This window comes from Triticum urartu, chromosome 3A (genome assembly GCF_056163025.1).
Source record: "Triticum urartu cultivar PI428250 chromosome 3A, HENAU_Tu73, whole genome shotgun sequence".
In the NCBI taxonomy this organism is placed as follows: domain Eukaryota; kingdom Viridiplantae; phylum Streptophyta; class Magnoliopsida; order Poales; family Poaceae; genus Triticum; species Triticum urartu.
This window is the reverse complement of record NC_141875.1, coordinates 712500088-712571667: the sequence shown is the minus strand read 5'-3', so window position 1 is coordinate 712571667 and position 71580 is coordinate 712500088. Positions and strand designations below refer to the sequence as shown.

At 46.6% G+C, this 71580-nt stretch overlaps 4 protein-coding genes and 2 pseudogenes across 6 annotated transcripts; 3 read left to right on the top strand and 3 right to left on the bottom strand.

The window, feature by feature from the left end:
• Positions 1-517: 517 nt before the first annotated feature.
• LOC125546163 (protein DETOXIFICATION 40) lies at positions 518-8143 on the bottom strand. Its single transcript, XM_048710330.2, has 7 exons — positions 7764-8143; positions 3730-4361; positions 3575-3631; positions 3236-3474; positions 1448-1566; positions 1258-1344; positions 518-950 (listed from the first exon to the last, which is right to left on the bottom strand). Exons 1-7 carry the CDS (start codon positions 8037-8039, stop codon positions 870-872), a joined length of 1491 nt encoding a protein of 496 aa, XP_048566287.2. The 5' UTR covers positions 8040-8143; the 3' UTR covers positions 518-869.
• Positions 8144-12282: 4139 nt separating this feature from the next.
• Positions 12283-12645, top strand: LOC147982034 (ethylene-responsive transcription factor 5-like). The gene has a single exon (XM_087516180.1). It carries the CDS (start codon positions 12283-12285, stop codon positions 12643-12645), a length of 363 nt encoding a protein of 120 aa, XP_087372306.1.
• Positions 12646-20670: 8025 nt separating this feature from the next.
• Positions 20671-22313, top strand: LOC147982033 (uncharacterized). Its single transcript, XM_087517267.1, has 2 exons — positions 20671-22039; positions 22276-22313. Exons 1-2 carry the CDS (start codon positions 20671-20673, stop codon positions 22311-22313), a joined length of 1407 nt encoding a protein of 468 aa, XP_087373393.1.
• Positions 22314-52703: 30390 nt separating this feature from the next.
• On the bottom strand, positions 52704-55460 carry LOC125547274 (uncharacterized). 3 transcript variants are annotated; one of them, XM_048711216.2, is made up of 2 exons: positions 53991-55454; positions 52704-53933 (listed from the first exon to the last, which is right to left on the bottom strand). In XM_048711216.2, the coding sequence occupies exons 1-2, from the start codon at positions 55452-55454 to the stop codon at positions 52704-52706; spliced, it is 2694 nt and encodes an 897-aa protein (XP_048567173.2). The 3 variants fall into 3 exon arrangements, with proteins under 3 accessions (XP_048567173.2, XP_087373391.1, XP_087373392.1); XM_087517265.1 differs by having other exon boundaries at positions 52704-53953; positions 54002-55454; XM_087517266.1 differs by having other exon boundaries at positions 52704-55460.
• Positions 55461-55696: 236 nt separating this feature from the next.
• LOC125549729 (small nucleolar RNA Z101) lies at positions 55697-55799 on the top strand (annotated as a pseudogene).
• A 2994-nt stretch (positions 55800-58793) lies between these two features.
• On the bottom strand, positions 58794-61531 carry LOC147982032 (protein FAR1-RELATED SEQUENCE 5-like; annotated as a pseudogene).
• Positions 61532-71580: the final 10049 nt, after the last annotated feature.

The following is a 71580-nucleotide window of genomic DNA, read 5'->3' as shown; positions in this document are numbered from 1 at the left end:
AATATTTTAGTCATGTCAGTTCTTTGGTGATATGAATATTAAATAAATGTGACCCTATTTTACATGCCCTTGCCCTAAATTCATAGCTACGACCATGTAACACTATAGAAGGCACTAGAAAAACAATTTGTATCGAAGCAAATGCAATAAAGAGCTGCCACTTAGTATAGCCTAATGAAACTGACCATAGACCTTTGCGGCATGAGAGATTATTTTTTTTGCCAGTGCGAGAATGTGACTTGCAAATCCCCCCCCCCCCCCCCCCCCCCCCCTGTGTGCTATTGGATTTGGGAAGTGAAACTGCTGGATTAGCAAGTTGCAATCGTGGGAGGTAGCTAGCCGGTTAATCACACTGTCTGCAGCCTGGCTGGTAGTGCACGTACATATGTGTGATGAAGGGTTACGCACGCAATGTCAAGTAAGGCGTCTCCCAACATGTGTGCATAGGAAGAAGAAAATAATATAATGTAGTCTTTTTTTCAAGATATCCAAATTCCAGGCTCATCGGAGCCCAGTCTTCAAAACTTCACTCTTTTCATTACCCGCTTGTCCAATGTCATGTATGCATATAGTCCAGCTAATTACAAAATGTATTACAAAGTCACGAAATAATGGCCTTACAAGAAAGAGGGAAAGACCAAGAACATAGATACAATCGAAGTAAAGAAAGCTGTAACATGCCAACCAAGACTACAATATATACTGAAAAGCCTATAATTGGCATGTCATCCAAATCAGGACATAAATTTATGTGAGATTTAAAACACCTGAAATCAGTCCCTCCCACCCCACACCGACAACGAGCCTCGAAACCAGCATGCTTATGTGTTGTTGAGATGGAAACACACATCTCTAGACTGACCCACTTATTAGTTATTGTCCTTGAAGCCTGTAAGGAGGGGCTCTTTCTTCTCATCCCACTTGTTCAACCTTTTCTGTGCCTCCTCTACCTGGAGAATGTAGAAAAATTAACCTATACAGTAATGTAGTGTATTTTTTTTCAACACATATCTTTGATCAGTTTGCATCAAGCACATACTCTCAAGAAGGTTCTTAATCATGTGATGGAGGAATGGTGATGAACAAGCAACATGTGTGCATGTTACATTAATGACAACATATATGGGGACAATGAAAGCTAGATTGTATCCATGGTCATCAAGGAGTTAATTTAGGATTCATCATTTACACTTTTGTACAAAATAATGGAAATGTAAATTCAACTTTCTGCACAAAAGGTTTAATAACAAGGAATACCTCTTCCGTCCAGTTAGTTCTTATGGTGACCCACAACAGAATGGTTGTCTGCAAGGCCGTTCCCCCAATCAAACCACCCCAAATACCCTGCAAGTAGGCATACAATTCCACCAACATACGTTAGAACACATAACTGAATATATTGCCATCACGGAACATATATGAAAAATTTCGTAGATAGATCAATCACCTTTGCGCCGAGATTGAAGAAAAAACCAAGAACAACACCAAGTGGGACACCTACTATGTAGTAAGAGCCGACGTTCACGTAAGCAACAAATTTCTGCCATCCACATCCAACAGCAACACCTGATGTTTCCATACATGTTAGTAAATCCTAATCATTCTGAATATGTGGTATCTCAAGAGAGAAAATATGCATCACAAAACATAGTAGAATTGTTTCCCTCATTTGTACCTTCACCTTTTTGCACCAATGGCCTACACCATGTAATACCCTATTCTTTTCTTGTATTTTGGTAATACAAAAACTAATCAAATCACGGTATGAAAACCTACTATATCCCTAAAATATGTGTTATCTTAGTATGGAAAAATTTGCACCTCAAAACATGATAGACACGTTTCCCTCATTTGTACCTTCATTCTCTTTTTCCTAAGGGCCTACATCTTGTAGTATCAATTCTTTCTATTTCCCTTTCCTATGCGAAAAGATAGTATCACATTCTTTTCTTGTACATAATACTACAAAAACTAGTAAAACCACGGGAGGGAAACCTACTATAGTCCTAAAAAACATGATAGAACTATAAAGGACTAGCCTGGACTTGGGAGAGAATTTTGCACTATAAGTGAATTGGAGCTATGTTTAACACATATGACGTAGTTGCCCCACAAATATGAAAGAGTCTACAGTCATTTCAAATATAGGTGTAGGTCATCTCGCAATACTCTTGTACGTTCTAATTTAGTAACTACTAGAAGGGTTGGGTGCGCTTTGCCGCGCCGTTGAATTTGTTGGGATTCTTAAATTTCTTTACTCGCTATATTTCAAAATATATGGTGTATTTTTTTTTGAAAAGTCTAACCTCTTTAAGTTTGATCAAATTTATAGAGAAATATATCAAAATTCATAATATCAAATGGGTGTTATTAGCTTCATCATGAAATGAATTTACATTTTTTTGTTTAATATTGTGGATGTTGATATTTTTGGCTCTGAACTTGGTCAAAGTTAAAAGAAATTGACTTTCCAAAAACGTAATAACCCTTATATTTTGAAACTGGTGGAATGCGGTTATTTGGTGGGCCTTTCGCGGTGTAATTCTGTGCTATCCGCTAATCAACCCATATTTATGTGGGGATATTTTTTCATCAGTGGTTGCATGTATTGCATTGGCGCTATAGTATCACATGGTGGTGCTTTTTCTAAGGAATGGGAGTTTGCGAGGGGTTGATATGTTTTTATAGGCCGGTTGTTGCTGATTGATTTGGAAAAATTATTGGCTCGATCAAAATTGTGAATCAAATCCAAAATTGAATACCTCAATTGAATGAAAGAGCTTTAAAATTAGGAAATATAGAGAATTAAAATAATTAAATGGGAGAGCCCCATTGTTGACCCAGTCAAAATCGGGTGACCCAATTTCAAATTATAGCCTCAATTAATTGTGAAGATTTAAAAACCAGAAAACATAGCGTATTGTATAAAAAAATGATTGAGTTTTGAGAAATTGTTGACCCGGTCAAAATTGGGTGACCAAATCCCAATTGGAGACCTCAATTGATTGTGAGGCCTCCAATCCTAGGGAGCTTAGTGATATAGTATATGAAAGAAATATAGATTGAATTAAAAAAGTGAAAGTGCACATGAATTGTAACGTTAAACAAAACAGAAATGGGCTCCTATTTTTCTAATAATGCACCTGCCATCTACTCTTTCCATAATTTTGTACTAACAGACTAGTCGAGAATCAAGAAATCACTTGTTCTTCATGTAGAAAGTGTCTAAAATTACCTGTCAGTACAGGTTGGATGCCACCGAGAACCAGCGTGACGGCGAGAAATGGGCAGAGATCCGCCACCGCATCTGAAACTGCTTCACCATCTGTGAACAAGTAGCTGATGTGGTTGCGAAGGCAGAGAATCACGACAGCAAGGATGGTAGAGATTGTTGCAGAGAGCCCGGTGACGACCCACACAGAGAAAAATGCAGACTTGGGGTTGCCAGCGCCAAGCTCATTGCTCACTCTTACACTGAAGTGAAAACGTATCAATTCGTTAGTTAGAGTACTTACCTAGTTGTAAGTAAGTAATGCTAATGTTTATCAAGGCCTTTGAGTATAGACTTGCGAACCTTGCAGCGGCATTGAACCCAACGGAGATCATGAACACCCAACCATAAATCGTCATACTGTACCGGCCAAACGCACACATGAAATTTAATCAGCGCCAACTCTGAAGATTGATTACTGGGAACAATAGTAAAACTTAATGTCCAATGATACTCACCATATAGAGAGGGAATCCAGGGCAATCTCAGGGTTGGGGAGCAATCCAGCAATGATCACCAGCACCTGAAAGTACCATGTCTCAAGGCACAGCATCACGGCAGACGCAGCGGAGAGCTTGAAGAAACTCGGCAAACCGGAGAAGGCCTGCCAACTGAACCCCGTCCACGTGTGCCGGCATGTCGGGCTGACGACGATGTACACAAATTGTGCGGCAACCATGATCCACCAGCTCACGCTCAGCACCAAAGAGGCACCGAGCAGCCCAAGGCCAACCTTGTACATGAGCACCCAACTCATCAGCACATGTAGAACGAGCGTTGCCGTGGAGATGTAAGCACTTGGCAGGACGATGCTCTGTGCCTGTAGGAACTTCTGAATGGGGAAGTTGACGGCGTACGCGAAGATCTGAGGAATCAAGCCGTACACAAAGATCGACGCGGCACGAGCTATATCCGGTGACTGTCCCATCAACAAGAGGAGTGGCTCCGAGAAGGCATACATCACAGCAAGTGGTATGCCGGTTAAGCCCAACAGAATGATGGAGCGCTGTAGGTAGATTCCGAGCATGTCGTATTTGTGTGCACCGTAGGCCTGACCGCAGAGGGTCTCCACTGCACTGCCCATGCCCAGCTGCAAACACGTAATGTCATAATTATTAGGATTGTCACAAACTGCGTCCTAGCTAACTTGTACCTTAGATTTAGGATAAATTAGGACTACATGCAAAAAAAAAGGAAGGGGACAACTGAAATGAGCTTATTATTTTTCAGAATATGGAATGTGATTATGGTTCACAATGATCTACCCACGTCCAATGTGTTGTGGCACTACCAAAGTTTTAAATAGCGCGCTAAGCCTCTTAGCGGCGGACCTCTTCTAAATGCTATAGCGGAGCTATAGCGAGCTATTTAAAATGTTTGCTCAAGTGTTTGAACAAAAGACTCTTAGCGCGAGACCTTTTCTAAACGCTATAGCGTGCTATAGCGGAGCTTTAGCGGGCTATTTAAAACCATGGGCACTACACCCTTAATTCCGTTCCTCTTTTGTCTTCATTTGAAGTTTCATTGAGCTTCATCCCTCTTGATCAGATTCATCATTATGAGTTTCATATTGCTCCCTCCATGTCCTCTAATTTTTTATCTTAGATAATTTGCAAAACAATTTAGTATGTTCATAGAAAAGAGCATGTAAACATGTTTGATTTTCTAGGTTTCCAGGTAGACTTCTTATACTAGCAGTGTAACACTAAGTAAAATGTACAAAAACATGTGAAACGAACAAAATAGCTGACAAAATTAATTAATGAACAAATATGGGAAAATGTACTGAATAACACAAATATGGACATTAAACAGTGAAGAAACACTGTTGAGCAACAAGCATGGAAACTTATGAATCTCAAGAAGCTCACTGAAATTCAAAGCGACTTATTATATTGTGTGCCTCATGACAAACTTTTTTTTAGATACAGCCTCATGACAAACTTAATAGAGTTTCATGGAGCTTCACCGCTCTTAATCAAATTCATCATTATGAGTTTCATATTGCTCCCTCCATGTCCTCTAATTATTCTTCTTACATAACTTGCAGAACGATTTTGTATGTTTCTTAGGAAAACAGCATGTGCAAGTGCTTTCAAGAAAACAAGGAAAGATTTTCAACTGGTTCACCGTTATGATTGATTTGCTCGGTTTCCAGGCAGACTTCTTATATATAGCAGTAGTATTACACTAAGTAAACTGTACAATAATATGTGAAACAAACAAAATAGCTTTTAAGACTAATGAATTAACAAATAAGGAATAAGATAAATAACACCAAAACATTCAAGGAAAAAAATGGGAATTAAACAGTGAAACTGTTGATCAACAACCAAGGTGACTTATCAATCTCAAGAGAGTAAGCACATTGAAAATTCAAAGCCACATATAATCTGTGTCTCGCATGATTGCAGAGTAAGTGCATCCGGTCCCTGAGTCCAGATTCCCTTTTATGTGCAGCGTGCTCGGAAAATTAATGAGCTGACAGCTACAGCATCATGGTTCGTACTACAACTAAGTGGGGTCGAAATATTACTTTAGAGTTCAGATTAGAGGACAAACATTCCAAATGACATGGGATATGAATCCGTCCAATGCTAAATTTTAAGTTATAATAAAAATGCCTTTATCGAAAATGACATGAGACCTTTTTTAAGTAGGGCGACGTATAGGTGCCGACGAGGCATATCGATCCATCAACCTCTCACCCATAATCAAATGAGATTGGTTCTTGTCCTACATACGCTATCAATTGATTGGTTGATTGATCGAGAAAGAGGAGAATATATAAACAGGACGACAAGAGTCAAAGATTGATGGGACAGGTCACGTCATTAGACAAGCATATGTATGCTCTGCTTAGAAATAAGAAATAGACCATCATGAAAAACCATATATATTCACCTCGCGTACGGCGTGCTCAGCTTAGGATTTGGGAAAAATGAAGGGGCTGATATGGCAGGTTTCACTTCACCCGCAAAAAAAAAGTCATGCCTTCACTTAACTGAACACACTACACTAGTACTCCCTCCGTCCCAAAATTCTTGTCGTAGATTTCTCTACATACGGATGTATCTAACACTAAAACTTAACTAGATACATCCGTATTTAGACAAATGTAAGACAAGAATTTTGGGACGAAGGAAGTACTTATCTGGAAATTAATAAAATCTGCACAGCAGATTCCTACAGTTTTTCTAAAGAAAACTATTCCTCCCAAACTTAATATAAGACGTTTTTTGACACTGTCATGCACTCTTAAAACGTCTTACAAAAAATTACAGAGCGGTACAATTATCATAGACGGAACTAGTATGGGAGGTGGCAAGTCGATTTTGGTCATTTCACACCTGCCACACATCACACATACAAGACGGGCCACGGGGTACCTTCAAATCCGTAATACTCCCTCTGTAAACTAATATAAAAACATTTAGATCATTAAAGTAGTGATCTAAATACTCTTATATTAGTTTACGGAGGGAGTACAAGCCACGAGTCAGTGGCTTGTGCCCAATAGGCCTGCCAACCATGGAGACCCTACTCTATCCATAACCCCACTAATAACCATGCAATATATTGTAGTACGTAGGAAACATCTATGTCACGCTCCGTCGATCTAAGCAGTGGGTGGGCTGTGGCCATCACCTAGCCATTAATTAAGAGAGGAGAATATCCTCCCTAAGTTATAATTGGTGCGGCTGCTAGCGAGCGACCGCTAGAAACCAAACCATCCATATCTAACCCTCATATCGACCGGCGATTCATGCATTTATTTAGCGTGGTCACACTCGTCAGTGTACATCCCGAATTCCCGATCGACATTATCTCTCCCATGCCCACGCCGAAGCTAGACCAGGCTGCCCTGTGACCAACGAGATGGATGGATGGATGGAGAGGCACACACGTCGCATTCGACCAGGTTCAGTCCCCGCCATGTGCACGGCAAGGAGACGGCCCAGCTAGAAAGTGAGTAGGTAGGACGGGGCCAAGGGGGCACTGCCAAGTCGCCATGAATGAATGACTGGCTTGTGCCAAGTAGGCCTGCCATGTGCCATAGATCTCTCGCGAAAGACACTAGTGTACTCCCACTGATCCAGCCCTACTAATAACGATCGACAAGAATCTACTCCCACCAATCTAATCTGCGGCTTACCAGAATCTAATCCACTACTTACTGTAACAGGAAACAATAATAGTAGTACTTGGTCTAATCTAAGCTGTGGGTTTGATCTGTGGCCACCAGCTTGAGCCGGGGACTACTGCATGCCTGCAAGATCCACGACCGTCGGAGCATGTGCTGTGTCAAGTGTCAACTTTCAAAGACCTACCGAGCATCAACATGTGCTGCTCTCAACTCTCAACGAGCATGGGATCCATGCACGCCGGCGGCCGGCCGGAGAAACCCACCCGAGGTCCTGATCCAAGCATTGCGTGCGTCTATCTCAAACCAACGACGTAGAGATGTGAGCGGAGGAGTGCCAGCGCGTACCATGAGGCCGTAGGCGAAGGTCTGGACGCCGGTGTTACCGAGAGAGGCCGCGGCGAGCTCCAGGTTCCCGAGGTGGCCGGAGAAGATCTGCGTCGACATGGACATGACGTAGTTGATCATGTACACCACCACCGCCGGCGCCGCCAGCCGCGACAGCAGCCGGAGCTCGACCACACCCGCTGCCCACGCGCGCTCCGCCAGCGGCGCCGACGTGTCCGTCAGGATGCTCTCCAGCCGACCCGGCGCGTTATGCTCATGCTCGTCCCCGCCAGCCATGATGCTCGTGAGGTTTGGTAGCTAGGACAGGAGGAGAGACTATGGCCAGTAGCTACTACTAGCTAGCTAGCTAGCTCGTATATATGGTGTATGTGCCAGTGTTCTCTCTCTCTCTCGGCGTTGACGCCCCGGTCGCCAATACCTACTACAAAAATAGTGGAATGCCTGGATTCGCGCTGACAGTGGGACTCCCCACGCTCTGGCTCTGGCGGCCTGCCTGCCTCCCAAGTCGCCGTCCACGCACACCCACGAGGTTCGCGCGGCCACTTGCTGACAATGGTAGCTGGTGGTGATCTGCCTCTGCCACACCGGCGCGAGCCCTTTCAAGGCGATGTGGGATCAGGTCCAGACCTAGCTAGTCCAGTGGCTCTCCTTCATCACCCGATCCGTGTGGGAGTTGGTAGGTTACGTGAGTGTGTATGGACACCATGCATGTGATGGGCGGCGATATGATGCGCGTACACATGGGGTCTTCGTTTTAGCCGACTTGATGTTGCATCCAGAAGCGTAGTTTCCATAGCAATTATGGCTGGGCATACATCCCACTGGAAAAACTGATTAAGTGATAGGATGGATCTTATGTTAACTACGTAGTGGTATATCACTAGAATCTTTCTTTGGTTAGGACATAAGTACTATTGGAGAAATGTAGTTTCGGTAGCAATGATGATTGGACATACACCGATCGCACTAGAAACACTGATTAAGTGGTAGGATGGATCTTATGTTAACATTCTATTTCAGTAGAATCTGCTCATCATGCTATTAGCTGACCTTGTAAATTTCCATGATATTATTTGTACATTGCATCTCAGTAAATATATTATTCTCTTTCCTCTATCTATCTCATCTTATCCGGAGTATTTTCTTAATCTCTTCTCCTAAAATGTTAAACTGATAAGAAATAAGTCTACATTGACTTAAGTGAGCACCCAACATCGGGCGTGGCTAGATATCAGTCAGCTCGAAAAAAATTGGGGTCAATCGATTCCGTGAATCGTTGGATGCAAAATCAACGGCTCACGGTTTTTCTTCAACCTCACAGCTGATCTTCTTCCTTGAGCCGCCAACCACCACCAGCCCGCGCCACCTCGCCGCCCCGCCCTTCCCGAAACCAACCCCCACCGCCGGTCCTGCGCCGCCGCCGGCCGTCCCTCTAGCCTACTCCTTCTTTCATTAAAAAATCGACTAACCTCGAATTTAAAAATCAGCTGACTGATGTGTTGCTAAATTGTTTTATTTATTGGAATGGATGCAATAATTAGTGGTTTCAAGGCTCGATGACTATATTTCCCCTCGTCCCACCGATGGCATGCATGGTGGTGCTCAATCTAACTCGAATAATCTGCGCATGGCATCCTGATCCACCAGTGGTGGGCGAGGAGATCATGGTGTGGCGTTGGAGTCAGCGTGTTTGTTGCTAGTTTGCAGCAGCGAGGGCCACAATAGCAGTTTGGGGATCTGCGCAGCTTGATCTGGTGTAGGGGCAGCGACGCTAGATTGAGATTTAAGTCACGGGTCATCGACCAATAGTAACACGTCATGGTGGCGATCATCAGTGGTTTGAGCCTTGAGGTGGTGAGATTTGCACAACGAGTGCAGGGTAGCACCCAAAAGTGACTCGGCAGTGTTTGCTCTTTGGGTGGCTAGACAGACTGAGAGGGAGGTGGATGGTTGCAACAACAGCCGGATGTCCCAAACCGGTCTCAAACGTCCTGACGGCCTGCTCGATCACTGAGCGGTCACGAAAATATGACCCAGCCTAGCGTCTCAAATGGGCCTCAGACACCCGAGCTGAACGGCACCTCTCATATCCAGGCTAAATATGGGGCGGATTTGGGGGCGCCTGGGCCTGGGCACGTCCGCCACGTAGACCAATGATGGGGTCCCATGCGGAATCGCTCGGAAACCCAGCGGTCTGACAGACGTCTTGTCTGTCGCCGCGGTGTGAACACCGCGTGGTGCCGTCCTCGCTCGCCGCTCGAGGCCAAATCCGGCTATGTAAGCGGGCAGACGTCCCCCAAACCTAGCCCATCCAGCTCCCTCTCTATGCCGCAACCCCCATCCGCCTCCTCTCCCCCGCTCTCCCCACGCTTTCGGACATCGCCATGGTCCGACAGAAGATCACCACCTATATAAGGGGGTGTTTGTTTGCAGGGACTTTTTTGTGTAGGGACTAGAAAAAGTTCCTTTTAGAGACTTTTTTACCAAACGGGAGGGACTTTTTAGGGACTAAACTAGGCATTTGGGACTAAATGAAGGAACTTTTTGAGACTTTTCCAACAATGACCCTCCATGCACCCATTGGCCCGCCACCCCATGGTGTTGTTTGATTGTTATTTTTCTATATACTAAGAACAACATGGTCATTTAATAATCTCTAGAAAGGGACTAGGGACTTTTTAGTCTCTAGAAACAAACAGGTAGGGACTTTTTAGAGGCTAAGCTAAAAAATCCTAGGACTAGAGAACCAAACATCACCTAAGCATTAATGTTGATCACGGCCGGTTAGTCTTGGCCTAGCCGTCCGCGGGAGCGGGCAACAAATAGCTGCACGCGCGTAGGGGTCGTCTGGCCGTTCAGTCAATGCATGCTGTGCGTGGGCGTGCATGTAGTTAGTTGGTTAGTGGCCGGTGTGTTTACAGAGTGTGTTAAATTTACAATCATGAAGTTGCGCTGAATTTTTGCATGGCTATTTACAACTTGATCTGCCTGTAGCCATTTCTCCGTTTCACTGATATTTTTTCAATGATATTGTAGTGATGATGCACTTGTTATAAGCTACTTGTATTTGGATACTGTGAAAACGAGCTACCTTGCCCGCAGCACAACCAAACGACTAGCTGATGGCTGTTGCTAGCAAGGGCATTGAACCAAACGTGCTGCTAAGGCAAAGGTAGCCCAGCCGAGCTAACCTAGCTAGGCTAGCTCAGCTATGGGCAAGCTGGGCAATACAACCAAACGCTCCCTAGTGGTGTGTGTGGCCACTGGCCTGTGTGCGTGGATGTGCTATATAAAGTGTACTCGGTTGTGAGGTCAGGAGAGAGGAGCCTGAGGAGAAATGTAGTTTTCAGGTGTGTGTGTGCGCGCGCTCACCATGAGGAGTAGCAGCCAGAGTTAGCCTCTATGGTGTGTAGTCTCCCATGTATGATCAGTCTGGTATGTGCCACCAACTCGAGTTTGTTCTCGAAAGGAAAAGAAAGCGTCGTTCGTGCGGCGAGGCGTTTGTCATCAGAATAATTTGTTTCCTTCTTCCACCTTCGTCCGAGTGAGTGTGAGAGCAAGGTAGGCTAGGGCTTGTCCCAACAACGTACGCTATACTCACGCCAGAGCGCCGGTGCCAGATCGCGGAGGAGATTCGTGCGAGGAATGCTGCCCGCGCATCGCTCCTGGGCTGCTTCCGGACTCGAGAAAGTGGAGGAGGAGGAGCAGCAGCACCCGAAGAAGGAGAAGGGAGAGAAGCTACCGGAGCCGATGGAGGTGGCAGAATCGGAGGAGGACGAGGTAGTGCAGCCTAGTCCGGGCTTCAACATGGAGGACGCGGAGACGGAGTTCGCCGTCGCCCAGGTCGTGGAGATGGCGAAGCAGCAGACCATCCTGGAGTTCATTTAGGATGAGGCATATGTGGAGGCCAACCGAAAGTTCCTCCAGTAGGAGCGGGCGGTGACCGATGCGCTTTTCGTCGAACTTGATGCGGAGATAGAGGAGGAGACCGAAGTGGAGCAGCCGGAGGAGTCGGAGTTGCTGTTGCCGCCCATGTACCCAGAACGGGGCACGGAGATAGTCGACATCTCCCACAAGAAGTGGAGTGATCTACGTAGTACGTAGGTTTTTATCTTTGCATGCTTTTGTATAGATATAAGAATTCTAGTATGAGGTGTGTGGGTATTGTTGTGTAAGAGCAACTCCAACGGCCGCGCGAAACGACGTGCGCGCGCGGTAAACGCAGCCTTTAGCGCGCGGGGCGTTTTGCCGCGCTCCAGCGGCGGCGGGAAAACCACGCGCGCGGGAACCGCTTGCGCGCACGCGAAAAGGCGCCAGCTCGCGCGCCATTTTTTACGCATTGCTTCCGGCGCGCCTATAAAGTGCGGCGCGCGCCATGCGCCTCTCCACACCTCTTCTCCTCTTCCCCTCTCTCTCTCTCTGCCACGCGCCGCTCCAGCGCCCCGCCACCGACGCGCCTCCGCCGCCCCGCCACCGACGCGCCTCCGCCGCCCCAGCGCCACGCCACCGACGCGCCGCCATGCCGCCGCGCCGCCGAGGAGCGTCCGGCTACCGCGGCGTCCGCCTGCGCCCCAACGGCGGCTATTACGCGGAGATACGCTCCGACGATCTCCGGCTCGGCCTCGGCACGTACGGGACGGCGCGCGAGGCCGGCCGCGCGTACAACGCGGCGGCGTGGTGCCTAGGCCGGCCGCGCGGCCAGATGAACTTCCAGGATGTCTACACGCTCCAGCAAGCGCTCAACCGTGCCCCGCCGCCACGTCTGAACACGGCACAAGACCGTGGGGAGCACGCCGAGCGGCAGCGCCGCCTCCTCGTCGCCCAGGAGGACGAGCGGGTCATGGCGGAGTGGCGCCACCGCCATCCGGAGGACGTCGCCTAAGAGCAGGCCTACTGGGCAATGCGTCGCGAGGAGGACACGCGAAGGCGCCGCGAGGCGCGGTTGGACAGGCGTCAGCGCAAGGCGTTGGTGAACGCGCAGTCCGATCTCGTTGCAGCAGGTGGGCAGTCGTTCTTCACGCCGAACGATGATCGGTGGTTGGACATCTGGCTGGATACCTCGGACGACACCGCCGAGGAGGATAATGGTGATGATAGTGATGATAGCGACTTAGAGTAGTTTTTTTTATGCAATCTATCTTGTTTTTTTATGCGTCGCCGGTTGACAGATGTCCTTGGTTGAGAACTCACTATCTGGCGTTATGACTAGATCAAACAATGTCGACGTCTGTGTGTCGTTTTGTAATCCATCGACCTCTTATTTTCACTAGTAATAATATATGTGCAATGCATGTTTATATTAGGTAGATATTAGTTACACGTTATATTAGGTAAGATATATCTGTTGCACGTTAGTAATATATCAATTATTTTTTTACGAGAATGGTAGAATATTAATTATATGGCAGATTTTATGGGATAGTGTTGAGTCAAAACGTGTTTATAACCAATGGCAGTGATGGGTAATTAAAGCGTTAAACGTGTTTGGTGCTCATCATTGGAGGGATTTGAACTGTTAGATAACATGTTTGACGGTTGAGATGGTTTGAATCTGCCCTTTCGGGTTTTTTATATTGATATAGATATAATAAACAAATCCGACACATGACACACGAGCTTGACGCTTGGCAATAAACAAACGTGAAAGATTACGTAGAGCCGGAGGTCACTAATCCACCCCTGCACACGTCATAATCTACAGTAGATGATTTGTTACGCTTCGTCCAGGCTGTGGGTTATGCCGGCCTGGAACCGAAGTATACCTAGCAGGCGGCGAAACACAAACACTCCAGTGCTTGTCGAGGGTTGATTACACGTTTTGCTCTACTCGATCGATCAAAAGCGGAAGTGGGGCATGTCATCAAGAAAAGGTACACACGCGAATGATTTAGAGATGAGATGCAGGGGAGCGTGCGTAGCGTAGGTACCATGACGCCATAGGCGAAGGTCTTGACGCCGGTGTTGCCGAGCGAGGCGGCGGCGAGCTCCAGGTTTCCCAGGTGGCCGGAGAAGATCTGCGTGGACATGGACATGACGTAGTTGATCATGTACACCGCCACGGCCGGTGCCGCCAGTCGCGACAGCAGCTGCAGCTCGACCGCCCCTGCCGCTCACGCGCGCTCCGCCAACGTAGCCGACGTGTCCGCGAGGATGCTCTTCAGCCGGGGCTAAATTTCATCTTTTGATCCTTTTCTATAAGTTGATCGAGATCTAACCTTATTTTATAAAATTTCGAGATCTGATTCTTTTACTACCGTCAAGGTCCATGGTGGTAGAGCATAACAACCTACTCTCAAGGATCCTGGCGGTAGGGTTGCATGCCCTACCGCAAATTTTTTCTAAGTACGAAAGACAGTGTGTGCTCGCATCTATCGCCGAACATCTTTACGGTAGGGTTGTACACCCTACCACCATGAACCTTGACGGTAGCAAAAGGATCAGATCTCGAAATTTCTACAAACTAGGGCCAAATCTCGATCAAGTTTCAAAAAAGGGTCAAAACATGAAATTTTGCCTCCAGCCGGCCCGGCGTGTCCCCGGCGCCGCCATGCTCGCACTGTAGCTAGCTACCTTGGCAGGAAGGAACTAGGTCAAGAGACGTTGTAGGCTGCTGTTGCGTGTGGACGTGCCTCCGTCCGGGCCGTGGGCGATGCATTTTATAACGGCTTGCTCGTGCATGGCCGTGGTGTGGTGTGGAGTTGGATTGGCTTTTGCTCCTTCAATGCGAGAGCTACCACACGGAGTTGGGAGTTGGGATTGGGTCGTTCGTGGCTCTACAGTAGGCTCTGCTTGCTCCACACGGCTTGGCTGGCTGAAATCTCGATGACCTGACGGTCGTCCGCATCGACGCGATGCAGGCGCGAAGATAGCAGCTGAGGGCATCGCCCTCCAATTTGCCTCCACCAAGGAACGACGGACCTGTCACCTTTCCAACCCGGGTTCAAGCTATCATAATCTCTGGTGGCCGCTATCTGGTACTCCTGCGTGCTTTGTTTACAAGACTAGTATACAGTAGATTACTAGAAACGGGAGCGCCCATCTCTCTCCCCCTCACCTTCTCTCATGCATTAGTGTCCCGGGTGTAGCTTTGGCTACTCGCGCGACCCCTTTCACGGCCATGCATGCATGGTCCCGACGTAGGTCGGCACGTTCACATAGCAGGACATTTAGGCTCCGGCATCCTTCCACGGACAATGATGCCGGACCCTATCTATTATCAATAATCCTACACCTACGTAAACAAGCTACGAAGGGCTACATAAATTTTCAGTCTAAACCTATCGGGGCCCCTGATTTTAACAGGAGTGGGCCTCATGCTCCAGCAACGATCCACTAATATTGTTCCACGTCAGTCATTACGTAAAGCCCATCTATTACCATCTCATTCACCATTTCACCTGCATATGCTTTGTTTACAAGACTACGTAGATTACTGTAAAGGGGAGCACCACATCTCTAGATCTCTGTCTACGGTGGAGCATGGGCCATGCATGCCTTCAGTTGGTGTCGGGGTGCCACTCGCGTGACCCATCTCATGGCAATGCATGCATGGTCCTGACGTAGATAGGCAGGTTCAAATATCCGGACATTTATTTGCCCGATCGTCCCCACGATACATCACAATCACCGTCAATTTCACGGTGATGCTATGGTCCATACCAACTACGCATTGCACTAGAAACACATATTAAGTGCCTAATTTGGCTAGCCTGGCAACATACTAATAAGTGGGACTCCAGCTCAGCTCACACTAGGATCCAACTAGCGCCGGCCATAGGGGGCGGGGCACACAGCTCATAAGGTATCGCGATCACTTACGCCGCATTGGATTTATCGCCCGGTGACGAAATCTTTGCCGTGCTGACACTCTTCAGCACTGGCGGAGCTATGTGCACCCCTGCAGGTGCCGTGGCCCCCCATCCTTTGCAAATTTAGTGAAGAATTTTTGTACAGAGAGATTTAGATTGGAAAAATAGAGATGTTTTCCACTATCTTTTCTCTTTGGCCCCCTCAATCTTTCTGGTCTAGCTCCGCCACTGCTCTTCAGACAATTGTGAGCAGACGATGCACAGGAATTGTAGATGTGCGTGTGCATGTGGGCAGATGAGCTATCATGTGCACCGATTGGCAGAAGTTTGCTTTTCGATCAGTAAGAATAAGCGCATTAGAAGGTTTGTTTGTCATAATTGCAGGATTAAGAGAAGATATCGCTTAGTCAAATTGGGGAGAGTTTGCCGATCCAAGACCAAATGGGCTTCGATGTTAAGGACTTGAGAAAGCAAAATAACGGTTTATGGCAAGATATTATTACTTGTCTCGCTCGTCGCTATAGCTCCGTTATCCTTATCTTCCAGCTCCCGTGTTAGCCATGCTTCCCAGCTTGGTTTGTAGGAGTACTAGCTACTAGCTGGCCATCTCACATAGAGAGACGCATGATGCAAGTACATCTCTCGCGTGGCAGCACAGGAGAAGAATATGAGTGTATGAATGCACTCATCCACACACGCACACGTACTTACAAGTGAAGCAGACGATCATGTATAGTAACTTGAAGCTTGATTGCTTATTTGCTTTAATTGTTGTTTTGTTTGGTTCATACAAGTAGAGCTACTCGCCCTTCTATTATTACGTGTACAACTAGCTCTCTCAGTACCTTCAAAGTCGAAACTGCTACAATGATATCCAAGAATCACTTGAAGCAATTGTGAACACGGCGACGGCATCTGCGAGCGGCCACGGACGCTACTGTGAGTGGTGACGGGCTTTCTTATGAGCCGAGTGACGCTGCTACCAACTGCAATGGGCATTGCCGTGAGCAGACACGAACTATTTTGTCGATGGCAATCATAGGTCACGAAGAGCAACGACGCAGTGCCTTGGTTTTCACTGCTGGTACGCGGGGATGCGCACATGGTGATGGGGAAGGTTGTAGCGTCCCATAATTTTACTATTATTAGTTATCCTCATAATTAGTAACTCATGTAGAAAGCATGTGATTAACTAAAAAGGAAAAATAAAATGAATAATATCACATCTTAAAGTGCAAAACAAATGTATGTGCTCAAGCAAATAGTTTATTTGTGCATCCACAATTGGTATCATAGTACAAGTATAATAAAACTTCAATATTGATACAATAATCAATGTGTCTCTACTCATCCAAAACTAAGCTAGCAACAGAATACAAATGGGTTACACCAGCTACATGGTGCCATCTTTTAGACACACATTTGTCCACCATAGGACGTTGCACACTGATTAGCAGTGAGAGAACAGACAATAGATTAGGTATGGGCTGCAATGTTTGGCCGATTAAGAGTTAGCACATCTAGGCAACTCGCGAGCGAGCCGCAAAACCTAGGGCCACGTTCCTCTGTCCCAACCACCCCTGGCGGCGCGGCCGGGGAACGCCGACAGCCGAGGCGGGGGGGGGGGGGGGGGGGGGGGGGGGGGGGGGGCTCCTCAGCGCAGCGCCTGGTGCTCCTTGGGCGGGGATCTTGTGGCTTGCATCTCTCGTGATGTCCTGCACACCTGCAGTTTTGTTCCACATCGTCACTCTCTCCGGTGATCTTCCCGGCTTCGGCCAAGGTGTCCCTCTGTAGATCTGATAGAAGGTGGCCACATACGGTCCTTCCCATCTCTGATCTTGCTGGGGTATCAGCCGTCCTCAGTGAGGGGCTGGGTGGCCATGTTGTCTCGGCCTTGGACTGGATCTTGATCCAGCCATCCACGCGGACTAGGGTCCGGCTTGGTTTGGCATCTGGTCGGCCTGCGCATGGCTGCCCGCGTTGCTGGTGGCACCTTGAGGCGTGCGAGCGGCTGCCTGGTGAGGGATCAACGTCATTATTGTTAATCCGTATGGTGACGGCTTTGCGGCGGATTTTGGTGGCCATAGAAAGATCTTGTGAGGATTTCTTTCTGCATATCCGGTGGCTGCCTTCAGTGGTGAGATGCAATCTACGAACGACGGCTTGATGCAGAGGATGTGGTGGTGCAGCAGCGGCAACCAAATGCATGTACCTGCTGAGATCATGGAAAAGTGGCGATGACATCACAACATTGACTTTGATGAGCACCGGGGTGAAAACCTAAATCTGACCCGAGTTGGTTAACCTGACAATGGCGATATTTTTTGTGTCGTTACCTTGTTGGAGGCATTGCTCGGATATACTTGGACTGGTTTTTGGGGTGAAAACCTAGAATCTGGCATTTCGTGGTTGGATTCAGTGACGACAACGCTTGAGCGATGCTCCCTTATTGAAGGCGTTGCTGTTGAAGAACCTCATTTTCTATTATCTTTATGTTGTCATGAGATGGTTGGTGCGAATATGGTCATAGTTGTAGTTTGTCAACCGCTGGTTTGATCGCTTCGGGTTTTTTCTTCCTTTCCCCCCTTAGACATAGCTGACTTATATGACTTTGCTATTTGCTGGTGTTTTGTGTGTGTGTGTGTGTGTTCATAGTGGTTTTGTGCATCCTAGCTATGCAGAGGCCGGGTGTGTGCTCATTATGTTTGTATCCACTTGATACTTCATTTTAAGTCAATAAAACCCACCCTTTGTCGAAAAAGAAAGAATAGAGACAAGGAATATGTAGCCATAACCAGTCAAGAGGAATGAGCTAAAAATAGTACCGTAGACGGAGCGAGAGTATAATAAACATTGCCAAAGATTCACTCATATCTACTCTACTCCAAAAATAACCAGACCATGCTTTGTTCCTTCCCCTGTCTTCATATCTCTATCCACAATAGCGGAAGTAAAAAACCAATCAAAAAGTTGGTGATTTGGTCGCAACTAATGTGTTGTCGTGGAGCAGAGCAGGGCCTAGAGGAAGGAGATAGTATACTAGGATTAGAACCAATGAACATGAACGATAAAACAACACCTCCGTCATAGCTTTATTTTAACTTAGATGTTGTAGAAGTGCATGGTCTAGCCAATGCAAACAAAAAACTGATCTGATGGAAGAGACTAGGCAGCACATTATACGTCAACACTCTCCCTCACGTGTGGCTTCCTCAGGCCTAAACATGGACCGAAAGTGGGCTGCAATATAATTGTGCCAGCCGGGTCTTAAACTCAAGACCTCTTGACTCTGATACCATGTAGAAGTGCATGCTCTAGCCAATGCAATCAAAATACCGATCTAATGAAAAAGACTAGGCAGCACATTATACGTCAACGGATGCTATTTCGCTTAAGCATATAGGCTTATGTTATTTGCAAAGAGGATTGGACAGCAAATAAGCAGCCAAGAGGAACGAGTTTTATACCGTGAAATGTGCAACCACTCAGCTGGACCCACAACAAATAACACATGTTATTTTGGTGGTGAATGTGGGGCATCAGCATAGTTCGCAGGCGCTGGCCTGAGATTGATACGGAGAGCATGAATTGGTGGAATGAGAAGACTGCGAGTTGCTGACGTGGATTGGTTATCTTGGCCATGAACACTCTATGTGCATGTGGGACTCGTACATAGCTAGGTTTTCTTGTTATGAGCAACAATTATCTTAGACCTATTGAGGCAAGTTGGCGAAAATGCTAGACTTACGAACAGCTGCTATGTAACCTACGTAAATTGCTGAAGCGCTAATCAACCCCTCCCCCCCCCCCCCCCCCGATCTCTAGGGTGGGCCCGTGCCCTCAACTAGTGTCCAATCAATAACTGCCAAATCAGCAATTACGTAGGATACGTAAGACTCCCTACGTAGGTGTAGCATTGCTCGGCAAGTTGGTTGTGTGAGTTTTCCTCTCGGAAAGAGGGTTAACATCACCCCCATCTCTGCATCGTTCGATTCATGCATACAACCCTTAAGTTGTTTGTGTGAATGGTGACAAATTAGCGGAAAATATTATGGTTTTTTCTGTATGGTCATGACATGAGTCAATACTTAATACGCAATACAGAGGCTCTAGATACTAAACAATCATCGTTATCATTGTTCAACATCATGTTCACTGCATGTTATGCAACACTAATTATTCTGCATGTTCGGTGCCATGTGCACAGATTTCTGTTTCCACCGTTTAGCTACGTACTCCTACCCAATGTAATCAAGAAGACAAGTTCAGAACGGGGTAACGAAACACACAATTCCGACAGGATGATGCCGCAAACTAGCTTCCACCTAAAAACAAGTTCAAATAGCCACCTCACGCTTCCATGCATAGTCCCATTGCATGTTGCCTCCACCATCTGACGTGTTGATCTCATCATCTTACATAGAAGGTAGGCGTTGACGTGTCTACCCACACTTTTTTGAAGCCCTATAATCCTCCTCACACACAAGTAAAGTGGCAAGGACTGCCAAGATCATGATAAGCAGGGTACCCACGATTGGAACTGCAAACGAAAAGCAAGTAAGAAAAAGGGCATATATAACTTCGACTAGTTCGTTCAGGAGCAACAATTAAAATCTCGCCGGCGACTTCTTAATCAATTAAAATCTTTTCATCATTGAAAAAATCAAAGAAGTTGGTGAAACATATGACGACGCATCGTCCTGCTGGTGATTCAGAGGAGCTGCTGAACCAGCGAAGCGAGCTCACCCGGCCATGGAAAAGAATCGTCAAGGGCAGTGTCCGCTGTTGTTCCAGCTCCTTGACGACGGCCAGCGACATGGTCGCAGTGAAGCTGGCCTGCGTTGGTCTCTCAAGGCTGGCGGTGGCGCGACTGCAGACCTTCCTGTTGAGTTGTATGTAACGTGACATATGTACTGGTGTATTTTGTGTATGTACGCATGTGCTGTTGTAACAGTGAGAGCTAGTCTCACGCCATTATCTCGCCCGCATCCTTGCATGTACGGATCGGCTCCTGTACTTGTACCGCCAGTTCACTTGTGGAATAGTTGAGATCTCTTTCCGTCATTTTTCTTGGTATCAGAGCTCCAACGTTCCTTCTCATGTCTATCATCCCCCGTTCTCCGACGCTTGCCGACTCCAGCGAAGAAGGCGACGGCCACATCCCGACGGCCGAAGAGCTCGCCGCTGCCTCTGATGCAACCACCGCATCCGATGAGCGCCCTCGCGCGTCACTTACACCCGATCTGACTAGCCCACCCCCTTCCTCTGGTGCACTCTCTCTTTCTACTGCCCCAGTCAAACCTTCTCCGCCCGAGCCACTCGTCGCTGCACCACCCACCCGCCTCCCTTCAAGCATCTCCGACGTGGTCGACTTCAAGCTCTCGCTCGACGGCTCGAACTTCATCCGATGGAGGAACTACCTCAACCTGATCCTCGCCCGCTACCACGCCGAGAACCATGTCCAGGACGGTGCCACCGAGCGCCTCTCCAACCCGCAGTGGCGTGACGACGACAACACTATTGTGTTGTGGTTTTTCGCCACCGTGGAAGGGGCTCTCCTCGACGTTGTCGCGCCGGCCGGCTCCACCGCCCTCACCATCTGGAAGCGCCTCCACGAATACTTCCTCGCGAACGAGGCCGAGCTCTCTATGCATCTCGGGCAGGAATTCAGGGCGTGCGTTCGCGGCGATCTCTTCGTCAATGAATACTGCAGCCGTCTCCAAGGCCTTGCCGTCGCCCTCGCCGACGTCCGTGAACCGGTAACAGACCGTACTCTGACACTGCAGATGTTGGACGGTCTCGGGAAGAAGTTTGAGCTCCAAGCCGCCATCATCCAATCCACCGTCCCGCTGCCCTCCTTCGCCCAGGCCAGATCCCGCCTCGTGCTTGCGGAGCTAGCACTCGACAAGCGGGCTCGCACTGAGGGCGCGCAGGTGCTTGCTGTCCACGCCGAGCGCGGCGGCGGCCGCGGCGATCAGCCTCCGCAGGCGGGCGGGGGTCGCGGCGGCGGCGGCAACCAGGGCGGCGGCGGCCACCAGGGTGGCGGCGGCGGCAACCACCAGGGTGGCGGTGGTGGTCGCGCTGCTGGTGACGGCAACCGCACTGGCAGTGGACGCGGGCGCGGGCGTGGCCGCGGCGACCGCGGTGATCCTGCTGCTGGTGGTGGCCGTGGCTCGCAACAGCCATGGCTAGGCTACTTCGCGCCCCTCAGGATGCCGTTCCCACCTCCTCGTTCACCCTGGATCGCCCCCAACTCCGCCGGCATCCTCAGGCCCCGTCCCGGCGCACCCCACCATGCTTACCCGATGATGCAGCAGCCCTCTCCACCTACTCCTTATGCTGTGGCGTCGTACTCTTGGGACGCCGCTGAGATGTATCATGCTGCGCCCAGCTATGGCTCTGCCTTACCTCCCCATGTCGACTGGATTATGGACACGGGCGCGTCCTCACACGTCACCGGGGACCCAGGTATACTGATCAAGTCTTCTTCCTTATTAGCGCACAATTCTCGTCATATTGTTGTCGGTAATGGGGCTTGTCTTCCAGTGCTCGCTGTCGGTAAAGCTCGCCTTACTCCTCGCCCATTTTACCTTAATCACATCTTGTTATCCCCCAATATCATGCAAAACCTTATTTCCATGCGTAAATTTACTCGTGATAACTTGTGTTCTGTCGAATTTGACCCTTGTGGCTTTTCCGTGAAGGATCTTCGAACCAAGGTGGTCATTCTGAGGTGCAATAGTTCCGGCGACCTCTACCGCTTCTCCGGTGGTCATGGAGACACTCCTCCGATGGCCTTCACCGTTTCTTCTTCGGATATTTGGCATGAAAGGCTTGGGCATCCCAGTGCCTCCTCCTTATTTTATTTCCCCTTTGATGTTCCCCTCGATTGTAATAAAAGTTCCAAGTCATCACTATGTACCGCTTGCCAATTAGGCAAACACACACTCCTTCCCTTTCCCACATCCACTTCTTATACCACTGCTCCATTCCAACTTTTACATTGCGACTTGTGGACCTCTCCGATCGTTAGTCTCTCGGGCTATAAATATTATCTTATTATTTTGGATGATTACACACACTACACTTGGACATTCCCTCTTCGTGCCAAATCCGACACATGTGTGACCTTGCAACGCTTCTTTTCTTTTATTCTTACCCAATTTCACGCTCTTGTGCAATGCTTGCAGTGCGACAACGGGGGTGAGTTTCTCATGACTACACTTCGTGATTTCTTCTCCTCAAACGGTATCTCATTCCGCCTCACTTGCCCACACACCTCACCGCAGAATGGCAAGGCGGAGCGGCACATTCGCACCACCAACGATGTAGTCCGTACCCTCTTATTCCAAGCTCACCTCCCGCCGCCGTTCTGGGTCGAGGCTCTTCACACCGCCACGAGTCTCCTTAATATTCGCCCGTCGCGTGCAATCCACCATTTTACCCCCTACTTTCTTCTTTACGGTCAAAACCCCACATACGATCATCTCCGGACATTTGGGTGTTTATGTTTTCCCAACCTCTCTGCCACCGCTGCCCACAAGCTCTCCCCTCATTCCTCCCGATGTGTCTTCATCGGCTACCCACGCAAGCAGAAGGGCTACCGCTGCTTCGACCTTTCCTCCCGCAAAGTCATTACATCCCGTCACGTAGTATTTGATGAGAACAGTTTTCCCTACGCAGATGATCCGGTGGTAACAGAAAAACCGCGCCGCCCTACTACCCCTGCCGTACCTGCATCGCTTCCCACCTCGTACACCCAACCTCCCCCACCAACCCTGTAACAGCCCCTCCCCAGCCTCCTTTCCCTGCATGTACCGCGGGGCCCGTCTCCCCTGCATGCACGCTCGCCCACGCACGTACCGCGGGCCCCGTCTCCCATGCATGCACGCCCGTTTCCCCGCCTAACCCCGCACGTCTCGCTCGGACCTCCCCCCCCCCCCCCCGGATCGTCGCCCACCAAGTCCTCCGCTCGGCCCACCTCCTCGGGATCTCCACCAGCGCCTGCTTCGCCACCAACCACCCCGTTACGCCCCGTCCTCCCCTGTCCCCACCTCACCACCCGTTGCCAAAACATGATGTTCCAATTCCCCCTCGCCACAACCCACACCACATGGTTACACGAGGAAAAACAGGTTTTGCCATGCCCAAAAAGGATTTCGATTTATCTATCACCACTACGCCTTCTCCCCTTCCTTCCTCATACCGCTCCGCACTTAAAGACCCCCATTGGCATGACGTGATGCTTGACGAGTTTAATGCGCTAATACGGAATGACACTTGGTCTTTGGTGCCTTGTCCTGCAGGTGTAAACGTGGTGACGGGCAAGTGGATTTTTCGGCACAAGCTTCATCCGGATGGATCCTTGGCTCGTTACAAGGCATGGTGGGTGGTTCGTGGTTTCACACAGCAGGTCAGGGTTGATTATGGGGAGACTTTCAGTCCCGTTATCAAACCCGCCACGATCCGCGTCGTCCTTAGCATTGCCACGACGAACGGGTGGCCCATCCGGCAAATGGACGTCAAGAATGCCTTTCTCCATGGTGATCTTGCGGAGACCGTCTACTGCCAGCAGCCCTCCGGGTTTGTTGATCCCGCTCACCCCACGCATGTCTGCCGTCTCAACAAGTTCTTGTATGGGCTGAAGCAGGCTCCCCGGATTTGGTTCCTCCGCTTCACGGGCTTCCTTCGCACACTTGGGTTTGTCGCCTCCAAGTGTGACACTTCCCTCTTCATCCTTCATAGCGGAGCCTCCATGGCCAATCTCCTATTGTATGTCGACGATATCATCCTAACCGCTAGCGCTGCTACTCTTCTTGACTCGCTTGTCTCATCTCTCACTCGCGAGTTCTCTATGAGTGATCTTGGCGACATTCACCACTTCCTTGGGATCAACGTGCATCGCAATACCGCCGGGCTATTCTTGTCTCAGGAGCAGTACGCATTAGAGATTTTGGATCGTGCCAAAATGCTCAACTGCCATCCCATCATGACACCCATTGATACTCTCTCTAAACTGTCCAGCACCCATGGGAAGCCGTTTTCTGATCCCTCCACATATCGGAGCATTGCCGGAGCCCTCCAGTACCTCACACTCACACGTCCGGATCTCGCCTATGCCGTTCAGCAGATTTGCTTATTCATGCATGCGCCCTTGACTCACACTTCCAGCTGGTCAAGCGGGTCCTGCGATATCTTCGTGGCACCACCCACTATGGCTTGCAGCTCTACCGCTCCTCGCAGCACGATCTCATCTCCTACAGCGATGCCGATTGGGCCGGGTGCCCCGACACTCGCAAATCCACTTCCGGGTTCTGTGTGTTCCTTGGCACCAACCTGGTCTCTTGGTCCTCCAAGCGACAACAGACGGTTTCTCGCTCCAGTGCAGAGGCCGAGTATCGTGCCGTCGCAAACTGCATAGCGGAGTCCTGTTGGCTCCGCCAGTTGCTCACCGAGTTACATCGTCCCCCACGTCGCGCCACTGTTGTGTACTGTGATAACATCAGTGTGATGTACCTCTCGTCGAACCCAGTACAACACCAACGGACAAAGCATGTGGAAATTGATCTTCACTTTGTCCGTGATCGCGTAGCTCTCGGTGAAGCCAAGGTTCTTCATGTTCCTACTACATCACAGCTTGCAGATATCTTCACCAAGGGGCTGCCTTCGTCGGTGTTTTATGATTTTCGAGCCAGTCTGAACGTTCTCCCTAGCGACGTTCGGACTGCGGGGGGGGGGGGGGGGGGGGGGGGGGGGGGGTTGAGTTGTATGTAACGTGACATATGTACTGGTGTATTTTGTGCATGTACGCATGTGCTGTTGTAACAGTGAGAGCTAGTCTCACACCATTATCTCGCCCGCATCCCTGCATGTAGGGATCGGCTCTTGTACTTGTACCGCCAGTTGGCTTGTGGAATAGTTGAGATCTCTTTCCGTCATTCTTCTCTTCCTCGCTGCAAACCGAAGCAAGGCCACCATGGATGGACGGTTGCCTGGTAGCTTCTTCTACCGTTGATCTGCGGTTGGAGTTCGTCAATGCTCTTCTTAGTTACTCTATGTGATGATGTGATCTCCAACTCCGCCAAATACCTTATTAGCTTCCTATATACTCAGCGGCAAAATCACAATGCAGATAGGTTGCATGGCGTACCAGCCTCGTACCAGACCGGCCTCATGGAGGGGTGTGGCTGTTTGACGTGGAACGCGTGCACTTCCACATCATTTTTTCTTTTGGCTTGATTGGTGTTTTCCTTTTTGTACAACTACAAACAGTAATTATGTTTCTCAAAGCAGGCTTTTGCCCCGCTTTATATATAAAGCACAAACTGCCAAACCAATATAATATGATGAGGAAATCCTCATACAAACATGTCAAAGAAAAATAGAATGGCATTTGAGCAAGTGACAATGCAGCAAACCAACACCGACCATGAAAACACGAGACACCACAACTAACAAGAGACACCCAAGACTACTGAAGAGGACTGGAACCGCGCCTCCTTGAGAAACTACCGGACTCCATAGTACCGAACACACAACCGAAAGGGACCGGGGCTCCACAACGACGCCCTGAAGATGGTGATGATGTCAAGCGCCATCGTCGTCGAGCCCGAGAAGACGGACTAGGGTTTTCACCCCGGAGCCCTCGCACTGTGAAGCGACACCCGAATTATAAACATGTGCATATAATTATTCAAATATTTGTGAACTTAAAATAATATGGGATCAATAACTCCTGAACATCAGGGATTTTGGCATTTGAACCCGAACGCCTCGACTGCCATCAGATGATTTGCACAAATCTAAGAGCAGGTGACAGAGAAAATTAGTTCGGGATTTTCCGTCGAATGACCGAACGACCTCGTCGCCTTCGCCCCCACCCCTCCCTCCCAGCCTTATCCTTTTTTTCTCTCACACACTCTTCCTCTCCACAGCTTATCTGTGACTGTGAGCTAGATCGTCACAGTCGCGTGTCGCCAGCTCCTCGCGCCGCCGCGTTGGGCGGTCGAGACCGCATGTCCGCATCCATCCGTGTGATCCTCGCCGGCGTAGAGGCGCGGTCGTGGCGAAGGGCGAGCTCCACCCACTCGTCTACGCTGTCGCGGCAGCCGTCTCCCCTCCACAGGCGATGCTGACTGGAGCGCGACGTGACTGGTCCGCGCCCACCGGCTAGAGGTGCGGCCGTGGCGGAGGCAGAGCGCTGCCTGCTCGCCTGCGGCGCGGCGGCGGGCATCTCGTTCGTCTCCCCTCCTCAAACTCACCGACCGGCTTGAGGTGCGGTCTGAAGGAAATATGCCCTAGAGGCAATAATAAAGTTATTATTTATTTCCTTATATCATGATAAAAGTTTATTATTCATGCTAGAATTGTATTAACCGGAAACATAATACATGTGTGAATATATAGACAAACAGAGTGTCACTAGTATGCCTCTACTAGACTAGCTCGTTAATCAAAGATGGTTATGTTTCCTAACCATGGACAAAGAGTTGTCATTTGATTAACGGGATCACATCATTAGTTGAATGATCTGAATGACATGACCCATTTCATTTATCTTAGCACCCGATCGTTTAGTATGTTGCTATTGCTTTCTTCATGACTTATACATGTTTCTATGACTATGAGATTATGCAACTCCCGTGTGCCGGAGGAACACTCTGTGTGCTACCAAACGTCACAACGTAACTGGGTGATTATAAAGGTGCTCTACAGGTGTCTCCAAAGGTACATGTTGGGTTGGGGTATTTCGAGATTGGGATTTGTCACTCCGATCGTCGGAGAGGTATCTCTGGGCCCTCTCGGTAATGCACATCACTTAAGCCTTGCAAGCATTGCAACTAATGAGTTAGTTGCGGGATGATGTATTACGGAACGAGTAAAGATACTTGCCGGTAACGAGATTGAACTAGGTATTGGATACCGACGATCGAATCTCGGGAAAGTAACATACCGATGACAAAGGGAACAACGTATGTTGTTATGCGGTCTGACCGATAAAAGATCTTCGTAGAATATGTAGGAACCAATATGGGCATCCAGGTCCCGCTATTGGTTATTGACCGGAGACATGTCTCGGTCATGTCTACATTGTTCTCGAACCCGTAGGGTCCGCACGCTTAAGGTTTCGATGACAGTTATATTATGAGTTTATGCGTTTTGATGTACCGAAGGTTGTTCGGAGTCCCGGATGTGATCACGGACATGACGAGGAGTCTCAAAATGGTCGAGACATAAAGATTGATATATTGGAAGCCTATGTTTGGATATCGGAAGTGTTCCGGGTGAAATCGGGATTTTACCGGAGTACCGGGAGGTTACCGGAACCCCCCGGGAGGTATATGGGCCTTAGTGGGTCTTAGTGGAAGAGAGGAGAGGTGGCCAGAGATGGGCCGCGCGCCCCTCCCCCCTTGGTCCGAATAGGACAAGGAGAGGGGGCCGGCCCCCCTTCCTCCTCTTCCCCCCTCCGCGAATCCTATTCCAACTAGGAAAGGGGGGAGTCCTACTCCCGGAGGGAGTAGGACTCCTCCTGGCACACCTCCTCTTGGCCGGCCGCCCCCCCCTTGAGCCTTTATATACGGAGGCAGGTGCACCCCCTAGAGACACAAGTTGATCCACGTGATCATATTCTTAGCCGTGTGCGGTGCCCCCTTCCACCATAATCCACGATAATATTGTAGCGGTGCTTAGGCGAAGCCCTGCGATGGTAGTACATCAAGATCGTCACCACGCCGTCGTGCTGACGGAACTCTTCCCCGACACTTTGCTGGATCGGAGTCCGGGGATCGTCATCGAGCTGAACGTGTGCTAAAACTCGGAGGTGCCGTAGTTTCAGTGCTTGATCGGTCGGGCCGTGAAGACGTACGACTACATCAACCGCGTTGTGCTAATGCTTCCGCTGTCGGTCTACAAGGGTACGTAGATTACACTCTCCCCTCTCGTTGCTATGCATCACCATGATCTTGTGTGTGCGTAGGAATTTTTTTGAAATTACTACGTTCCCCAACAGTGGTATCAGAGCCAAGTTTTATATCTTGATGTTATATGCACGAGTAGAACACAAGTGAGTTGTGGGCGATATAAGTCATACTGCTTACCAGCATGTCATAATTTGGTTCGGCAGTAATGTTGGACAAAGCGGCCCGGACCGACATTACGCGTACGCTTACGCGAGACCGGTTCTCCCGACGTGCTTTGCACATAGGTGGCTTGCGGGTGACAGTTTCTCCAACTTTAGTTGAACTGAGTGTGGCTACGCCCGGTCCTTGCGAAGGTTAAAACAGCACCAACTTGTCAAACTATCGTTGTGGTTTTGATGCGTAGGTAAGATTGGTTCTTTCTTAAGCCCGTAGCAGCCACGTAAAAATTGTAACAACAAAGTAGAGGACGTCTAACTTGTTTTTGCAGGGCATGTTGTGATGTGATATGGTCAAGACATGATGCTAAATTTTAATGTATGAGATGATCATGTTTTGTAACCGAGTTATCGGCAACTGGCAGGAGCCATATGGTTGTCGCTTTATTATATGCAATGCAATCGCGCTGTAATGCTTTACTTTATCACTAAGCGGTAGCGATAGTCGTGGAAGCATAAGATTGGCGAGACGACAATGATGCTACGATGGAGATCAAGGTGTCGCGCCGATGACGATGGTGATCACGATGGTGCTTTGGAGATGGAGATCACAAGCACAAGATGATGATGGCCATATCATATCACTTATATTGATTGCATGTGATGTTTATCTTTTATGCATCTTATCTTGCTTTGATTGACGGTAGCATTACAAGATGATCTCTCACTAAATTATCAAGAAGTGTTCTCCCTGAGTATGCACCGTTGCAAAAGTTCTTCGTGCTGAGACACCACGTGATGATCGGGTGTGATAGCCTCTACGTTCAAATACAACGGGTGCAAAACAGTTGCACACGCGGAATACTCAGGTTATACTTGACGAGCCAAGCATATACAGATATGGCCTCGGAACACGGAGACCGAAAGGTCGAGCGTGAATCATATAGTAGATATGATCAACATAGTGATGTTCACCAATGAAACTACTCCATCTCACGTGATGATCGGACATGGTTTAGTTAATTTGGATCACGTAATCACTTAGAGGATTAGAGGGATATCTATCTAAGTGGGAGTTCTTAAGTAATATGATTAATTGAACCTAAATTTATCATGAACTTAGTACCTGATAGTATCTTGCTTATGTATGTTTGATTGTAGATAGATGGCCCGTGCTGTTGTTCCGTTGAATTTTAATGCGTTCCTTGAGAAAGCAAAGTTGAAAGATGATGGTAGCAATTACACGGACTGGGTCCGTAACTTGAGGATTATCCTCATTGTTGCACAGAAGAATTACGTCCTGGAAGCACCGCTGGGTGCCAGGCCTGCTGCTGGAGCAACACCAGATGTTATGAACGTCTGGCAGAGCAAAGCTGATGACTACTCGATAGTTCAATGTGCCATGCTTTACGGCTTAGAACCGGGACTTCAACGACGTTTTGAACGTCATGGGGCATATGAGATGTTCCAGGAGTTGAAGTTAATATTTCAAGCAAATGCCCGGATTGAGAGATATGAAGTCTCCAATAAGTTCTATAGCTGCAAGATGGAGGAGAACAGTTCTGTCAGTGAGCATATACTCAAGATGTCTGGGTATTGTAATCACTTGATTCAACTGGGAGTTAATCTTCCGGATGATAGCGTCATTGACAGAATTCTCTAATCACTTCCACCAAGCTACAAGAGCTTCGTGATGAACTATAATATGCAAGGGATGGATAAGACTATTCCCGAGCTCTTCGCGATGCTGAAAGCTGCGGAGGTAGAAATCAAGAAGGAGCATCAGGTGTTGATGGTCAACAAGACCACTAGTTTCAAGAAAAAGGGAAAAGGGAAGAAGAAGGGGAACTTCAAGAAGAACAGCAAGCAAGTTGCTGCTCAAGAAGAAACCCAAGTCTGGACCTAAGCCTGAAACTGAGTGCTTCTACTGCAAGCAGACTGGTCACTGGAAGCAGAACTGCCCCAAGTATTTGGCAGATAAGAAGGATGGCAAGGTGAACAAAGGTATATGTGATATACATGTTATTGATGTATACCTTACTAATGCTCGCAGTAGCACCTGGGTATTTGATACTGGTTCTGTTGCTAATATTTGCAACTCGAAACAGGGACTAACGATTAAGCGATGATTGGCTAAGGACGAGGTGACGATGCACGTGGGAAATGCTTCCAAAGTCGATGTGATCGCGGTCGGCACGCTACCTCTACATCTACCTTCGGGATTAATATTAGACCTAAATAATTGTTATTTGGTGCCAGCGTTAAGCATGAACATTATATCTGGATCTTGTTTGATGCGAGACGGTTATTCATTTAAATCAGAGAATAATGGTTGTTCTATTTATATGAGTAATATCTTTTATGGTCATGCACCCTTGAAGAATGGTCTATTCTTATTGAATCTCGATAGTAGTGACACACATATTCATAATGTTGAAGCCAAAAGATACAGAGTTGATAATGATAGTGCAACTTATTTGTGGCACTGCCGTTTAGGTCATATCGGTGTAAAGCGCATGAAGAAACTCCATACTGATGGACTTTTGGAACCACTTGATTATGAATCACTTGGTACTTGCGAACCGTGCCTTATGGGCAAGATGACTAAAACACCGTTCTCCAGTACTATGGAGAGAGCAACAGATTTATTGGAAATCATACATATAGATGTATGTGGTCCAATGAATATTGAGGCTCGTGGCGGATATCGTTATTTTCTCACCTTCACAGATGACTTAAGCAGATATGGGTATATCTACTTAATGAAACATAAGTCTGAAACGTTTGAAAAGTTCAAAGAATTTCAGAGTGAAGTTGAAAATCATCGTAACAAGAAAATAAGATTCCTACGATCTGATCGTGGAGAAGAATATTTGAGTTACGAGTTTGGTGTACATTTGAAACAATGTGGAATAGTTTGGCAAGAAATAGGGCACCATCAAAATCCGTTGAGACGACGCCTTATGAACTATGGTTTGGCAAGAAACCAAAGTTGTCGTTTCTGAAAGTTTGGGGCTGCGATGCTTATGTGAAAAAGCTTCAACCTGATAAGCTCGAACCCAAATCGGAGAAATGTGTCTTCATAGGATATCCAAAGGAGACTATTGGATACACCTTCTATCATAGATCCGAAGGCAAGACTTTTGTTGCTAAGTTCGGAAACTTTCTAGAGAAGGAGTTTCTCTCGAAAGAAGTGAGTGGGAGGAAAGTAGAACTTGACGAGGTAACTGTACCTACTCCCTTGTTGGAGAGTATGTTGGAAATATGCCCTAGAGGCAATAATAAATTGGTTATTATTATATTTCCTTGTTCATGATAATCGTTTATTATCCATGCTATAATTGTATTGATAGGAAACTCAGATACATGTGTGGATACATAGACAACACCATGTCCCTGGTAAGCCTCTAGTTGACTAGCTCGTTGATCAATAGATGGTTACGGTTTCCTGACCATGGACATTGGATGTCGTTGATAACGGGATCACATCATTAGGAGAATGATGTGATGGACAAGACCCAATCCTAAGCATAGCACTAGATCGTGTAGTTCGTATGCTAAAGCTTTTCTAATGTCAAGTATCATTTCCTTAGACCATGAGATTGTGCAACTCCCGGATACCGTAGGAATGCTTTGGGTGTATCAAACGTCACAACGTAACTGGGTGACTATAAAGGTGCATTACAGGTATCTCCGAAAGTGTCTGTTGGGTTGGCACGAATCGAGACTGGGATTTGTCACTCCGTGTAAGCGGAGAGGTATCTCTGGGCCCACTCGGTAGGACATCATCATATGCGCAATGTGACCAAAGAGTTGATCACGGGATGATGTGTTACGGAACGAGTAAAGAGACTTGCCGGTAACGAGATTGAACTAGGTATTGGATACCGACGATCGAATCTCGGGCAAGTAACATACCGCTAGACAAAGGGAATTGTATACGGGATTGATTAAGTCCTTGACATCGTGGTTCATCCGATGAGATCATCGTGGAACATGTGGGAGCCAACATGGGTATCCAGATCCCGCTGTTGGTTATTGACCGGAGAACGTCTCGGTCATGTCTGCATGTCTCCCGAACCCGTAGGGTCTACACACTTAAGGTTCGGTGACGCTAGGGTTGTAGAGATATTAGTATGCGGTAACCCGAATGTTGTTCGGAGTCCCGGATGAGATCCCGGACGTCACGAGGAGTTCCGGAATGGTCCGGAGGTAAAGAATTATATATAGGAAGTCCTGTTTCGGCCATCGGGACAAGTTTCGGGGTCATCGGTATTGTACCGGGACCACCGGAAGGGTCCCGGGGGTCCACCGGGTGGGGCCACCTGCCCCGGGGGGCCACATGGGCTGTAGGGGTTGTGCCTTGGCCTATATGGGCCAAGGGCACCAGCCCCAAGAGGCCCATGCGCCAAGAGATGGGAAAAAAGGGGAGAGTCCTAAAAGGGGAAGGCACCTCCGAGGTGCCTTGGGGAGGATGGACTCCTCCCCACCCTTGGCCGCACCCTTCCTTGGAGGAAGGGGCAAGGGCTGCGCCTCCCCCTCTCCCTTGGCCCTATATATAGTGGGGAAAAAGGAGGAGCAAACTAATCTAAGGCCTGGCGCCTCCCTCTCCCTCCCGTGACACATCTACCTCCTCCCGCAGCGCTTAGCGAAGCCCTATTGGAATCCCGCTACTTCCACCACGCCGTCGTGCTGCTGGATCTCCATCAACCTCTCCCTCCTCCTTGCTGGATCAAGGCATGGGAGACGTCTCCGTTCCGTACGTGTGTTGAACGCGGAGGTGCCGTCCGTTCTGCACTTGATCATCGGTGATTTGAATCACGACGAGTACGACTCCATCAACCCCGTTCTCTTGAACGCTTCCGCTCAGCGATCTACAAGGGTATGTAGATGCACTCTCCCTTCCCTCGTTGCTAGTCTCTCCATAGATAGATCTTGGTGATACGTAAGAAAATTTTGAATTTCTGCTACGTTCCCCAACGGTGGCATCATGAGCTAGGTCTATTGCGTAGATTCTATGCACGAGTAGAACACAAAGTAGTTGTGGGCGTTGATTTTGTTCAATATGCTTGCCGTTACTAGTCGTGGGATGAAGCGGCCTGGACCAACCTTACACGTACTCTTACGTGAGACCGGTTCCACCGACAAACATGCACTAGTTGCATAAGGTGGCTGGCGGGTGTCTGTCTCTCCCACTTTAGTCGGATTGGATTCGATGAACAGGGTCCTTATGAAGGGTAAATAGCAATTGGCATATCACGTTGTGGTCTTTGCGTAGGTAAGAAACGTTCTTGCTAGAAACCCATAGCAGCCACGTAAAACATGCAAAAAAAACAATTAGAGGACGTCTAACTTGTTTTTGCAGGGTAAGCTATGTGATGTGATATGGCCAAAAGGATGTGATGAATGATATATGTGATGTATGAGATTGATCATGTTCTTGTCAAGGGAATCACGACTTGCATGTCGATGACGAGACAACTTCAAGAAGACACAATGATGGAGATCATGATGATGGAGATCATGGTGTCATACCGGTGACAAGATGATCATGGAGCCCCAAGATGGAGATCAAAGGAGCTATATGATATTGGCCATATCATGTCACTATTATTTGATTGCATATGATGTTTATCATGTTTATACATCTTATTTGCTTAGAACGACGGTAGTAAATAAGATGATCCCTCATTAAAATTTCAAGAAGTGTTCTCCCCTAACTGTGCACCGTTGCTACAGTTCGTCGTTTCGAAGCACGCCGTGATGATCGGGTGTGATAGATCCTTACGTTCACATACAACGGGTGTAAGACAGTTTTACACAGCAAAAACACTTAGGGCTAACTTGACGAGCCTAGCATGTTCATAGACATGGCCTCGGAACACAGAAGACCGAAAGGTTGAGCATGAGTCGTATAGAAGATACGATCAACATGAAGATGTTCACCGACGTTGACTAGTCCGTCTCACGTGATGATCGGACACGGCCTAGTTCACTCGGATCATGTAATCACTTAGATGACTAGAGGGGTGTCTATCTAAGTGGGAGTTCATAAGATGAACTTAATTATCCTGAACATAGTCAAAAGGATTTTGCAAATTATGTCGTAGCTCACGCTATAGTTCTACTGTTTAGATATGTTCCTAGAGAAAAAAAATTAGTTGAAAGTTGATAGTAGCAATTATGCGGACTAGGTCCGTAAACTGAGGATTGTCCTCATTGCTTCTTAGAAGGCTTATGTCCTTAATGCACCGCTCAGTGTGCTGAACCTCGAACGTTGTCTGTGGATGTTGCGAACATCTGACATACACATTTTGATAACTACATGATAGTTCAGTTAAACGGTTTAGAGTTGAGGCACCAAAGACGTTTTGAAACGTCACGAAACATATGAGATGTTTTGAGGGCTGAAATTGGAATTTCAGGCTCGTGCCCACGTCAAGAGGTATAAGACCTCCGACGATTTTCTTAACCTGCAAACTAAGGAGAAAAGCTCAATTGTTGAGCTTGTGCTCGGATTGTCTGAGTACAACAATCATTTGAATCAAGTGGGAGTTGATCTTCCAGATGAGATAGTGATGTTTCTCCGAAGTCATTACCACCAAGCTGCTTGAGCTTCGTGATGAACTATGATATATCAGGGACATATATGATGATCCTTGAGATGTTCGTGATGTTTGACACCACAAAAGTAGAAATCAAGAAGGAGCATCAATTGTTGATGGTTGGTGAAACCACTAGTTTCAAGAAGGGCAAGGGCACGAAGGGATAGTTCATAAAACGGCAATTCAGCTGCTGCTCTAGTGAAGAAACCCAAGGTTGAAACCAAACCCGAGACTAAGTGCTTCTGTAATAAGGGGAACAGCCACTGGAGCAGAATTACCCTAGATACTTGGTAGATGAGAAGGCTGGCAAGGTCGATAGAAGTATATTGGATATACATTGTGTTGATGTGTACTTTACTAGTACTCCTAGTAGCACCAGGGTATTAGATACCGGTTCGGTTGCTAAGAGTTAGTAACTCGAAATAAAAGCTACGGAATAAACGGGGACTAGCTAAAGGTGAGCTGACGATATGTGTTGGAAGTGTTTCCAATGTTGATATGATCAAGCATCGCACGCTCCCTCTACCATCGAGATTGGTGTTTGCGTTGAGCATAGACATGATTGGATTATGTCTATCGCAATACGGTTATTCATTTAAGGAGAATAATGGTTACTCTGTTTATTTGAATAATACCTTCAATGGTCTTACACCTAAAATGAATGGTTTATTGAATCTCGATCGTAGTGATACACATGTTCATGCCAAAAGATAGTAATGATAGTACCACCTACTTGTGGCACTGCCACGTAAGTCATATCGGTATAAAACGCATGAAGAAGCTCCATGTTGATGGATCTTTGGACTCACTCATTTTTGAAAGGTTTGAGACATGCGAACCATGTCTGTTGGTGTATATGCATGAAGAAACTCCATGCAAATGGACCGTTTGAACTCACTTGATTTTGAATCACTTGAGACATGCAAATCATACCACATGGGCAAGATGACTGAAAGCCTCGTTTTCAGTAAAATGGAACCAGCAAGCAACTTGTTGGAAGTAATACATTTTTGATGTGTGCAGTCCAATGAGTGCTGAGGCATGTAGTGGATATCATTATGTTCTTACTTCACAGATAATTTGAGTAGATGTTGAGTATATTTACTTGATGAATCACGAGTCTGAATTATTGAAAGGTTCAAGTAATTTCAGTGTGAAGTTGGAAGATCGTCGTGATAAGAGGATAAAAGATCTATGATATGATCATAGAGATGAATATCTGAATTACGAGTTTGGCACAGAATTAAGACATTGTGGAAATTGTTTCACAATTAATACAGCCTAGAACACCATAGTGTGATGGTGTGTCCGAACATCATAACTGCACCCTATTGGATATGATGCATACCATGATGTTTCTTATCTAATTACCACGATAGTTTATGGGTTAGGCATTAGAGACAACCACATTCACGTTAAATAGGGCACCACGTAATTCCGATGATATGACACCGTATGAACTATGGTTTAGAGAAACCTAAGCTGTCATTTCTTAAAAGTTTGGGGCTGCGACGCTTATGTGAAAAAGTTTCAGGCTGATAAGCTCGAACCCAAAGCGGATAAATGCATCTTCATAGGACACCCAAAACAGTTGGGTATACCTCCTGTCTCAGATCCGAAAGCAATAAGAAATTGTTTCTAGAATCGGGTCCTTTCTCGAGGAAAAGTTTCTCTCAAAAGAATTGAGTGGGAGGATGGTGGAGACTTGATGAGGTTATTGAACCGTCACTTCAACTAGTGTATAGCAGGGCACAGGAAGTTGTTCCTGTGGCACCTGCACCAATTGAAGTGGAAGCTTATGATAGTGATCATGAAACTTCAGATCAAGTCACTACCAAACCTCGTGGGAGGACAAGGATGCATACTACTTCAAAGTGGTACGTAATCCTGTCTTGGAAGTCATGTTGCTAGACAACAATGAACCTACGAGCTATGGAGAAGTGATGGTGGGCTCGGATTCCGATAAATGGCTCGAGGCCATATAATCCGAGAGAGGATCCATGTATGAAAACAAAGTGTAGACTTTGGAAGAACTACTTGATGGTCGTAAGGCTGTTGAGTGTAGATGGATTTTAAAAGGAAGACGGACAATGATGGTAAATGTCACCATTAAGAAAGCTCGACTTGTCGTCAAGATGTTTTCTGACAAGGTCAAGGAGTTGACTACAGTGAGATTTTCTCGCTCGTAGCGATGCTAAGAGTCTGTTGGAATTATATTAGCGATTACTGCATTATTTATGAAATCTTGCAGATAGGATGTCAAAACATTGTTTCCTCGACGATTTTCTTGAGGAAAGGTTGTATGTGATACAACCGGAAGGTTTTGTCAATCCTGAAAGATGCTAATAAGTATGCAAAGCTCCAGCAATCCTTCTGAGGACTGGAGTAAGCATCTCGGAATTGGAATGTATGCTTTGATGAGATGATCAAAGATTTTGGGTGTATACAAAGTTTATGAGAAACTGGTATTTCCAAAGAAGTGAGTGGGAGCACTATAGAATTTCTGATGAGTATATGTTGTTGACACATTGTTGATCAGAAATGATGTAGAATTTCTGGAAAGCATATAGGGTTATTGGAAAGTGTTTTTCAATGGAAAGCCTGGATTAAGCTACTTGAACATTGAGCATCAAGATCTATAAGGATAGATCAAAATGCTTAATAGTACTTTCAAATGAGCACATGCCTTGACATGATCTTGAAGGTGTTCAAGATGGATCAGTCAAAGAAGGAGTTCTTACCTGAGTTGTAAGGTATGAAGTTAAGACTTAAAGCTCGACCGTGGCAGAATAGAGAGAAAGGACGAAGGTCGTCCCCTATGCTTAAGACATAGGCTCTACAGTATGCTATGCTGTGTACCGCACCTGAAGTGTGCCTTGCCATGAGTCAGTCAAGGGGTACTAGAGTGATTCAAGAATGGATCACAGGACAGCGGTCAAAGTTATCCTTAGTGACTAGTGGACTAAGGAAGTTTCTCGGTTATGGAGGTGGTAAAAAGAGTTCGTCGTAAAGGGTTACGTCGATGCAAGCTTAACACCTATCCGGATAGCACTGAGTAGAGATACCGGATGCATATAATGGAGCAACAATTTAGAATAGCTCCAAGTAGAACAGTTATTTGGAATAGCTCCAAATAGAGCGTGGAAGCTACATCTAGGAGATGACATAGAGATTTGTAAAGCACACACGGATCTGAAAGGTTCGGACCCGTTGACTAAAACCTCTCTCACAAGCAACATGATCAAACCTAAAACTCATTGAGTGTTAATCACATAGTGATGTGAACTAGACTACTGACTCTAGTAAACTCTTGGGTGTTAGTCACATGGCGATGTGACCTGTGAGTGTTAATCACATGGCGATGTGAACTAGATTATTGACTCTAGTGCAAGTGGGAGACTGTTGGAAATATGCCCTAGAGGCAATAATAAATTGGTTATTATTATATTTCCTTGTTCATGATAATCGTTTATTATCCATGCTATAATTGTATTGATAGGAAACTCAGATACATGTGTGGATACATAGACAACACCATGTCCCTGGTAAGCCTCTAGTTGACTAGCTCGTTGATCAATAGATGGTTACGGTTTCCTGACCATGGACATTGGATGTCGTTGATAACGGGATCACATCATTAGGAGAATGATGTGATGGACAAGACCCAATCCTAAGCATAGCACTAGATCGTGTAGTTCGTATGCTAAAGCTTTTCTAATGTCAAGTATCATTTCCTTAGACCATGAGATTGTGCAACTCCCGGATACCGTAGGAGTGCTTTGGGTGTATCAAACGTCACAACGTAACTGGGTGACTATAAAGGTGCATTACAGGTATCTCCGAAAGTGTCTGTTGGGTTGGCACGAATCGAGACTGGGATTTGTCACTCCGTGTAAGCGGAGAGGTATCTCTGGGCCCACTCGGTAGGACATCATCATATGCGCAATGTGACCAAAGAGTTGATCACGGGATGATGTGTTATGGAACGAGTAAAGAGACTTGCCGGTAACGAGATTGAACTAGGTATTGGATACCGACGATCGAATCTCGGGCAAGTAACATACCGCTAGACAAAGGGAATTGTATACGGGATTGATTAAGTCCTTGACATCGTGGTTCATCCGATGAGATCATCGTGGAACATGTGGGAGCCAACATGGGTATCCAGATCCCGCTGTTGGTTATTGACCGGAGAACGTCTCGGTCATGTCTGCATGTCTCCCGAACCCGTAGGGTCTACACACTTAAGGTTCGGTGACGCTAGGGTTGTAGAGATATTAGTATGCGGTAACCCGAATGTTGTTCGGAGTCCCGGATGAGATCCCGGACGTCACGAGGAGTTCCGGAATGGTCCGGAGGTAAAGAATTATATATAGGAAGTCCTGTTTCGGCCATCGGGACAAGTTTCGGGGTCATCGGTATTGTACCGGGACCACCGGAAGGGTCCCGGGGGTCCACCGGGTGGGGCCACCTGCCCCGGGGGGCCACATGGGCTGTAGGGGTTGTGCCTTGGCCTATATGGGCCAAGGGCACCAGCCCCAAGAGGCCCATGCGCCAAGAGATGGGAAAAAAGGGGAGAGTCCTAAAAGGGGAAGGCACCTCCGAGGTGCCTTGGGGAGGATGGACTCCTCCCCACCCTTGGCCGCACCCTTCCTTGGAGGAAGGGGCAAGGGCTGCGCCTCCCCCTCTCCCTTGGCCCTATATATAGTGGGGAAAAAGGAGGAGCAAACCAATCTAAGGCCTGGCGCCTCCCTCTCCCTCCCGTGACACATCTACCTCCTCCCGCAGCGCTTAGCGAAGCCCTGTTGGAATCCCGCTACTTCCACCACGCAGTCGTGCTGCTGGATCTCCATCAACCTCTCCCTCCTCCTTGCTGGATCAAGGCATGGGAGACGTCTCCGTTCCGTACGTGTGTTGAACGCGGAGGTGCCGTCCGTTCTGCACTTGATCATCGGTGATTTGAATCACGACGAGTACGACTCCATCAACCCCGTTCTCTTGAACGCTTCCGCTCAGCGATCTACAAGGGTATGTAGATGCACTCTCCCTTCCCTCGTTGCTAGTCTCTCCATAGATAGATCTTGGTGATACGTAGGAAAATTTTGAATTTCTGCTACGTTCCCCAACAGAGTAATGCATCACAGAAACCTGTTTCTGTGACACCTACACCAATAAGTGAGGAAGCTAATGATAATGATCATGAAACTTCAGAACAAGATACTACTGAACCTCGTAGATCAACCAGAGTGAGATCCACACCAGAGTGGTACGGTAATCCTGTTCTGGAAGTCATGCTACTAGATCATGATGAACCTACGAACTATGAAGAAGCGATGGTGAGCCCAGATTCCGCAAAATGGCTTGAAGCCATGAAATCTGAGATGGGATCCATGTATGAGAACAAAGTGTGGACTTTGGTTGACTTGCCCGATGATAGGCAAGCAATTGAGAATAAATGGATCTTCAAGAAGAAGACTGACGCTGACGGTAATATCACTGTCTACAAAGCTCGACTTGTCGCAAAAGGGTTTCGGCAAGTTCAAGGGATTGACTACGATGAGACCTTCTCACCCGTAGCGACGCTTAAGTCTGTCCGAATCATGTTAGCAATTGCCGCATTTTATGATTATGAAATTTGGCAGATGGATGTCAAAACTGCATTCCTGAATGGGTTTTTGGAAGAAGAGTTGTATATGATGCAACCAGAAAGTTTTGTCGATCCAAAGGGAGCTAACAAAGTGTGCAAGCTCCAGCAATCCATCTATGGACTGGTGCAAGCCTCTCGGAGTTGGAATAAACGCTTTGATAGTGTGATCAAAGCATTTGGTTTTATACAGACTTTCGGAGAAGCCTGTATTTACAAGAAAGTGAGTGGGAGCTCTATAGCATTTCTGATATTATATGTGGATGACATATTACTGATTGGAAATGATATAGAATTTCTGGATAGCATAAAGGGATACCTGAATAAGAGTTTTTCAATGAAAGACCTCGGTGAAGCTGCTTACATATTAGGCATTAAGATCTATAGAGATAGATCAAGACGCTTAATTGGACTTTCACAAAGCACATACCTTGACAAGATTTTGAAGAAGTTCAAAATGGATCAAGCAAAGAAAGGGTTCTTGCCTGTGTTACAAGGTGTGAAGTTGAGTCAGACTCAATGCCCGACCACTGCAGAAGATAGAGAGAAAATGAAAGATGTTCCCTATGCTTCAGCCATAGGATCTATCATGTATGCAATGCTGTGTACCAGACCTGATGTGTGCCTTGCTATAAGTCTAGCAGGGAGGTACCAAAGTAATCCAGGAGTGGATCACTGGACAGCGGTCAAGAACATCCTGAAGTACCTGAAAAGGACTAAGGATATGTTTCTCGTATATGGAGGTGACAAAGAGCTCATCGTAAACGGTTACGTTGATGCAAGCTTTGACACTGATCCGGACGATTCTAAATCGCAAACCGGATACGTGTTTACATTAAACGGTGGAGCTGTCAGTTGGTGCAGTTCTAAACAAAGCGTCGTGGCGGGATCTACATGTGAAGCGGAGTACATAGCTGCTTCGGAAGCAACAAACGAAGGAGTCTGGATGAAGGAGTTCATATCCGATCTAGGTGTCATACCTAGTGCATCGGGTCCAATGAAAATTTTTTGTGACAATACTGGTGCAATTGCCTTGGCGAAGGAATCCAGATTTCACAAGAGAACCAAGCACATCAAAAGACGCTTCAATTCCATCCGGGATCTAGTCCAGGTGGGAGACATAGAGATTTGCAAGATACATACGGATCTGAATGTAGCAGACCCGTTGACTAAGCCTCTTCCACGAGCAAAACATGATCAGCACCAAGGCTCCATGGGTGTTAGAATCATTACTGTGTAATCTAGATTGTTGACTCTAGTGCAAGTGGGAGACTGAAGGAAATATGCCCTAGAGGCAATAATAAAGTTATTATTTATTTCCTTATATCATGATAAAAGTTTATTATTCATGCTAGAATTGTATTAACCGGAAACATAATACATGTGTGAATATATAGACAAATAGAGTGTCACTAGTATGCCTCTACTAGACTAGCTCGTTAATCAAAGATGGTTATGTTTCCTAACCATGGACAAAGAGTTGTCATTTGATTAACGGGATCACATCATTAGTTGAATGATCTGATTGACATGACCCATTTCATTTAGCTTAGCACCCGATCGTTTAGTATGTTGCTATTGCTTTCTTCATGACTTATACATGTTCCTATGACTATGAGATTATGCAAATCCCGTGTGCCAGAGGAACACTTTGTGTGCTACCAAACGTCACAATGTAACTGGGTGATTATAAAGGTGCTCTACAGGTGTCTCCAAAGGTACATGTTGGGTTGGCGTATTTCGAGATTGGGATTTGTCACTCCGATCGTCGGAGAGGTATCTCTGGGCCCTCTCGGTAATGCACATCACTTAAGCCTTGCAAGCATTGCAACTAATGAGTTAGTTGCGGGATGATGTCTTACGGAACGAGTAATGAGACTTGCCGGTAACGAGATTGAACTAGGTATTGGATACCGACGATCGAATCTCGGGCAAGTAACATACCGATGACAAAGGGAACAACGTATGTTGTTATGCGGTCTGACCGATAAAAGATCTTCATAGAATATGTAGGAACCAATATGGGCATCCAGGTCCCGCTATTGGTTATTGACCGGAGACATGTCTCGGTCATGTCTACATTGTTCTCGAACCCGTAGGGTCCGCACGCTTAAGGTTTCGATGACAGTTATATTATGAGTTTATGCGTTTTGATGTACCGAAGGTTGTTCGGAGTCCCGGATGTGATCACGGACATGACGAGGAGTTTCGAAATGGTCGAGACATAAAGATTGATACATTGGAAGCCTATGTTTGGATATCGGAAGTGTTCCGGGTGAAATCGGGATTTTACCGGAGTACCGGGAGGTTACCGGAACCCCCCCCCCCCCCGGGAGGTATATGGGCCTTAGTGGGCCTTAGTGGAAGAGAGGAGAGGTGGCCAGAGATGGGCCGCGCGCCCCTCCCCCCCTTGGTCCGAATAGGACAAGGAGAGGGGGCTGGCCCGCCTTCCTCCTCTCTCCCCCCTCCGCGAATCCTATTCCAACTAGGAAAGGGGGGAGTCCTACTCCCGGAGGGAGTAGGACTCCTCCTGGCGCGCCTCCTCTTGGCCGGCTGCCCCCCCCTTTGAGCCTTTATATACGGAGGCAGGGGCACCCCCTAGAGACACAAGTTGATCCACGTGATCATATTCTTAGCCGTGTGCGGTGCCCCCTTCCACCATAATCCTCGATAATATTGTAGCGGTGCTTAGGCGAAGCCCTGCGGCGGTAGTACATCAAGATCGTCACCACGCCGTCGTGCTGACGGAACTCTTCCGCGACACTTTGCTGGATCGGAGTCCGGGGATCGTCATCGAGCTGAACGTGTGCTAAAACTCGGAGGTGCCGTAGTTTCGGTGCTTGATCGGTCGGGCCGTGAAGACGTACGACTACATCAACCGCGTTGTGCTAACGCTTCCGCTGTCGGTCTACAAGGGTACGTAGATCACACTCTCCCCTCTCGTTGCTATGCATCACCATGATCTTGCGTGTGCGTAGGAAATTTTTTGAAATTACTACGTTCCCCAACACGGTCACACGGAGAGGGCGGGCGCGGCGGTGGCTGGGCGGTACAGGAGCAGCAACGGCGGCGCAGCAATGAAGCATCGTGCCATCTTCGCTCTTGTCAGGTGACTTGGGGGAGGCAGCGACGGGTTCCCGGCGTGCACCGGGCGGAGAGCGGAGGCGGGTGCCCTGCGACGAGTTCCCTGGGATAGCGCCATGTGTCCGTGGAGGGGGCAATGGGCTCCTCACCGACGGCGTGTCGGCGTCCATTCCAAGAAGGGAGCCCGGCGGGGAGGTGCTCATCGAGCTCAAGCAACACCACGGCCGAAGGGATCCGACATGTCAATGCGCTGCCGCTCCCTTCTGTATTTTTTGTGTGTACACCTGTACTGCCTCCCATTTTTTTACTGATGTCTGATGTTTTTTTGCTAGATGCTACTATGAGCTTTTTTTAACACATTTTAGCCTCGGTTTGTATATGAAATAGTCCCTAAATTTGCCATGCTACGCTTAAATCTGAGTAGAACACAGTTTTCTGCCGTGATTTATTTAGTTACTAACTTTGCCATGTGAGTAGTACACAAATTTAGTTTTTTGGTCCTATAATACATGGCAATTTCTTAGATTATTACAAATTCTCAGACCGTGGCAACTTTATAATTTGTCAGTTCATTCACATGACAATATTTGATTGTTTTTGTCCTAATATCATGGCCTGTCCCAATCATGGAAAACATGACATGGAAAACTTGCCATGGCAAACATGTCAAAATTCTTTATTTTTAAGATGTTAAAAAACATGGCAAACTAAGATGTTCAAAAACATAGCAATCTAAGATGTTCAAAAACATGGCAAACTTGCCATGGCAACTAAAATCAGTTTTTTTATGGATGTGTTTTTTGCCATGGCAACTGTCGGAGTAAATAGCCATGGGTAGCCTAGCCGGCCTCCCCTGGCACTTCTGAAAAATTACGGGCCCGCCTGGCTCTCAAGAATCCAAGACGCGGGGCCGCCTACCCCTAGCTGGCTGCAATCAAGGCCGGTTTTCGGAAGGCGGTCCGGCTCTAGCCCCCATAAGGAGGCCGACTCCAAGAAGCCGGCTATGAGAAGGCCGACTCCTAGAAGCCGGCTCCTCGTAAAGCAGTCAAGACCGTACCCACAAAGTTTGCACCCACCTAATGGCGGTGCGACGGGGCGTGGCTACAGAAGAGCCTGCCACCCTCGAATCCCGGGGCACGCCTGGCACAGTGCGCCGTACGGGGTAGGCATGACCCGTCCGGCGCAGCACTGTTGCCATGTTGACCCTGGCCTCGCCCCCGACGGGCCGCCAGCGCGGCCCACAGGCGGTGGGCCCCTTTTGCACAGAGAGACGGCCGAAGGCGGCCACGCTTCCAACCAGCCGGCCCAAGACAGAGCCGGCTCCCCGCAGCCGGCTTGCCGCCTCCCTCAAAGAAGACGCCCCATTAAGGAGACAAGACGCGGTAAGGCTACAGCGATCGTCCGACAGGCGGCGGTACTGTAGCCGTGCTTACCACGATGAAGCTTACGTCAACAAAGATGAAGCCACAGTGACCAGCCGTCGACCTGGCCCCGGACAGTGGGGCCTGCCTGTCGACCAAGGAGTTGGCAGCCGGCGGGACCCACCAGTCGGCGGGCCCCAGCAGCCGGCGCAGAAGCCGGCGAGCGCAGTCACAGACGGCTGGGCCCCGCGCCCAGCCGGATTACCATTGTACCCCCGGGGGTAGGCCTATATAAACCCCCTGGAGCACCCATGCAAAGGGTTCGACCCCCTGCTAGTTCTAGACTCCACACAAGGAGAAGAAGCAGGCTAGCCGTGCCCTTTCTTCCTCCTCCCCCCAAAAAACAGCTCAAGGAGCGTTGTGTAGCTACTTGATTCATCGAGTGAGCATGCGGAGACCCCGCAGAGCAGCAGTAGGGGTGTTATCTCCTCGGAGAGCCCCGAAGCTGGGTAAGATCCGCCGGCGTGCATGTCTTCGCCTCATCCCGCTTCCAGGCACCGGCGATGTCTTACTGGTTCCCACAAAGATAAGCCACCCGTTGGCATATGTCGCACCCACCACCCGACAGCAACTAAAAGCATTTTTGCCATGGTTCGTTTTTTCTCTTTTCCAAAGTCCATCCAAAGAATGTTTTGCCATGGCAATTACATTTTCATGGGACGATGACAAATAGAGTTCATTGTGATGGCAAATTTAATTTTTATGCATCATGGCATTTCTAGTGCATGGACCATGTCAAATTTTTGGAACAATGGCATGGCGAAATTATTTCTTTTTGCAACATGGCAAATTTAGTTTTATAGCCATGGCAATTTTACCATATTTTTGCCATGGCAATTTTAGCTTTCTTCTTCAATGGCAATTTTTGCCTTTTTTAAAGCGCCATGCCTAATTAAACTTTTTTTGTTTTGCCATGGCAACTGAACCTTTACATACATGGTAATTTACTTTTTTTACATACATGGAAACTTTTTTTACTTTTACTTTTATTCATGGCAAATTTAATTCTTTACTTGCCATGGCAAATTAACTTTTATATCCATGGAAAATTTTACTTTTTTATTTGCCATGGCATTTTTCAATCCACATTTTTTTTGTTTCTTCATGTATATAGTAAAATATTATGGAAATAAAATTAACTATTTATTTTTGCCATGGCAAAATTACCTTAATTGACATGTCAAATTTACCTAAATCGCCATGGCAACTCTTAACTTTTATCGCCATGGCAATTTTTTCTTTTATTTTTCCATGGCAAATTTACCCAAATCGCCATGGCAAATATTTAACTTTTATTTCCATGGCAAAAAAAAAGTCCATTCACTACATAGCATGGCAATTTTTTTGTCGTGTAGGACGGGTTTCCTAGATTATTTTTCATGAGTGTTTTTTTTGCCATCTTTTCCAACAAAAATCCATGTACCTGTTACATTTTCCCAAAAAGTTGCCATGTGGTTTAGTGAAAAGTCTCCTAAATTTGCCATCTTTTTCTGAAGAAAAACTTACTAAATTTTCCATGTGTAAACATTTCACTATAGTTAGCCAATTTTTCAAACAAATGTAAATTTATGTTTTGAGATCATGGAAATTTATGTATGAGATCATGGACCATAACAAATTCCTTTATTTTCTTTAATTTTCATGATGGAAATTTTATTCTTTAGTGCCATGGCAATTGTATTTGTTAAAGATGGCAATTTATACTACCACACCATGGCAAATTCCTCGCACATAGTTTTGTGTTCAAATTGTGCATACAGTATATGAAAATTTAATTAAAATGCCATGACATTTTTTACTATGAATCTTCCATGGCAATGTTTTTTATTTATATGATGGAAATTCCATGACTATTTTTCTTCTGGGTCATTGCAAAGAAAAGCAAATTCTTTTTACCCATGGCATTTTTTTGTGCTTTTAAAGTTGATCACATTTTTGTTTCATAGCACGGGAAAAATATGGGCTTTAATCTGGCACAGCAAAAAAAATATTGGGCTTTTTTTGCTACCGAGCGGTCGGGTCGACGGGGAGGGGCGTTCGTGTTGGGGGGCTCTCCTGCCGAACGGATTCGTTTTTTTTTTCTAAAATAAGACGTCAATACTTTTTAAAAGTACTTGAATATTTTGCTAAATAAGTTATATTCTGAATGTATAATATTTATAACACACGAATATTTGAACCTTATTTTTATTAATATCATTATAATTTACTTACATTTTACAAATACTGAAAAAAATCTAACAAGTGCAACATGGCCGGCACAGACAGCAACCTATTTAAACCACATAAGCGTGTTCGTTTATATTATAAACCGTCATAATCTTTAGATGACAAGAAAGCATGAGTGGTTCATTGGTACGGGTTGGCGTTAGTTAGCTTGACTTTGTAAATTTGATTTCTGGTTGGGACTGTTTTTATCGTTTAATTTCTCTTTATCCTGACATGTAGGGCCCACTGGTCATGGAGACGTACATTAATGCTAATCATAATACTGTGCCACATCAGCGCATTATACGTCTGCCGATTGGATAAGCACCGTAAAATATGGTGCCACGTCAGTGCATTATATGCCTGCGGATTGGATGACCACCGTATTTGCACTCTCATGCCAAGTTCTAGAACCAATTCGGCGTATTTTTCAAGTTTAGACACTAAAATGAACATTGATGATAAGTTTGAGTATCAATAGTGATATTACCTCTAAAGAGAAGCATAAAGGGAAGAGACGTGTTTTTTGCTCATGTTTCCATGGGCGTGTGGAGTATCCGCTGTAGTTGAAGTGTGGGATTGTTGAAGGATTGTCCAGTGCAGCGTGTCATCGTGGGCGAAGACCATGCGTGAAGACAAGATGACAGGTGGCTATTTGCATGCCTCAGCGAGGAGATCGAACCAGTGACCGTAAGTCTTTGGTGAGTCCATATCTAGGACTGAGTCATGTAGCAAACCTGGCTATTATGTATTTTTACACATGCACCCTGTAACCAGATAGTGAGAGTTGTGAAAATATGTAAAATAAAATAGAGGCACGATGTGTGCCTCTTCATAATGTTTTTGTTTTGCAGGGCTTTGGCTAAAATTGTATGCGCATGTATTAGTCTATTGCGATGGAACCGGTCTTTCACATAAACTCAATACCTTGAGAGGCTGGTCAATAACCTACATTAATGGAGAAGGGGGAATGAGGCAGTGGCGCGAGGATAACGGGTGAGTACATAAAAGTTAGGTACTCACTCCGATCCGAATCAGTTGAATTAATAGCTGTCCTACGTCAATCTTTAGAATTGACAAAGCCTATAGACAAAATATGTCAACATGTATAACTTCAAATTAGTGTTTTCAGGTTAATCAAAAAACTATATGTTCGATGATTGTTGATATCAAGATATATTTGTTGAAGGCCTTGATCAAATATTTACAAGTTTGATTTAGAACAGAGCTAGTATTTAATTAATTTGGAACAAAAGATGTAATAATGAAGGGGGAAGCATAACAAATTAAGAATACAACATCACTTGTTTCTCTTGTAATCCATCATCATTTGAGAAGAGAGCATTACAGGTTCCACAAGGAAGGACAGAGATTGGAAGATTTTCAGTTGCAAAACACACAACACGCAGGAACTTGGCAGTAAGGCAAGCTACATCAATATCTTGAGCCTTTGTCTTGTTTTTGTTTCGAAAAAAAAGGTGAAACGTCCTCGGCCTCTGCATCGAGTGATGCACACACACTGCTGTCGGCCTCTGCATCAGTATCTTGAGCCTTCTTTGTCTTGTGAAAGCGATAAGATTTGGTTTCACATGTAGCTGTTCTTCCAACGACGTACAATGGACCAAGGATCATGAACGGAGACCTAGAAAGCTCCCCCTGGGGTGTGGGTGGCGGCAGTGAGGTACCCGGACAGATCGTGGCGACACATTGGGCACGTCGCCGGCTTGTAGAACCACGGTACGAGGCACCGGGCATGGAAGGCATGAGAGCACGACAGGCTCATGGTGTCGGCTGCCGCCACAACCGACGCAAAATCCTCCGTACATATGCAGCAGCAGCAGCACTCGACAGCCTGGGCACACTGAGCCACCGCTGCAGCTTCCTCGTGAAAATGTTTTACGGAACCATGGTTCAGTCGAACCTACGCTCGACACAATTGATTTTTAGACACTATTCATAAGGATTCATGCATGGTTGGTTAAAAAATATAGTTGACATACATGTCTATTGATGAGGATCCATACATGATTGATTAAAAATGCAGTTAGCATGCATGTCACAAATTCACATGTAGTAGGATATTAAATCGTACAGCATAGACCATGGGTTCGACTGAACCATGGTCCTGAATCACGTCTCTCGGCCTCCAACGCCCTCGGCTCGTTGTAGACGGCCATAACTGACACGTCGATGGACATGCCGAGGTCGCAGTGCACCGCCCGGGCGACGCTCCCGTGCTGGTCGATGTCGCGCAGGCACCTACCAACGATGAGCCCGGCCATGACGTGGGGCAGGAACCCGTGCTCCCAGTTGTTGGCGGTCGTCGAACTCGCGGACGACGAGGGTCTGCATGAGCATCCGGTGGAGGGTCTCGTGGCAGGACGAGTAGCTCCGGAAGAAGGCGGCCGGGTCGTGGAGATGGAACGCCTAGTCGAACGCCTGGGCCGGTTCCTCGTGCACGAGCCTGGGCACCTTGAAGCCCCCACCTCGCGCTGCACGTAGCTGACGACAACGTCGCCGTGGATGCAGACGGAGCACGGGCGGCCGACATCTGGGTTGGTCGTTATTTTGGCGGCCCCTTGCCCTCTGGGCGGCCTACAAAGAGAGGAACACAAACCGAATAAGTAAATTTACCGGAACCGGTATGTACCGGTTGGCAATGCACCGTTTGTCGGTTTTCTCAAAATCCGTGCAGTTTGACTTGGTATAAACTTGTAAACCAATTCCCTCTCCTATACCTGAGGAATACATCTGACAAGACTGACAAAACGTACAAATACAGATGTGGACCTCATCAGTGTGCAACTTTTTTACAAGAGAGACCATGGATGTGCAGCGCAACATGCATTCTAAAGTATTCTCTCTCCCCCATGCAAATTACTTCTTTTTAATTTGATAGTAAAAATTTGGACGGAAATCCCTTTTGGAGCTCGGCCTCCGGCGAGGCCTCCAAATTCAAATATGAAATTTGTCTAAATTCAAATTTGTACATTTCAAAAAATTCTGAAAAAAATAAAGATATACATGCAGGCATAACACACATGTGTGTAAATTTTTGGTTCAAAATACATTGAAATGAGGGCTGTGCAAAGAGAAACAAATATATTTAACACATGATACTGTTCATCCTCTCAGGCCATGAATTTGTCTTTTTTGTACATGTCGTAACTCAAGGTATTTCATCATGAATTTTTACACACATGTGGGTTACATCCTTACATACATGCATATTTTTTGTAGAATTTTTTGAAACACAAAAGTTTGAATTTGATTTTTTCAAAAATAAAGGACTCCATGGAGCTCGGCCTCCAAAATGCCTCTCTTAAATTTGGATGACATATATCTTTTGAACCATAACTCTGTTCTTGAAAAAAATTATATATTATAATTTGGTGGGAGAAGATCTTCAGAAAAAGTAATAAATTATACATTTGAACTAGTTTTAGTTTTTAATGTTTCACTCATTTCAATGAATACAATTTCACACGTTCAAAAATCAGTATATTTCAATAATTTAAAAAGCACATTTCACTCACTCGAAAAAACTATTTCACGTATTTCAAGAACACTTTATTAAGTCAATGCAGAAAAACCGATTCCTTTAACTTCAAATTTAAAACATGTTTCATTGATTTCACTTACTTAAAAGCAATGTTGCGGATATCGCTTATCGTTAGCGTTTCGGCCAGCTGGGGATTAGAGATTAATCAGGAATTTGCCGACTAATCATTTTTATCGATCTGCTATTAATCAACTATTTTTTGCAAATCCTAGGTTCCCAACACTAAAATATGCTATATTCAACACAAAAAATATATTAGACTGAAGTGCTACCTTGATCCTTAGCCTTTGAATCCTCGTATAATGACAAACAAAATAGAACAATAGTACATATTGTATAACTAGGTCCACAAAACAGAAATAAACATAGTTTTTGCAAACATAATGCTAGGAATAGGCCCGATTTATAGGTAGATTCCCGATAAATCGCTTGTCAGAACGATAAATCGGCACAAAGGATAAATAGTGAAAATCGGCCGAGTAGCGATAAATCGTTGAATCAGACGGTTTTTTGAACAATGCTTAAAAGCACTAATTTCACTTATTTCAAAGCATCGGTTTCACTAAAAAATGGATATGTTTGAACTACAGTTTATTTAATATATTTCAGTTATCTTTGAAAGCACTTTCATAAAACATAAGATTGTTTTGCTTTGAAAAGTTATGTCATATATTTGAAATGATTAGTTTCACACGTGAAAACAATCCATTTTACATATCCAAGATGTCCGGTTTCACACCAAAGATGACGACGACCACCATAGAACGTGGCTAACTGGCTTCATATTTTTCGTGGTCCATATCATGCAAATTATAGCAGTCCAAGGGAATTTGTTTGGTCTCTCGAAGTTATCATATTCCTACTAATGATTTTGACAACTTTTATAGGATACATACCACCTTGGGGTCAGATGTGCTTTTGGGAACAATAATGCTACACTTACGGGATGTATCCGACGGATTCAGCCTACGGACTGATGTGGTATGCAGCCATGCAACGGCGGGAGACAATGAGCAAATGAGTTAAGTCTTCCAACTGTATGAAGCCACGTTGCGTCCGTAACTTGAGTGTGTACCTATTTCCCGTAAGTGTAGCATTATTGTTTTGGGAAGCAAGAGTAATTACAATCTTAGCTAGCCCCATACCAGTTGTAGGAGATACCACAGTGACTTGGCTTTGCCATGGTTTCTTGATGAACGATGTCACATTAAATCGTTATTTCAGTCTCCGTCATTTACTCCCCCTTATTTTAGTAGGCACCAGCCTTCTTCATCTGGCTGCATGTGCGTGTATTCCTTGTATTCTTAAAATAAAAAAAGTACTATCTCATATTGAAATGCAAATGTAGAAACCTTCAATGATTCATAAGATACATTCTTTTCTTTCAACCAACAATAATACTCTACCCATCTCAATATAAGTGTTATTGATTTAGCACAACTTTATACTAATTGTTTTTGGGACAGAGAGAGTACATGTTATCAATCAACCACAACTGCACCCTTTGTTTGCGGAGAACTCTCATGGTTTATGTTAAATGTTAGAGGCCATCTCATACCCACCCAATCTCCTCCTCTGCGAAGGAAGCGACTCGGTGCGTGGAAGTCGCTGCTGCAAGAACAACAACAAGGCCAGCAAGGCCGCCCCGCACGGTATAACCACGTCCCAAGCCACACCAAAGAGGTCGCCGCGGGGACTCGCGTATAGGTTGGAGGAGCGCATGGTCAGCTGGTAGATCTGGGACCTGACTGCATCATACACATGAGGCATCACGCGGATCATGGTGCCCCCCATGTAAAACCACGGTGAGATTGCTCGAGCTCTGGCCCCTCCCAAGGATGCGTTCAGGATGACCTGCGGGAGCAGGAAACCATCCTGTATCAGCCCCGCATACGACACAAGGTCCTGCCAGATCGCCGCCGGCCCACCCCTCATGTTCATGGCCCATGGGTCACTACGCGCGGCGGCGCGTGCCTTGATCATATGGACGACCGCGGCCACGACTCCTCCGAGAATGTACAGCGGCAGGCATATCCACAGAACGGCCTTCTCCGACACGGTGGATATGCGGCGGCCAGACCACGCCAGCTGAAGAAGGCGCAGCTGTAGCACGAAGGCGATCAGTGTAGGCGCCCTCATCATGACCTCGTTTATCTCGAGCCTCCGTCTCGTGGGGTACGAATCATAGTACTGGCTCCTCCTGCTCACGAACAGGACCTCTGAGTTGAGCACGAGAGGGGCAAGGTACCCCATGCTGAGCACGGCGAGCATGGTTACCGATGTCGCCGGAGCCACCTTCGGGTTCCTCTTGGTGTGGAGGATCTGGAGGATGGTGAAGACACATGACAGAGTTGTGGAGGCCACCAGCATGATGCTCTCCATGTCCATCCTCGATATAGCCATGGCCGCTTGCCTGGAGTACACCCCGTGCAAGATGAAGTTGATCTTCTCGAAGAAGAGGCGATCGGTCTTGTCTCTGAGGCTGATGATGGCTCCAGTTCCGTGCGCCTGCGCCTTGGAATCAAGGGAAGCGAACTGCACCGTTACCAGCGCCTGGCAGTCCGTCGAGCGGCCGTTGCGCTCCTGGTAGCCGACCATGCACAGGATGCCCCTCTTCCGATCATAAATTCCCTCTGCCAAGATCTTTCTTTCCTCAAAGCTATATGAGTAGTCGTTTGAGTAGGAGGCCGCATTGGCACGACGTACCCTGATCTTGTCACGTGGAGCGGAGTAGCGTATGACGTAGCTGACATTCAGCAGGGTCTCCGTCATGTCGTCAACCGCTGCACGCCGCGAGATGGCATCGGCGGCGGCGGCGGCGGCGCGCGTACCCCCGTGGACCGCCCAGTGCCCGGAGAAGAAATCGTTGGCGGCCAGAATATTGCGGGCGACCATCGCCGAGCCGATTGTGACTGGGTAGGCCCGTCCACCCGCGAAGTTCAGGCCGTGGAAACTAAACTCGGAGTCGGCGTTAGCAGAGTTGAAATCCGGGAAAGAGTGCGACCCCCTGACCTTCTTCCCTTTGCTGAGCTCCCGATGATGCTTCTTGGCCTCCTCGAGCATCGTGTCGTTGTAGTTATATTTCACGTCAGAGAGGTTGGTGGTGCTTCTCAGGTCGTCGATGCTCCACGCTGTTATCACACGGTGGGTCGGTTCAGCTTCGGCATCGGCATGGCTGGAGTTCCAGAGCATCCCGGCCACCACGCTCCGGTCCCGCATCGTCCACACTGCTGGGAACCAGAAGCTCATCCCGATCCCACAATCAACCTCTCGCACCACCACCGGAGCAGACGGCGGCGCCCGTAGCGTAACCCGGCACGCCCTGAGGCAGAGCATGCGCTGAGCTTGGTCCCAGTGCCCGTCAGCCACCAAGGCCTCGTCGCCGACCAAGAAGCGGCGTCGACGGCTGCCACTCTCGTCCGGCTCGGTGTCGTTGGAGAGCACCGCGTATGCGCGCACGGCGGCGCCGTCCGCGGCGCACTGCATCTGGTTGACGCGCATCCGTGGAAACGGGGCGTGACCATGGTCCAGCCTGTAGGAGATCGTGAGCTGTTCTTTCAGGTGGGCGCACACGGAGTTGACACCGCCGAGCGCCCGGAGCGAGCCACCGGCCGGCTGGCTCGATGCGCCGGGGCTGCAGGCCGCACGCTCGGAGTTGTACTTGTAGTGATCGCCCTCGGCGTACGCGAGGAGGCGGATGGTCCCGAGGTCGGAGGAGCCCTCCATGCTGCCCGAAACGAAGGGGTCGGCGAGGCTGGGAGGGCTGGGGACGTGGAGGCGGAGGACGACGTCAGGGTACAACTTGAGAGAACCGTCGGCGGCGTGCTCGGTGCCAGTCCCGACCATGCAGAGCTCGAGCGAGGCCGAGGAGTGGTAACCGTCGAGGACGAAGGCGATGGACGCGGCTTCGCTGTAATGGTGGCGGCCTCCGCTGCGCCAGCTGCGGGGGCCAATGAGGGTCAAGGTGGCGGTGAGGTGGACGAGAGCGGGTTCGTCCGTGCGGGAGGCGCGGTGTGGAAAGAAGTGGAACGGGCGGGGGTCGTAGGGGTCATCGTCGGGGGAAAACAAGCCGTCGGCGCCGCCTGAGAACTGGCCAGCCGAGATTTGGAAGGAGCGGATGAGCGCAATGGCGTCGTCGCCGTCCGTGTGGCGGTCGTGAGCCGGTGGCAGGGAGGAGCAGGCAGAGGAGTAAGGGGAAGCCGCAACGGCAGCCGAGAGGGTGGCGGTGGACGCAAGAAGGAAGCAGAGGTGGAGCATGCTGCGATCCCTCGCTGGTGGCTCCATTTTCGGTTGGTTGAGCTGGTTAGCCGGCCCTGTCTTGCTACTTAGTAGAAGAACACTACAGCCTAGAGGGGTGGAGCTGCTTAGCCGGCCCTGTGTTTAGTAGTATATAGTTAGCCGTCAATTTTGGACGCTCCAGTGCCGGCCGGCTGCGACGTTTGGTCTTGTTGCAGTTTCTTTTGGAATTTACAGTTTTTCCTTGTTCTTGACACTATTTCTTGTTGAGCAGTTTTGGAAGAGCTGTGCTCATGCCGACAAGGAGATACAAGTTAGATGGGTAATTTGCGTCTGAGGCGTTTCTGTGATGTCAGATGTCACTCTTTTAGCCTTGGAGATCTGATGCATTCTCTATTATATTCTCTTTCTTTGTGTTTTTCTCTATTTCGATTCCTTTGGGTGAAATGAGGATTAAATTATTTTGTTGATGAACGACCTTGTGTCCATCTCATTTCAGCCAACCCTGTGTCTATGTCAGGAGGAACCACCTAAGTATCCAGCACCGGTGCCGACACAGACGCGGGCGGGGAGGAGGGCTTCCGGATTTAAGGCACACCCAAACAGTTATTTTACATTTTTCTAAACCCCTCCTGATGTTTTAGGTAATTCATCCGCGGATCATATTTAAGTCAAACAAATACTTTTTAAAATCATCCATATCTTTTAAACCGTAACTTCGATTCGAACATGTTATATATAAAATTTGATTAGAAAAATATGTAGAATATGAATATGAGATTATTTTTACCTTTTAATTATTTTTAAATATTATTTTGGAATATATTTGAGGCAAACCAAATGATTTTCTAAATTATCTGTATCTTTTAAACCGTAACTTCGATTTTAACATATTGTATATGAAATTTTATTAGAAAAATGTGTGGAATCTAAATATGATGTTAATTTTACCTGTTAAATATTTTTAAAATATTGTTATGGAAGCAAACTTATAATCTATAGCGCAAGATCTGTTTTTTTTCATACCGGCGGCGATGCAGATTGCAAATAAACACCCCACTATAACCATATAGGGAAAAGAAAATATCGATAACTACACATGCATACCTCTGAAAAATGTCACAGGGGAAAACAACAGATTTCCCATTGCGATAGAGAGAAAAAGAGAGAGAGAGACGTCTTAGGATTAACCATATTCAACACACGTTTTTTGTTGTTTAGTGTGAACACCGAGCCATCGCAAATATGATGCCTCACAAAAATAAAGGAGATGGAACTATTGTGATCTTGAGTGATGGTTGTTGAGTTAAGAGGGTGTGTTATGTTTTTTCTCCCATTGCAACGCACGGGCTTTTTTGCTAGTACTACACAAAGTTTTCAGTAGTATATTGAGAAATTAGGGGCGTTTTGGGTAGTTCGCTACTAATCCATCCCGCGGGCAGATTCCCTTCCAAATCAAGTGAAGGGCATAGCTGTAATTTCACGGAGTCATCATCGTTCCTTTGGCACATCCTGCTCTATCGCCATTGCCAGCGGCTACCGCACCTTTGTATGTACAGTAGAGTTTGTTATCTGCAGCCGGCCATTGTCAGCCCACCCTTTGCCATCGCCCACGCCCAGCTCGTCCGGCGCCGTCTCTCCCATCCCAGAGCGCACGGACGCTGCAACGGTGCCCATTTCGTCCGTCACCACGGACCCTGATTCAAGCGCTGCCCCATGACATGTTCATCGGCCTGAGCCTCCCACGACCACACGGAGGCCACCACACGTCCCGTACCGGTGCCGACGTGTGTTGCATGCGTGCATGCAGCGTGCTTAGATTAGTGGGCGCCAGCTGATGTACGTCCGTGACGGAGAGAGGGCCAGAGGGGAAGCCATTTCAGGCCATGGAACGAAGGACGTGTAGACGGGGAGAAGGCCGCTGTGCGGGACGAGGCGGCTTCGTCGTTGCTGGGATGCATGGGAGGAAGATCTGGGAGCAGCGACCGGAGGCCGTTCAATGCAGAGCGGTCGACCCTATGCAACCGAGGAGACAGCCGCAGGGCGGCTGCGTCGAGCCGTCGAGTGAGGAATGCCAGACGAACTGAGATGGCTGTGTCGTCGAGATGGCAATGGCATCGCGTTGTTATTAATTACATTATTATAAAATTAAAAAAGAAAAAAAATCAACACCAGTAGTTAATTACGAAATGTCCTATAGCAAAAATTTGAAGAATTAATACCGACCATCGGATCCATTATGTACTACACATTGTTTCAGGTAGTATGATGTACCATAAAATCTCTCATTTAAATATAGATAGAAGATAGAAAGAAGAGCGGAGGTTTGGAGAGATACTATAAAAACATAGGGGGGGGGGGTCATTTTCCCTATTTCTCTTATTCTGCCATAATGCTTTTTGGTCATATACTATAGTAGAATCACTAGTTTCTGTCGGAGGTAATCAATGTCAAACGGAAAACCTTTCCATGCAGAACATCAAAGTCCTTATTTTAGTCATATAAAATATGAGATGCCACCCCTACTTTATCTAGTCTAGTGTATTTTATGTTTCAAAAAATATTAAGCATGTGCTGGCTGTTAATCTGATTTTGATGGATGTAGGGTTGTTTAGTTGCATCATAAGGCATTGTTGTTGAATTGAAATCTAGTGTTTTGGGCTTGCTTCTCGACATTATTTGATGCTAATCACTGTTCCAATTAATTTAGCCCTATTTTCATCTGCATATTGGTGTTTCCTGCTCACCCAACCCTTTTACAAACTATTCTTGTTTACCTTGATTCCCTTCCCCCACTATTTCTCTTGTCACCCCAAACGTTGGTTAATCAACTCCGCTTTAATTAGCTCAAACTAGTAAGCAACATCATACATAAGTCAATACGGCAACCCTCGGTCATGGGCCAATATCAAGGTTATCCTTTTAACAAAATAGCAAGGTATTTGAATGCATGCAGAAACCAAATGTATTTTTCTATTATAAAATGACTTATGGAAAGGAAATAACATCCCTTGCATCAGTAAGTTGCAAGCGAACCCATCAACCATCGATCACCACTGGCAAGGAATTCGAATGTAGCTTTGTTTTCTAATCTATATTTTTTTTATTTCTGGTTTATGTTTACTGTAAAAGATATGTTATGATCAAGCTTGTTGAATGCAATGTGATTATTCACTTCCAGCTTTTAAAATTGGACCATCTTCTCTTCTTGGGTAGTCTGCCATGTCTCCTTTGTTTGAGATGTTTGAAGGGCACTTGCACACCTGAAGATGCTATGTTCAAAGATCCCATGAGGCTGTATGCACCATGTCCGATTTATCATATTGTGGAAAGGAAAAGTTTCAGGTACCTTTGTTCTGCTGGAACTCAACTTAGGTTTTTGCGCTTGACAAAACTTATGTGATGCTACGAGAGTGATAAGTTACGGCCAAACTTTGGCCCATTCATTTGCTGTTGGTGCCATAGATACTAATGTTGTTACCCATTGCACAAAGCCGAGTCTGACATTTGTGTCGTCGAGTCTGACTAGCTCCAGTGCGGCATTGTACAAAGCTGAGTGTCTGTATGTTGGTGATTCAATAGGACCCATGTCTTTCTGGTAATGTTTAAGATGGTCTGGTAGGATGTCACGTGCATCTACTGTCTATCGTTTCGTGATATGGTGTGCCGGGATCATTTTAACATCCAATACCATCATCACCTGACAATACAACGAATAACATGTCAATCAACATTAGCAATCATAGAACATTGTTACATTTTCAGTACTTCATAGTTTGCAACGAAAATACCTTGATTATGTGGCAGCATATCATACTCATGTGGTCGAATAGTCCGCATTGGCATCTATACTTTTCCCCATCATCGGATATTTCTATTTCAAAATCAGTCTTACAGTACTTTCTCCTTTTCTCTGCATTCACATGAGTTCTTTGTACAATTTCTTCGGTGTTATGTTCGATACAGTGTACGAGCCAGCTGCATACATATAAGACCCAAACATTTCAAACATTGTCCTCATGTATATTTTGCTTGCGTGCTTCTCTAGTGGAGTGTTTGCCTTCGGTACAACACCTCCCTGAAAAATTTAGTTATATTGTTATTATAAAATGAATTTGGTTTGATAAATTTTATGTTCAACAGCAGAGTAATACAGAAATCAGTACTGAAACTTTTACCAGTCTAGTCCGTTTTTCTTGGAAACCTTCTTCCTGGTCTCTGTCGAATTGAAGCTTGCTATATTGTTTCACAAAAAGATTCATAGGGCAGCCTGGAGGTATGTAGTTCTTGAGCATGTGATTTGCGCTTTCGCTGCGCTGTGTGCTAGTCATTCTGGCATAGAACTTCCCTGCAAAATAAGGTTTCACCCACATATGTCGTTTTTCATAAGTCTGTATGAGGAAAGTATTCTTCTGCAGTGAATACTTTTCAATCAACTCTTTCCATTTGTTTTTCAAACTCCTCTTCAGTCAACATTTCATGTATTAATTTGTGAAATTCAACCCTGAATTCACTCCGCTTGTTGTACAAAGTCCCGAGTGATTCTTTTGCTTTCTTTAAAACGTGCCACTTACACCAACGATGTGTTGCATCTGAGTAAACTTGCTCAATAGCTAGCTCCATGGCTCTTGCTTGGTCTGTGGATAATACATTAATATGGGAAACTATCAGATCCAAGCAATTTTAATTCAAAGAAATGTATTACCAAAAAACCCAGTTAAAGCTCTCTACTTTCTCATCACGCATAAGTACGCCTACGTATATGACACTCTCGAAATGGTTGTTGACACAAACGAATAGTCCGAATGGCATGTTGTATAGATTTGTCCTGTAGGTAGTATCAAACATAACAGCATCACCAAAGTAGTGGTACTGTAATTTGCTCTTCCCAGTTGTCCATATCAGTGTTCTAACTCTACTCTCACTGTCTACACGAACTGTATAAGTGAATTCAGGGTTAGACTGCTTCAGCTCAGCAAAATAATCCATTGTCTTCTTAACATCCTCATCTGCCTTGTATCTGCTTAGTTTCGCGCACAAGGTCCTCGGGCATCTCTTGGTGAAAGGAACATTCTCTATGCGACCAAAAAAAGTGTCAATTATGCTGTAAACTTTGCTGAGGTTGACATTATTCTGACGCAGTTGAGATACCAGCTCTCTGGTGTATTTGTCAATGTGCCGGTGTGAAGGGAAGTGCAGTTTCTTTGCGCATGTGTGTAACATCTCATGGTTGTGAGAGACTCTTTAATCACATATGTACCAGCCATCATCTTCAGTTCTCAGCAATCTAATCATCGCTGGACACTCTGTTCTCGAAGAGGTAGAGTTCGCCTTCTTTGGTTTCCCCTAATGAGAAAGAAAACTAAATTCAATAACCATCAAAATGTCTGGAAAGGTGTAGATAAACAGGGATTATATAGTTTGTTTGATTACCCCGCAGTTGCAAAGCAGCTCTTGCATGCTTTTAGCACCTTTGACATTTGTACGGCTCTTACCGTACCTGATTCCGAAACCGCACTTCCATGAATACATGTTGTAGTAGTCGTAAGCCTCTCCTAGCGAATCAAATGCCAAGCCCAAAGAAGGCACAACAACTGCATCTCCTTTCCTCTAAGCGAATCCTCTAAATGCTAATTCCAGTGCACTAATCCTATCTGCACTAGCCGCTCGTTCGTCAGGCATCACGCCGTGTCTGTGACTGTAATTGAAAAAAACAACAGTCCCGTGTCAATATCATACAAATATGATTAACTGTACATACAAATTAGGAGAACACGTTAAATTCCTATGTTCAGGACATGTCCATATTATAATTAATCTTTTAAGAATTCCAACCTTCTGTACGTGTGCATCAAGCTCATAAATCGAGTTCATGAAGGAACTTGTACAGATGTAACTTACCGTCGAACCCAGCTGCTCTTTTCCCTTTCGACATCAATCACATTTGGAGTCCTTGATTTCGATCCAGGATCTCCATATAGAACTGTTGAGACGTGCTGCTCTGTACTACCATTAGAAAAATCCAGCTCGTCTGCCTCAGCTACCGTCGACAGTGCCCGCGCCTCTTTGACGGACATCTGAGCTATCCCCGCGGCGCACTGGTCGGCTATTATTTCTTCATTCGATCTTGAAGGAGAGTGGCAAAAGCAAAATAAACACTTACTCATCTAATAAAGCAGTTATGCTTCCGAATCTGTTCAAAAACTAAAGAACTTACATGGATTCAATGCCGGTTGGTTCTTGAGCAAGCAGATCTGCTGGACTGCTCATCTTCTACCGCGAAAAAAGAACTCCAGAAAAAGACTTCTGTTAAACAGCAAACGAACAGGCATGGCGAAATTTTCAAAGCGGAAATCACTACAGCCAACCGAGGGGAGAACTGGTTTTCAAATCTGGCTACGCAGTGCTTGCGAGCAAGCAGAACACTCCACAAGGTAGGCGATGGTTGAGTACATTAATTAGGTAGGGACAATATTACTGTACAAGGTCGGCCAGGACAAGAGAGAATAAATGAGCAAGAACAGGTATAGACTGTTGATTCATACAACACGTGCGCCGTATTAACAGGCTATAATGATTTACAGCCAAACGGCACATATCCCAAGGTTGCATGCGTGCGGCAGCGATTTCGTAGGTGGTCGTCGCCGAGTGCTCCTAATCCACCTCCGTATTTATGCCCAGTTTACAAGGCAGTTACAAAAGAAGACAGTTGTCAAAAGTGGCACCGACATAGCAGTGATTAATAATTAATTAACCTAATTAATTAATTCCTAACACAAACAACGGGTTTTTACGGAGGCCTTAGCGCGAAAAAGAATTCTATGAGACCAGGTCTTACGCGAGACCCATCCTGATAGATGACACGTGGCATTCACAAATTTCAAAGCATCCTCCATCCTCCACTTAAAATCAGGGGGGAGAGATTAGATGTTTTGTGATTTATGAATGTCACGTGTCATCCATCAGGACGGGTCTCACCTGCTAATCGTGAGACCTGGTCTCATATAATTTTTTCCCCTTAATGCTAACTTCTCCGTCATCCTAAATTTTAAGAATGGTGTTAGTCCCAATCAAATGATGCCACATGTGACACTCCATGAAACCTGTAAAAATGTGTCCGTCCTTGTGTCTATCAAAGCCCACCGGTTGCAGTCTGACTTGGTATAAACTTGTAAACTAATTCCCTCTTGTACGAGCAAATACAATAAGGTGATATAAACAGACTATAAGAATTTAAATATAGTATTTATACTTAGTTGGAGGAGAGAGAAGAGGAAAGAGAAAAGAGAAGCGGACTATCAGCTTGTAGCCGGTTGTAGCATGAGCTCCAACATAGTTTGTGAGATAAAAGATGGAGTCACATATTAATGATATAGTATACTAGTATGACTAATTATTGTATTAGTAGGCTATTAAAATGGCTCTAGATAATGTGACAACTTTATATAGCCGCTTGTAGGTGAATAGTACATTTCACAGGACTAACAAAACATACAAATACAGACGTGGAGCTCATCAATGTGCAGCTTTTTTACAGGAGAAACTGTGCATATGCAGCGCAACATGCATTACAAAGCATTCTATCTCTCCCATGCAAACGACTTCTTTAATTGGCCCGTTCTACAAATCGTCCGGATGATAATACACAAACATAAGCCGCCTCGCCAGTCGTTAGATTGCCTGATGGATCGGGTGAACGCAGAAAACGCACGCAACCGCTCGCCCTCAAATCCAGCCCCGCCTCCTCTACAGCGATGGTGCTCGCCATCAATCCCACCTCACAGTGCTGACTGTGACAGCGACATCGCACCACCGGAGCCATCGGCAGAGCTCCAACGCGGCAGCACCGGAGCCACCGGCTGAGCACCAACGCAAAAACACTGGAGCCGACGGAGAACAAAGCTTTAATGCAACACCTACGACCCCCGGGGAAGCTCCATGGCAGCACGATCGCGTGAAAAAAAAACTCCACGCTACGCTATCGGCATCTCGACGAAGCTCTATTGCAACCGTGACGGAGCTCCATTGCAAACGACGCGCGGTGTTCCGGCGAAGCTCTGTTGCAGCCCCAGCCACGCTCCCTTGCAGCCGCGGTGGGGCTCCATTGCAGCCACCGGCGCGGTCCATTGCAGCACTGCCCGCTGCATCGTAGCTCCTCGCTTACCGGTGAAGCTCCATTGTGGCGCTGGTGAAGTTTCATCGCAATTTATGGTGCCGCCGGTGAAGCTCCATTGCAGCTACTGGTCAAGCTTACTTGTGGCTCCGAGCTCCGGGCCTCTGCGTGAGCGCTGCATCGCAGCATCGGGAGCCACCGGCGAGCGGTGCACTGCAGCTCCGTCGCGCGCATGTTGCGGCGATGTTTGATGTCGCGAGAGGTCGAGAGCGACGGGGTGCTGCGATGAAGCTCACGGCGGGCGACTTCCGATGCGGCGACTGAGCTACTGCGGTGGAGATGCGGCATGCGGTGCTCGCCGTCGTTCTCCTAGTGGTGGGGTGGGAAGAAGATAAGGCCAGACCGAGCGGTGACGGGTCCACATGGACACGTTGTAACGCCCCGAGACCGATGTGCCAGGTGTCGTTCAGTTATTCGCCGGCGTTGCCATGTCATTCGCTTGCGTGTTGCATCTTTTTCATGTCATCATGTGCATTGCGTCATCATGTTTTCAAAACTTGCATTCGTCCGGGTTCTCCGAGTTCTCTCCGTTGTCCGTTCTGAGCCCAACCACACTTGCACGCGCCCGCGGCATGTCCGAAATAATATTTTATAAGTGGCCAGAAAATGTTCTCAGAACAGGATGAGAGTTGGCGTGCGGTCTTGTTATAGTGTAGGTAGACCGCCTGCCAAGTTTCATCGCATTCGGAGTTCGTTTGATGCCCCAACGGATAAAAATAGCGACATTATAGTCGGTCTAAACGTCGGACGTTTTCGGTCTCCGGAAACAGTTGCCGTGCTGCATCTCTCTTCTCTTCTCTCAACTCAAAGCTTTCTGCACAGTCCGCTGTCAACCGCCAGGCCCCGAAACCCTCTCTGCACAGTGCACCGAACCTCTCGCGCGCGTCCGGAAGTTGTCCCGGACCCGACCCGAGCAGTCGTCACCGTTGTGTCCGGATCATCCCCAAACATCTACAAAACGTCTCCATTTTGTTATTTGGACTCCCTAGCTATTTTATTCGCGATCGTCCGATTTTGATCGGAGGGACGAGTTAGCCCCTAACCTAAATTCATCTAATATAAATATCAGTCTAAACCCTAGCCCCTACCGGTCCAATACACCCATCCCATCCCGCCGCCGCCAGCCAACCACCTCTTTCATGTCTTACTTGGGATCCCCTCCCACCAACCAGATCTCCGACCACCTCCCTCGTTCTGCGCGCCGCCCAAATCGCTGCAGCCTCGATCCCGAGCTCTTCGATTCGAAGCCACCAGAGAACCCCGCCGCCTCGATCGAGAGCTTCCTCCTCCCTCTTTGATCCAGAGGAGTGGAGCTCCTCTGTGCCTTCACCTACGCCCCTTCCTTCTTCCCCGTGCTTTCCCCTCTCTCTTCATCGCTCCCTTGTCTCTGTCCGTCAACAGGAACTGCCATGGCGCCCGAGACCTCTTTGCAGCACCTCCTCGCCGACCCGCCTGGAGCGCCAAGTCCGCTGGCCTGCCTCCACTTCGATCCGGCAGGGAATGAGAGCCGACGACCTCCATGCCCGGATCTAGCCGCCTCCTACCGCCGTTCACCTCGCCCTGCGCCTCAAGTTCCTCCCACCGGAGCCCCAAGTCCACCTCGCCCGCGCGAAGTCCCCTGCCGCCATGGCCGCCCGGGAACTTGGAGATCCGCCGCCGTCCTGCCGTTTCCCTTCGACGATGGAGCTCCCCGCTGCCAAGTCCAGGACCCCTGCCGCCGTCTTCTACAACCCCTGCTGTTGTTGCTTTTCTTCAGAGAAGAGGGCAGCAGCGCCTCGTCCCGCTCCTTCGTTGACCGCACTCGGTCTCGCCCGGTCCAGCCGCATGTTGTCCGCGACCCCAAGGCCCAGCTGCATGCCCTGGCCTGCCTCCTACGCACCGTGGGCCGCGCCTCCAGGCCCAGCACGCCCCTTCGCGGCCTGTCAGGCCTCTCGTTCTACTGGGCCAGGCCCATGGCCAAAGTGAGCAGCCCCTCCAGCACCCGCTTTCCTGTGCACTTCTGGGCCTGCCAGTTTTGGCCCGTGGTATCTTTTTTTTAGTCCAACGATTTTTCATATTATCCTGAGACTGTAGATTTGCAGAAAAACCCTTGCACTTCATGCATATCCTAACTAATTAACCGTGCATCGGTTTAAAACAAACTTAATATGAAACTTGCTTAGAATTTCATCTAGTTTAATAATATGCAACTTTCATGCATGTTTAAACTATTTAAAATGTTGTTTGATTAAATTTGCTCCTATGCCATGTTAAAATGCTTTAATTCATTACTAAATAACCGTAACTCGGAATTTAATAAACTTTATATGTAAATGGGGTAGAATTTTGCCTAGTTGAACATGGTGGCTTTACTTTACATGTTTAATAACTCTAAAATGGTGTTTAGGGCAGAACAGTACCATAACTAAAATATGCATATGGGGATTTACCGGAATTTGTTGTTCGTTGTTTCCGGCCTCATTTAACCTTGACTAGATAGGTAGTTTACATTTGCTTCACCCCTTGCCATGTTAATCAACATTTAATATTGTTGAGTACCTAACAAGATCAAACTAAATAACTTGTCGTGGTGTTTCGTCAATATGCAACGGAGATGCATGTTGAGCTCCACTTAATTTGTAGGATTGTTTGTGCACTTTGCCATGCCATGCTTCATTAAACCGGACATGCATCATACTTGATTGTGCATCATACCATGATTTTGTGGTGGTTGTTTACTATGTTGTTTGCTCCTTTCCGGTGTTGCTTCTTCGGGTTGGTTCCGATAACGTCGTGTTGTGAGGATTCGTTCGTCTATGTCCGCTTTGTCTTCTTCATGGACTCGTTCTTCTTCCTTGCGGGATCTCAGGCAAGATGACCATACCATCGAAATCACTTCTATCTTTGCTTGCTAGTTGCTCGCTCTATTGCTATGCCTATGCTGCGATACCTACCACTTGCTTATCATGCCACCCATATTGCTGAACCAAGCCTATAACCCACCTTGTCCTAGCAAACCGTTGTTTGGCTACGTTACCGCTTTGCTCAGCCCCTCTTATAGCATTGTTAGTTGCAGGTGAAGATTCAAATTTGTTCCCTGTTGGAATATGGAGATGTTGTTCCTTGTTGGAACATGTTTACTTGTTGGGATATCACAATATATCTTATTTAATTAATGCATCTATATACTTGGTAAAGGGTGGAAGGCTCGGCCTTATGCCTGGTGTTTTGTTCCATTCTTGCCGCCCTAGTTTCCGTCATATCGGTGTTATGTTCCCGGATTTTGCGTTCCTTACGCGGTTGGGTTATAATGGGAACCCCTTGACAGTTCGCCTTGAATAAAACTCCTCCAGCAAGGCCCAACATTTGTTTTACCATTTGCCACCTAGCCTTTTCTTTCCCTTGGGTAGGCCTGCCCAAGGGTCATCTTTATTAAACCCCCGGGCCAGTGCTCCTCTGAGTGTTGGTCCAAACTGAGCGATGTCCGGAGCTACCAGGGGCAACTCTAGGCTGGCCCACCCGACGTCTGGCTCATCCGGTGTGCCCTGAGAACGAGATATGTGCAGCTCCTATCGGGATTTATCGGCACATCTGGGTGGCTTTGCTGGTCTTGTTTTATCGTTGCCGAAATGTCTTGTAACCGGGATTCCGAGTCTGATCGGGTCTTCCCGCTAGAAGGAATATCCTTCGTTGACCGTGAGAGCTTGTGATGGGCTAAGTTGGGACACCCCTGCAGGGTTTTGAACTTTCGAAAGCCGTGCCCGCGGTTATGGGAAGATGGGAATTTGTTAATGTCCGGTTGTAGAAAACCTGAAGATGACCTTAATTAAAATACATCAACTGCGTGTGTAACCGTGATGGTCTCTTTCCGGCGGAGTCCAGAAAGTGAACACGGTGTTGGAGTTATGTTTGACGTAGGTTGTTCTAGGGTCAATTCTTGATCATAGTTTCTCAACAGTGCTTTGCCTTCTCTTCTCACTCTCATTTGCGTATGTTTAGCCACCATATATGCTAGTCGCTTGCTGCAGCTCCACCTCATACCTTTACCTTACCCATAAGCTTAAATAGTCTTGATCGCGAGGGTGTGATATTGCTGAGTCCCCGTGACTCACAGATACTTCCAAAACCAGCTTGCAGGTGCCGATGAGACCGTGCAGGTGACGCAACCAAGCTCAAGGAGGAGCTCGATGAAGATCTTGTCATTTGTGTTGATCCGTTTCCAGTTGATCAGTAGTGGAGCCCAGTTGGGGTCGATCGGGGATCTGTGTAGAATTTGGGGTAGTCTTCTTTTATTTTGGTTCCGTAGTCGGACCTTGTTTGTATCTGGTTGATGTAATGCTTTATTCATGTAATTGTGTGAAGTGGCTATTGTAAGCCAACTATGTATCTCTTTCCCTTATGTATTACATGGGTTGTGTGAAGATTACCTCACTTGCGACATTGCTTTCAATGTGGTTAGGCCTCTAAGTCGTGCTTCGACACGTGGGAGATATAGCCGCATCGAGGGCGTTACAAGTTGGTAATCAGAGCCTTCCCCGACCTTAGGAGCCCCCACTGCTTGCTCGAATTAGCTGCCGTTGTTGAGTCTAGAAAAATGTTTTGAGTCATTTAGGAATTATATATCAGAGAGTTTAGGAATTCTTTTTACTCCCCAGTCCCTTCATCGCTCTGGTAAGGCATCCTGACGTAGAGTTTTGACTCTTCTCTTCTCAAATTTCACTAAATTTTTTTAGGATCACGCGGGTATCTCGGAATCGTTCCGATGGTTTTGTGACGAGAACATTGTTCTTGGTGCCTCCTGACATTTAGGGGTTGTGGCAGTGTCCCGGGGAGTTGAGCTCCGAGGTGTTGTCGTCACAATTTTATCGTTGCAGTTCTGGAATACCTGAGTTTAGTTCGCCGACATCGAAAATCTCTTTTATGCAGTTGTTGGTGAGATAACCTCGATGCCACCCAGTACTGGGGCGGGAGTTCGGGAGTATTGCCATAACTTGTATAACGGATGCTTTTCGAAGGTTGATGTAGATGATTTCTGAAGGTTTCTTGGTTATGTGTTGAAGGATGGATACAGCTGGATGTAGGATTTGCTAGTTTTGGGTGAGATATTATGCTTCCCCTGTATCCCCAACACCTGATTGCATAACCGGAAAGTTTCGGGAGTTTATAAGTGGGAATTCAAGTAGCTCTTACTATATCTTTCCGACAGATGTATGATATGAAATTGGGGTTCGATGTCTGGTGGTCCGCCTATTCATGGTTGGTTTTACAGTGGTCTTGTTGTGTCTTAAAGAGTCCTTGGCTATGCCGACTCGGGGACGCTTCGTATGTCATGTGCACTGCCTTGTACATGATGGTGCTGTACGATCGAGCCCGTGTAGGCCCCACCACGAAAACTTCGGACGAAATCTCTATCATATGTTTGTTCCGGCTTATTCTGCAAGCCAATCCTTTGTTTTTGTTTTGAGTTGTGGTATTCGAGTTGCTTCGAAGTCAAATGTTGATTCCATACCTTCCCCAAGTGGTGTTCTCATGTTCTTATGTGAATACTAATCCTTCTTGATAATCGAGATTGTCATGTCAATCCTTTTCAACCGGCGTGTTTCTCTTCAAGTGGATCCGATCATTTCAACATCCGCAAGTTCAATTCAAGTCTTCTCAACGGCGTTTGTTTCATCCGTCTCCAAGTTGCCTTTGTTTTTTCCCGCCCACCCACCCTTTTTCTTCGAGGACTAAGATTTTTCTTAATCAAATATCCATTTTATTCATGTGAAGTCTCTTCTTTTTTCCTTTCAATGTTCTTATCCGGTGATTCTCATGGTCATTCTAACGGGGCCTCAAGTTCATCATTCTTCATTTTTTTTCTCCGGTGGTTTCAAGTCAAGCTTTGTTGATCAGATCTTTTCCTCATTTCAATTCCTTCTCATACCGGTGCACCTCTTAATCATCTACTCCTCGTTATTCATTTGTTTCGGAGTGCCGAAGATGTCTCAGAAGATTCGTGTTTCCACTCTGCTTTCGTTTAAGATCTTTCGAGGATGTCACCTCATTCAAGCCATTTAATTCAACCGGTGCAACCTCTCTTTTAAATCATTTCAACGGTGTTTCTTTTGAGTGGGCCTTAACCCACAGGTCTTTTTCCAGGATCTTACCCGACTCTTCTCATTTTTCCCGGAGTATTCTCCAAGTTTGACGTAAGAATGACTCATCATCAGTCATATGTATTTCTCCAAGATCTTTCAAATTCTTTAATCGTTGGTTCAACCTTTCCATTTTTCATCCCGGAGTACCTCAACAATTTGGTGGTGTTTCTCATCGTCATTCTTGGATTTGAAGACCTAAGAAGATTTTTCTCTCAATCTTGCTCCATTCTCTTCAAAGATTCGTGATTCTAGCTTGTTGCCATCCTCTCATATTTTGTTTTCGATTATCAGGATTCTTTTCACCCATCCGGAACAATTCAAGATTCTGTTCAGTTTGATTATCCGGAGCCCATCATCTAAGATTTATTCATTCCATTTTTCAGCTCTCATACTCTAAATTATACTGGTGTCTAAATCAAGGATTCTCTAATCAGCTCGTAATCTTTTCGTTATCATGGGTCTAAATTCTCTCAAGCATCTTCGTTTAATTGCTAATTCTTCCCGGTGTGTCTTCATGTTTTAATCGTTCTTTTCAATTCTTACGGTGGTTCGTTCAAGAGTTTTCTTCCTTCGAGTATCATATCTATGCATTCGTGCTTTTCAAATTCTACCAGTGGATCGTTGAAGAATTTCTCAAGTTTGCGCTATATCTATCTTGATCTTTCTACGAGGATAAGTAGTATGCCAAATCCGTTGCTTGTCAGCAATTAAATTGTTGAATGATACGCAGAACATAATTCTTATTCTTGTTTCACCCAAATGATTAATTCCCTATTCCGGAGGCTCATCAAGTTCTCGGTTTCTATTGTTTCATCCTTTCTTTTTCGGAGTTCCAAGCTCTCTCAAATATATCATCGCGAAGATCCATCTAAATCATTACAAGGATTCACCTTGTGTTTTCAACTTCTCTTTCTTCTCGTTATCCTTTTGTTACCAGAGTTCTTCATGAAGGTTCTACATGATGGTTCATTAAGGATTTATTTACTTCTCGAAGTGTTCATCAAGATTCTTTTCAAAAGGAGCTCAAGTTTCTTCATCTTGCAATCTGGAGTGCAATTCTTTCTACCGTATCTTTGGAGGTGGTATTATGTCATTCTTGATAATTTGAGTTCATGTTCCATGAATCGCATGTTGTTAAGAATGAGGTATTTTAAATCCATCTATCTCGTCATTGGAGTTATCTTGGGTTAAAATTTCACATAAAGCCTTCCCTAAGGATTGTTGTTATTTATGGTACTCTTAAAGGACCCAAGTTCTTCTTTATCCTTTCGATGAACAAGTTTCTCGTCTTCTTGTTCTTATCAATCTAATCTTGTTTTCGTTAGTGGCAGAATTTCACCTTAAGTTTTGAGATGTTCTCCATAAGCCCACTACAAGCTTATCTTTTCGTTGTTGGTTTTCCAACAACTCCATTCGAACCTTCTCCTAAAGATGCTTTTGCAAACTCATTTAAGGTAGAAGATATTGTTTTCTCCTCCGTTCTTTCCATTCCATTTCTCTCTTTTCTTCCGGTGGCATTGTGTTGTTGCTCTCTTCAACCCTTCTTCTTGTTCTTGTCAGGACCTTGCTCTTTTCATGCTTATCCTTTTAACCGGAGTGTCGCGTCCTCTTTTCAAATATCCTCTCATCTTGTCAAGATCATGTTCAATTCCTTCCATTTCCAACCGGAGTGTTGTCGTATTTGATCTCTATCGTTCCGTGTGGTTCTTCTTTCAACCAGAATGCTTACATGTGCTTCTTGTTCATTGCAACCTTTATTCTTATGTCTTTCAACCTACAAGGTTCTAGTATTGATCCTTGTTTTCCCTTTTCTAACGGAGTGTTTTCAACTTCGTCATCTCCGTGGTATTCCTTTCTCGAAATTGGTTCACCTCTCAAGGTT

What these genes read in the sequence shown, in the direction of transcription:
- LOC125546163 (XM_048710330.2), bottom strand. Translation starts at nt 8,039, where the DNA reads ATGGCTGGCGGGGACGAGCATGAGCATAACGCGCCGGGTCGGCTGGAG. An exon ending in CTGGATTCCCTCTCTATATG is followed by an intron (nt 3,632 to 3,729) that starts GTGAGTATCATT and finishes TGGCCGGTACAG; the next exon opens with TATGACGATTTATGGTTGGG. An exon ending in CATCCAACCTGTACTGACAG is followed by an intron (nt 1,567 to 3,235) that starts GTAATTTTAGAC and finishes TGGAAACATCAG; the next exon opens with GTGTTGCTGTTGGATGTGGA.
- LOC147982034 (XM_087516180.1), top strand. Translation starts at nt 12,283, where the DNA reads ATGCCGCCGCGCCGCCGAGGAGCGTCCGGCTACCGCGGCGTCCGCCTG.
- LOC147982033 (XM_087517267.1), top strand. Translation starts at nt 20,671, where the DNA reads ATGTCTATCATCCCCCGTTCTCCGACGCTTGCCGACTCCAGCGAAGAA. An exon ending in ACACGTCACCGGGGACCCAG is followed by an intron (nt 22,040 to 22,275) that starts GTATACTGATCA and finishes TTTTCCGTGAAG; the next exon opens with GATCTTCGAACCAAGGTGGT.
- LOC125547274 (XM_087517266.1), bottom strand. Translation starts at nt 55,454, where the DNA reads ATGGAGCCACCAGCGAGGGATCGCAGCATGCTCCACCTCTGCTTCCTT.